The sequence below is a fragment of the Lichenostomus cassidix genome, chromosome W (assembly GCF_008360975.1).
Source record: "Lichenostomus cassidix isolate B80296 chromosome W, HeHo_3.0, whole genome shotgun sequence".
NCBI classification, from domain to species: Eukaryota; Metazoa; Chordata; class Aves; order Passeriformes; family Meliphagidae; genus Lichenostomus; species Lichenostomus cassidix.
In genome coordinates, this window is record NC_139510.1 from 22,812,853 (window position 1) to 22,884,941 (window position 72,089).

General features: G+C 46.6%; 1 long non-coding RNA gene and 3 pseudogenes across 1 annotated transcript; 2 read left to right on the top strand and 2 right to left on the bottom strand.

The window, feature by feature from the left end:
* The first annotated feature begins 17,104 nt into the window (after positions 1-17,104).
* On the top strand, positions 17,105-40,001 carry LOC146425708 (coronin-2A-like; annotated as a pseudogene).
* A 2,017-nt stretch (positions 40,002-42,018) lies between these two features.
* On the bottom strand, positions 42,019-43,225 carry LOC146425709 (uncharacterized; annotated as a pseudogene).
* A 268-nt stretch (positions 43,226-43,493) lies between these two features.
* LOC146425710 (uncharacterized) lies at positions 43,494-46,749 on the bottom strand (annotated as a pseudogene).
* Positions 46,750-63,566: 16,817 nt separating this feature from the next.
* LOC146425711 (uncharacterized) lies at positions 63,567-64,703 on the top strand. Its single transcript, XR_014846472.1, has 2 exons — positions 63,567-63,700; positions 64,289-64,703. It is a non-coding gene; the product is annotated as an uncharacterized LOC146425711 (long non-coding RNA).
* Positions 64,704-72,089: the final 7,386 nt, after the last annotated feature.

A 72,089-nucleotide genomic window follows, 5' to 3' on the forward strand; every position in this document is an offset into this window, starting at 1 on the left:
TATTTCTTGCTAGCAATAATAGGTACCTTTTTGTGCACTGCATTTTTAGCTATTTGTAGTTTTGCTTTTATTTTATCCCTGTGTAGTATGGAGTTTTGTCCTAAGTCTTAAATGTCTGTTATTTTCTGTGTCTAATAAATGATAATTTATGTCATATTACACCTAATCAGACATTATTAAAGAACTTGCAAACGAGACCAGCTCTTGGGGTGCTGATCACCCCAATAAAAGCAACTGCCTGGTGTCAAAGGCCTAGACAAAAGGCAGAGATTCATTTAAGCTCCTTTCTCCCATTCATAACAGTATGCTAAGAATAGAGAGTATATGTAAAAGGTATATAAAAGAAAAAGGCAAGAAATCATCACGGCATCAATGGAATAACACACTTTTTAAAAAACACACTGATAATAGAAGTCAGTGACAAGTTAAGGTTCAGAGATTGCTGTTGATAGTATACTGACTGCAAAAACAAATTGGAAACAATTTACATACAAACTCTAATCCCCAATGAGAGGTGGCTCAAGATAATTTAGTGTGCATAGAGTAAGGTTCTTGCTCAATAGGCATCCCTATAGGGGTGAAGACAGGTTCAACCTGTTGACTGATCCCAGAAGTTACAATGGAGTTCTGTCTGACCTCCCTCCCCACTTAAGCTATATTTATATTATTTTATTTGAGAGAAGGGAAAAGGTAGTGTTACAGTTGATGTAATTTGATGTTTAGGTGGAGTTAGAGTCAATTTAGTCATCAGCATATGTAAGGGCATGAAAAGTAATATAAGCTATTTTATAGACAATGTATGCTTTCCTTCTTGCTGAACTTTGTTTTTCAGTCTTCTCCTCACAGGGGGAGGTCTTATTAACGACCCATGATTTCAGTGGACACTGGAGAAATGCAAGGAGCACCAGCAGCAGCAAGGGATACATGAGGACAAGGAGAGAGTATGACTGAACAGGGGTCATTCCCAAGCCACTGAGCCTGTACCCACTGATTGGACAAGCCAACAAGGGGCAGAGCGGGCACTCAGACATGCAGGTAATATAAACAGGTTAAAATCATCGATCAAGCTGAGTGCAAAGGATGCTGGAGCAGTGTGAGGAGCATCAACAGCATTGGCAGCAAGCAGTGGTGACAAACACATGAGGGATACACAAGGACAAGGAGAAACTGCCACTGAGCAGGGAATGTTCCCTGAGTGACTAAGCATGGACCTGCTGATTAAACAAGCCAGAAAGGGGTGGAGCCTGCATCTGCCCACATGGCTGGTTTAAAGAGGCTAAAACAATCGGCCCAGATTAGAGCAACAGACATGGGAGCAATATGAGGAGCACCAGCAGCAGCAAGGGATACACAAGGACTGTGACTTAACAGGAGACATTTTTCAAGCAACTGAGCCTAGGCCTGGTGATTAGAAGAGCCAGTAAGGAGTGGAGTGTGTACCAGGCTGCATGGGTGATTTAAACAGGCTAAAATAATCAGCCCAGCTTATTTTTTTTCCAGCAGGCAGGTGTGTGGCAAAAAGCTAAGTCCTCTGCTGATGGGGTTCCGGACCCCAAGCTCAGTTCGTGATCGGAATTGGAGCCCTGGCGGGGCAGCCCGCTCTCGGGGGCGGGCGAGGCAGCCGGGACCGGCGGAACTCTCGGGTAAACCGTGCGATCCAGAGATCGGTAGCAGAAACAAGAAATGCAGGCAGTCGGATTGGCGGTCCAGGAGGTTTATTAATAGGATAAGGGGAGATGGAGGGAGGAACGGGACGGGGACCGGATCGGCGAGCTGAAAGCGGGGATTCTGCGTTGTGTTGCCTGGTTTTATAGCGGGGGAAAAAGGGAGGGGGGAAACCGAAAGGACCAACGGGGTACATAGAACTCAGGATTGACAATAACTTGATCTTATGAGGGAATAAGGGAGGAGGGTACAGAACTTTGAACTTTCCCATCACAGAACACGGCACTGGCAAACAAAGGAGAACTTTCCAGAATCTATCTTTATATGTAATGTGGGAGGAGAGACGAGCTGGACCAATAGCTTCATTCCAAGGCTCTCTGGGAGCACCCCTTTTAGTTAGGGGTGTTTTACTCCCATGACTCGTCCCGCGGGGCACTGCCACTGTGCAGTGGGCTAGGGACACTCAGTTGAGCCAGAGCCACAGCAACACTCTACTTCTCTTGCGTGGCTAGCATCTGACAGAACCAATGCAGCCACACAGATGGAGCTCTTGTCCAAGCATGCATCGACCCAGGTTTCCATGTGTGGGGTATGTGCAGAGATATTCCTGGAGATGTAGAGTGATAGCAAGCAAGCCTGTGGGAGGTGCAACCAGGTAAATTACCTGCTCTGCAAGAGGAAGTGGGCAGACTGAGGAGTGTCCAAGAGTGAGATTGACCAATGGAACTGTGCTCGGCTATCTCTAATGCACAAAAGCCAACTCAGTGTGGCCACTACAGATGCAGGTCCAGGATCTGTTTTGTGCCAGAAGGAAGGCAGTGTTACAAGGGATATGGAGGGGTGGAAGAAGGTTATGTCACAGAGCTGTAAAAGAAACTTCTTACCCTCTTAGATAGCCGGTGCTCCCGGAGGGCATGGCTAGCAGCACCACAGGGGACCAGGGTGTCCTGCAGCCTCACGGAGGCTGGGAGGCCACTGCCGCCCTGCCCCGAGGAGTGGCAGGGTCAGGGACTGCCTGGTGCTGAGCCTGCAGCTGTCCCACAGCTCCAGCTCGGCTCCACACCTCCCCACAGGCTCCCAGTCTGTGCTCTCAGCCCTGCACCTCTGCGTTCGCTCCTGCCACTCTGAAAGTGGAGGATATAGGAAACCTGCAGCTGGCCCTGGGTCAGCTGGCAAAATTGGAGGACCAGATGGGGGAAGGTGCTGAAAAACATCCCAATCCTTTTTCTTTCTCCTCTCTTCCCTCTTCTTCCTTCTTTTTTTTACTCTACCTGCATGCCCACTCTTTCTACTACAACATTCTACACAACCATATTCCAGCAGCTACACACACACAGGAGTCCCAAAGGGATACCTATTAGATTCAACTAGTTACTTTTATCCCACAGGCGTCCCCGCATGAATTTATATGCCGGCAAAATACAATTTGACACAGGTATTTACACACACAGTATACACACACATTGCAAAAATTTCAAAAGCACTTGAGCAAATAGACAATATCAGTTCCTCTCACAATTAATACAAGTGCACAAAGTCCAAGCCTCACAACTGTTTCCAAACACTAAACACAGGATTTCAAAAGGAAAATCAAATGGAGCTACATTAGAAAGGTGTTGGGTGTCTGGGTATTCTCAATTCAATAGCCAAAATCTCTCCCCTCCAATAATACAATCTGCCCCCCTCCGGATACTCCAAACCAATGCTTTATATATGATTTATACTCATTCACTCTTTGCCAATCGCTTCGCTTTGCTCTGGCCGTTTCTGTCGCCAGATAACGGAACTGCAGATAGAGCTCCACTCTCACTTTGTGACCGAGACACGTCTCATTCGTTCACACTCACACAGTAACAAAATAAAGACAGACAGAACAAAAGTAGCAGTATGATGGTGCAGTACAGTGGGGTCCAACCCCTGGGGGTCCAACCCCTTAAAGGTACCTTTTCCTGACAGCAGGCTCCAACCCCTGGGGGTCCAACCCCTTGCCCGGGACTAATTTTGGGAGACCCAGTCTCAACCCACCCTAGGGGACTTGCACCGCGGACCTGCAGGTATTTTTGTTTATAAAAAAATAGCCAATACCTTAATTTGGTGCAGATGGTCCTTGGTCTACCCCCATCGTGAGCCGAAGGACAGCTGAGCTGCCCCTGAAAATTCAGGGCCGCGACTGGGAGGTCTGCTTACCCCTGGATCTGGCAGGCAAGCGGAGTTGGGGTCCCATCTGGGTCGCCAATTTGATTTGCCCCAGGCGGGCCCAGAGACACTTCAGAGACAAAGTCAGAGAAGTGGGTATTTGCTTTATTCAGTGCACCAGGTGTGGGGGAATTCACTCCTCCAAACACACACCCTGGGCACTTGCAACAACACAATATTACAGGTAAAATTCATGAATATCTTTCACATTTCCCAGAATAGGAGTGGTTATACAAATCATTTCTCGGCATCAGTTTCTGTGCTGGCTTCAAACGGATTCTTGTCCCTCTTATCTTGATAAGATTTAGGGAATCCTGTTTTTCTATGTTTTACAATTTGCATATTCTGTCTCTCAATAGTTAACTTGAGTTACCTATTGATTACCCCTTTCTCAGAGGTTCAATTGTACTCCCAAAGCAGCCATAACCTCCCGAAGGATTTTTCCTTTAAAATGAGTTCCCCTATCTGAGTCGACTGTTTCCACAGTCCTGCATCCTAGAATTACTTGTTCCAAAAATACCCCAACAACCAATCTTGTAGTTGCTGAAACAGTTGCAAATGCTTCTGGCTATCCTGTCAGCCAACACACCACCACCAGGAGATATCCAAACCCTGCCACTTGGGGCATTTTAGGAAAATCCACCCGGCATCTTTGGAAGGGATGCACAGCCCAAGGCCTCCCTCCCCTGGTAATTTTTTTGTAACCCTGTCATTTGTTTTAGCACAAAGCAAGCAACCCTCAATAGCTCATCTTGCTAGACCAAAAAGACCCACGCTAGAATACATTCCAAGGAAGGCCTCTGGCAGTCTTCAAGAGCCCCAATGACTCTCCCCATGGAGCTGCCCCAACACTTGCAAGGCCAGAGTTCCTGGCATCCACTGCCCACCATCCCTTGTAAACCAATTATCCTCTCTTTCCTCTGCTCCACTCCTTTAAATTATCTCCAGCTCCTCTGGTGGAAAAGACAGTTCCTCTGGCAGTGGTGGAGCTACTCGGAGCAAAGAGAGGATCTTAGAGGTTTCTGGCAGCAGTGCAGCTTTCCGAGCTTCTTCATCAGCCAGTTGATTACCTATTGCTTCTTCTGAGCACCCAACTTGGTGTCTCCTAACTCCTACCACCCTTTTTGGTAAATTCACCACCTCCAATAGGCGAGAAATTAGGCTCTCATGAGCTAACACTTCTCCCCTGCAGGTTAGTAAACCTCTTTCTTCCCATAATTTCCTAAATGCATGTATCACCCCATATGCATATTTAGAATTAGTAAAAATATCTACTATCCTGACCCGATATAGTTTGCAGGCTCTTACAAGTACATACAGCTCTGCTGTTCGAGCTGACCATGTGGGCGGCAATCTCCCCCCTTCTTTTAATTCTCTTCCATTAATGCTAGGGTATCTTTCAAATTGTTTCTCCTCTACTACCCTTGAAGACCTACCTACAAGCACATTCTCTCCTCCAGGCCAGGGAGTGCCCCGCAAATCTTCCCTAGCCCGGGTCTGGAGATTTATCACCTGAATGCAGTGCAGTCATGGGTTTCTCCCCAGCCCCCCCTCTCCAGGGCTACCCAAACACGAGTCTGGGTCAAACACCCCTCCTTTTTCAATTCTAAATCCTCCTGTTCCACCAAACAAGATTCACACTTTAATAACTGAGTGCTGGTCATCCACTTAGAGGCTCTTTCATTTAACGAAGCTCCAACTGTGTGTGAAACAACTTGCAAAATCCAAAGCAGACATTGGAGCCTGCTTTTTCCCAGAGCACGGGGGAGACACACTTCCCCCAAAAGCACCTTGCAAACTAAAAATAAACTTTACAGAGTTGGCCTCAGGATTTTAACCTGCCAATTCTGGCTTTTCATAACAACAAACCACACAGAGAGGCAACTCAGCTAGTCAATTACAAAATTTGGTATATCCTTTATACCAAATCAAGTTTCTGAGGGTTCTTACAGATGGAACTTTAGTTTCTGCTATAAACACTTTGTTTTAGTTTTGCACCAAAAAAACAAGCTCCAAATCCTTGTGTACACCAAAGATCTATGAATTCACTATGCACCTGTATTCTCACCAGGCGCTGATACCCAAAATCACTAATATAAGCACAGTAACACCCCACTTCGGTAATTACTTTAAATAGAGGATAGCAATTTTTTTTTTTTATTATCCATTATACCATTTTCTCTGGGGCTGCCCACACTTCTGGATTTACATCAGTATAAGCTTTCTGAGACATTTTAAACAAAGATACCACAATGTTAGCTTCTGTATTATTCTTTACAATACTAATGTGCATTCCCACTTTAGCCATCAAATCTCTTCCCAGTAAATTATAATTGCAATTAGGAACAAATAGAAATTCATGCATTTAAAACCTATCACCCACATCAACTAATAGTGGTTGAATAAAACACGCTCGCTCATACTTTCCATTCACTCCTTGAATAATCAAGGATTTTAGATGAGGTTTTCTTGCTCTGGGAAAGCGAGGGGACCCCGAAAACCTCACCAAACGAGGTCCCCGCGGGGGTCTCCCACGCTGCGGGTGGCAGAGCGGATCCGGGACGCGCGGAACTCGAGCCCGGGCTGACTCCCCGAAGGAAGGATATCAGGAGCCTTGGCGATTAAGGAGATGCAGTCTCTCAGTTCTCTGAATCCAGGGTTTATTGGTAGGAACGGCGGGGTGGAGAAGGCAGATGGGACCGGGACGGAACGTGGGGGACGGAAGCAGCTAGATTCCGAGCGGAGAGAGCCCCAAGGGTCCCCCGTTCCAGGGGTTAAGAGGGACCGCAGGATGGGAGGGGTTTACACAGGAGGACCAATAGGAGCACGAAGGATACAGAACTGGCAGGGGAGCTAGGGAATGGGGACGCGAGGAGGGAAGGCACAGAACTTCAAACCCAATGGGGAAACTCGGCCAGAGGGAACAAAGTAGAACTTTCCAGCTTTTAACTCAATATGGGATAGGGGAAGGGGGATGTGCAGTGCCAATCATCTCTGACTATGGTGCTTGCTTCCACTAAAACCTGCAGACACACTGCTACAGATCTTTTTGACAATTTTTCCCCCTTAGGGATAAAATTCAACATGGATTGAGAGGCCCCTGTGTCTACCAGGAAACACACATTCTGTCGATCCAGGCCCACCTTAAAAGTTATCAGGGGCTCCAGTGTGGTAGGTCCCTGGTATAATGGGAGCCCATGACATCTCTAACAATCCATCTCTATTAATCACTGGACTTCCTCCTCCTGAGGATACAGCCCTTTCTGTGGACATTCCAGCTTCCAGTGTCTCTCTGCCCTGCAGATTGCATAATAATCCCTTCCCAACTGCTGTTTCAGTCGGCTCTCCCCTGCAGAGGAGGGAATGCCTTTGCCACATCCTGGTGGCCGGCCCTGACCCCTCTGTCCCAGGGGCCCTTCAGTTTATTCCTCCGGGGCTGTAATAACTTTACTATCACCTTTTCCTTTGCCTTTTCTTCAGCCCTTCTCACATGCACTTTCTGTATCTTTCTAACCAGTTCATCCAGGGGCTTATTCTGCCCTTCCTCTAGCCCACACCTCCGCGACTGCCTGCGGGTGCTCATTCTCCAACAGTTCAAAATCATTCATTTCTTCAGTGACCAAAACAAAATCCTTAAAAGAAAATCCTAATCCTTCCACGTACAATCTGCATTTTCCAGATATTCTTTCCACAGTGTCCAAACGCAGCTCCCCCCCCCGGCGCTCTCAATGGGCACTGTCGGCAGCACCACAGATGACTGGGGATCCCCGCAGTCTCATGGAGGCCGGGGGGCCACTGCTGCCCCTGCCCCAGGGCGTGGTGGAGTCAGGGACTGAGCCCACAGATGTTCCACAGCCCAAGCCCTGCCCCACACTTCCCCATAGGACCCCAGCCCGTGCTCCCGGCCCCACACCTCTGTTCCTGGTCCTACCAGTCTTTGCCTTAACTATATTTCTCTGCACTCCCCTGTTGCCAAGACTGCTTCTCAACTCCCCTTATTGCCCCCCCCAGGCATGGATTGTTGAGATCCTTTCTCAACTTTCCCTTACTGCCCCCCTTGGGCGTCCATGTCCTTATGTGAAAAACAAGGTTCACTCTCCTGTTAGGATTAAAAAGGTTTAATGAAAAACAATAGGGGACAGATAAGAGCAAAAGGTCAGTGCTGGGTGCTTTGGCATTCAGCCAAAAAAAGCACACTTGGTATGGACAGAGATACCCTTTACATACTCTTCAGCCTAATGCATATTCATAAACAGTTATACATATTCATATTTTTCTCCAAACTCTTTTGCATGTTCTGGGAACTGATCCGCCTCCTGGGAGCGTGCGCAGTCGTCTGTCATTGATCCTGTTATCACTCCCAGATTGTGGTTCCTGCAGGCGACAGGTGCTGATAGTTGGAGTGTCAGAGGCAGGGTCCATTCGTGGGATGTTATCCAGTTCAAGCAGACAGTTCAAGCATTTTAATAAAACTATAACAGCCATTTTACTACTATTAAACTCAGCTAGTACTAGAAAGAAAGACCTTAGTCATCATTACACAGCAATTTTTCACAACCAGGCTACCTCTATAAAAAAAGAATTAAAACAATACACATAGTATCCATTGTAATATTTGCGAAAAGCCAACATTATGACATGTATTTATCACACTTATATTTTGGGATCATCATCCCTTTTGCTGGGATCCCTTCCCAGCATTACCTGTGCTATGCTCCATGGCTGCCCTCCCAGGTTTACTCCCCAAAGTTCCCATTGTACTCTCCAGTGAGATTTTCAGTGGTCTTTCCCTGCGGACACTTCACGGACGCCCCCGGTCCGCCACTTGTCTGTCTCCTGGACAGTCACAGGAACCCAATCCACCACCAAAAAAAAGCCACCACTGAAAGGAGCTGATCACTGAAACTGGGTGAGGCGCGCCTTCAGCTCCGCCCGCTGCAGGCCACCCCTGGATGGTGGAAGGATCCCTGGCGAGCCCCCTTTTTGTCAGGAAAATTAATCCACAAACACCAGAGGTTTATGTCCAAAAAGGAGACACAGGAGTCCTGTAACTTTGTTCATGAATAAAGGGAGAGGTCATGGGCATTTTCCATGGGGTCTCCCAAATTGAGAGAGGACGCAGCCTCTTGTTATCCTTATTTCTTGGCCACATTTCCCTCTCTCTTTCCCCATTGGTTGAGTTACTTGACAGGTACAGACTTCCCAGAACACCTAACGCAGACCCCCATCTAATATACACCCCCCCCTTCTTCTTTTTCTTATGTCTCTGTTCTTGCAGTTTATTAATACAGTCTTGGGCAAGTCAGTCAGTGGAATTCTTATGGAAATCCTTCCCATTGTTTCTTCTCTCTCTCAGTATTGGTCTTATCTTACTCACTCACTCACAGTCTTATCAGACTCACAGTTTGTTTGTAAAGACACTCCCTTATTCCTTTCAGAAGGAAAGCACGTAGCCCTAGTGTTTCACGTGCAGATAAGAAGCTGCCTCCTGGAGGTCAATGACAACAACAACTTTCTGTGCTGGAATATTTGGTGTGGAAGCACTGCCTCAATTTGTACAAATATGGAGTCAGTATCCATTTTTGGAAGGTGGTCTCCTGAGAGATACAATTTGGCATGTGGTTTCTACTTCTCAGAGGTGACTTTCTGAAATTATGGCAGCACATATCTTTTGCACAAGGTAAGCAGCTATGCTGAGTCTTGGTGTGCAGCTGATCTAGTTGCCCTGGGCAGGTAATGCACAGTAACAGTGTTCTGGCACATTTGTATGGGATCAGTCCCTGGATGTTTTGTATTTTGGAGGAGGGGATGCCATTTCTTTTGAGATGGGCTTACCGTTCTGTCAGGGTCTAGTCTGTCTTAACAGCTGGTCTGTCTTAACAGACCTATGAAGGTCTTTGAAGATAGATAAGAGGAAGTATTTTGCTGATACTGCAAGACAGCAAGCAGCTGGCCAGAGAAAACCAGATCTTGCCCAAAAATAGAAGATGACTTGCTGGCCAAAGAAAACAGGAAATATTGCCCAAAGTAGGGAATTTCTTGCTGGCCAAGGAATATAGGAAATATTGCCCAAATTAGTAATCTGCATATACCAATCATATAGTGCATGCTTAGCTTTGTTTATCACCTATAACCAATTATGTAATTGCATAGTGCATGTACAGACTATGTGTAGAGTTCCGTGTCGCGTGTACGGAAGGTAAAAAGCTTTAAAAGAAGCACTGCTGAAGAATAAAGTTGGACGATTTTCTGCATCACATTGGTGTTATGTCGTACCCGTCTCGCATGGATTTATTAAACCCTGACACCGTTCCTCTTTTTGGCAACTTACTGTCTCAGGCCCCAAGATATGTAAACAACAGCGAATTGAGGGGAGCAAGCTTGGAGAAATTGACTTCATTACCTGAAGCTGTAATTGGAGGATTAAACCTCGATATGCAAATGGACAGAATTTATAAATTATGCTCCCACCCAGCGGCAGTGTGATTAAAAGAGGGCTCTAGGGAGCGCGGCGACCCAGAATGAGCATACAGGGGCATGGCACGTCTCTGAGGGCATGGTACGGCAGTTTGCTAGGCAGTTCGAGCAGGCAGGTCAATCAGGCAGGTTTGAAGGTATCCTCCTGCTAGTGGGGTTTTTAGTTTGTTTTAGTGTAGAGATTTGGTTGGTTGGTTGGGGGTTTTTTCAGTAATGGTCTTTACACAATCAAAAGCTACAGCTACTAAAAGTGTACCTAGCCAAACAGAACCTTTCAAGAAGGATGAGTCTGTCCAGACCCCTTCCTGTGAGGAGTGTTTGAGCTTGTCAGTAGTACCAGGGTATGTTGTAAAAGATGCCTATCTAAGGTGTGAACGGGTGAACAATCTCCTTTCTCTGGTGGCTGAGGAGGAAGTAGAAAGACTAAGGAGCATTACAGAAAGTGAAAGGGAAATAGACCGGTGGAGCTTCAACCTTCCGTCCTTGAGAGAAGCCCCCCAGGAGTCAGAGGATTCCCATGCCTCCTACTGTCAGGCAATAGGAAGAGATCTGGTGGATGAAAGGGAGTGGAAATGGGTTCCTTATCAGGGAGGTAATAAAAATTTCTCCTGACCTACATCGCCTACACAGGTGCCACTTCAGAATAGGTATGAGGTCCTGGATGAGGAGGGTCAGCCAGATGACATAGAAGAAAATAATCTGCCCAGTGAGCCTCCCAATTCTACTTCCCCTGTCAGATGGATCATTACTTCTAGCATTATAAAGAAAAGAAGGGTAGTCGTGGTAGGTGACTCTCTTCTGAGGGTGATAGAGGGACCTGTGTGTCGACCGGATCCATCCCACAGGGATGTCTGTTGCCTCCCTGGGGCCTGGGGACAGGATATTACAGAGAGACTCCCTGGGCTGATTCAGCCCTCTGATTATTACCCGTTGTTGATACTCCAGGCTGGCAGTGATGAGATTGAAAAGAAGAGTACCAGGGCATTTAAAAGGGACTTTAGGGCAGTGGGTCGAGTGGTCGATAGGGCAGGAGAACAAATAGTGTTTTGCTCAGTCCCTTTGGTAGCAGAGACAAACAATGAAAGGAACAGGAGAGCCCCCATTACCAACAAGTGGCTCAAGGGTCCGTGCCATTGACAGAATTTTGGGTTCTTTGATTATGGGACATTATGATTATTTTCATGGCACCTGGCCTGCTGTAGCCAGATGGGCTCCAACTATCTGTTAAGGGCAAGAGGATTTTAGCCCATGAACTGGCAGATCTCACTGAGAGGGCTTTAAACTAGGTTTGAAGGGGGAAGAGGGTGCAACTGGGTTCTCCAGAAGCAAGCCCAAGGGTGGTAAGTCAGAGTCAGGGGTGAAAGTAGCAGCCCAGCTGAAGTGCATGTATACTAATGCCTGCAGCATGGGTAACAAGAAGAGCTGGAAGCCATGGTGCAGCAGCAAAGCTACGATGTAGTCATCATCATGGAAACGTGGTGGGATGACTTGCATAACTGGAGCGCTGCACTGGATGGCTATAAGCTCTTTAGAAGAGACAGGTGAGGGAGAAGAGATGGAGGGGTGGCCATTTATATTAGGGAGGCTTTTGATGCCATGGAAAGTGAAACTAATGATGATGAAGTTGAATGCCTATGGGTAAGGATTAAGGATAAAGCCAAAAAGGCCGACATCCTGCTGGGAGTCTGTTATCGACCACCCAGTCAGGGAGAAGAGGTAGATAACTTATTCTACAAGCAGCTGGAGGAGGTTTCGGGATCACCAGCCCTTGTTCTTGTAGGTGACTTTAACCTACCAGACATCTGCTGGAAACTTAACACAGCAGAGAAGAGGCAGTCTAGAAGGTTCTTAGAGTGTGTGGAGGACAACTTCTTGTCACAGCTGGTGAGCGAGCCCACCAGGAAAGGACTACACTAGACCTGCCGTTTGCTAATAGAGATGGGCTAGTGGGAGATGTGGTGGTTGGAGGCCGTCTGGGGCATAGTGATCATGAAATTATAGAGTTTTCAATATTTGATGAAATCAGGAGGGGCATCAATAAAACTTTCACACTAGACTTCCGGAGGGCAGATTTTGCGCTATTCAGGAGACTTATTTGGAGAGTTCCTTGGGAAGCAGCCCTTAAAGGAGTTCAGGAAGGGTGGGCATGCTTCAAAACAGAGTTCTTGAGGGCATAGGAACAGACTGTTCCTGTGTGCCGAAAGATGAGTTGACAAGGTAAATGTCCAGCGTGGATGGGCAAGGAGCTTATGAAGGAAATAAGGAATAAAAAGAGGATGTATCATCTCTGGAAGGAGGGTCAGGTATCTAAAGAAATATTTAAGGGGGTTGTTAGGGCACGTAGGAAAAAAAATTAGGAGATGCCAAAACTCAGTTAGAACTTAATCTGGCAACTTTTGTGAAGGATAATAAAAAATGTTTTTAAAAATATATTAATGGTAAAAGGAAGGGTAAGAACAATCTTGGTTTTCTGCTGGATGCGGGAGGGAATTTAGTGATCACAGATGGGGAGAAGGCGGAGGCATTTAATGCCTTCTTTGCCTCGGTCCTTATCAGAAAGATGGTCTGTCCTAAGGATGACCGTCCTCCCACGTGGGTAGATGGTGTCACGGAGCAGGATGGTGCCCCTGTTATCCAGGAGGTGATGCCTGAAACAGGCTACCTGAAACAGAGGCCAAAATAATTAGGTGTATAAAAAGTGGACAAATTTATTCAAGGCCTTCAAGATGCATTCGGGCAAGCAAAGTCTCCCTTGGGGACTACACCCAAAATGGATGCCGGGTCATGAGCTCTTCAGCTTTTATAAGTTTTGTCTTATTAGCATATTAGTCCCTAATTCTCCAATCACACCTTCAGGTGATGATATTGACTGCCCCAGGCCCTGCTCCCCCCTTTCCACCATTGTTTACATCTTTTTGGGCCCTAGGGTAATGAATATGTCCTTGAATCTCTATCCAGAGAGCTTTGTTTCGGTTAAATGTGTTGGGAACAGAGGTTTTCAGCATTCTGTAAGAGCACAGAACTACACGAAGTTACAGATGCATGAAGAGAAAAAAAAAAAAAAACAAAATTATTAAGGCATCAGAGGAAGCAGTCAGAGAACTGCTGAGCCACTTCAATGTTCATAAATCTATGGGACCAGATGGGATACATCCCAGGGTGATGAGGGAGCCAGCAGATGAGCTTGGGAAGCTGCTCTCCATCGTTTACCAACAGTCCTGGCTCACTGGTGAGGTTCCAGATGACTGGAAGCTGGCCAATGTGATGCCTATTTAGAAGCAGGGTAGGAAGGAGGATCCTGGAAATTATAGGCCACTTAGACTAACCTCAGCACCCAGTAAGGTCATGGAACAGTTTATTTTGACTGCCATCACACAGCACTTACAGGATGACCAGGGGATTAGACCCAGCCAGCATGGGTTTAGGAGGGGTTGGTCCTGTCTGACCAACCCAATCTCCTTTTATGACCAGGTGACCCGCCTGGCAGATGTGGGAAAGGCTGTGGATGTTGTATATTTAGACTTCAGTAAGGCCTTTGACACTGTTTCTCATAGTAAACTCCTGGAAAAGGTGGCAGCACACGGCTTGGAGAGGTGCACTCTTCTGGGTTAAGAACTGGCTGGATGGACAGGCCCAGAGAGTGGTGGTGAATGGTGCTGCATCCAGTAGGTGGCCAGTCACTAGTGGTGTCCCTCAGGGATCTGTGCTGGGGCCGGTTTTGTTTAATATTTTTATTGATGACACAGATGAGGGTATTGAATCTATGATTAGTAAATTTGCAGATGAAACCAAGCTGGGAGCATGTGTCGATCTGTCGAAAGGTAGGAGGGCTCTGCAAAGAGACCCGTAATGACTGGATAGATGGGCAGAGTCCAATAAGATGAAGTTTAACAAGTCCATGTGCCAAGTCCTGCATTTTGGCCACAATAAACCCCTGTGACGCTATAGGCTGGGGACAGTGTGGCTGGACAGTGCTCAGGTAGAAAGGGACCCGGGGGTACTGGTTGACAGCCGACTGAATATGAGCCAGCAGTGTGACCCGGTGGCCAAGAAGGCCAATGGCATCCTGGCCTGTATTAGAAATAGTGTGGCCAGCAGGACCAGGGAAGTCATTCTTCCCCTGTACTCGGCACTGGTGAAGCCACACCTCGAGTGCCGTGTCCAGTTCTGGGCTCCTCAGTTCAGGAAGGACTTTGAGACACTTGAACTTGTCCAAAGGAGGGCGACGAGGCCGGTGAAGGGCTCGGAACACAAGCCTTATGAGGAACAACTGAAGGAGCTGGGGCCGTTAAGCCTGGAGAAAAGAAGACTCAGAGGAGACCTTATCACTCTCTACAACTACCTGAGAGGTGGTTGTGGTCAGGTGGGGGTTGGTCTCTTTTTCCAGGCAACAACTGACAGAACAAGAGGACATAGTCTCAAGGTGTGCCAAGGGAAATTTAAGCTGGATGTTAGGAAAATTTTTTTACTGAAAGAGTGATAAATTTCTGGAATTGTCTGCCTGGGGAGGTGGTGGAGTCACCATCCCTTGATGTGTTTAAAAAAAGATTGGATGTGGCACTCAGTGCCATGGTTTAGTTGAAGTGGTGTTAGGGCATGGGTTGGACTCGGTGATCTTGAATATCTCTTCCAACCTTCTGATTCTGTGATTCTGTGAAAAACTTGTGACCCGTCATCCATTCTGGGTGTAGCCCCTCAGGTAGGCTTTGTCTGCCCTTAATTCACCTTGAAGGCCCTTCAACAAATTTAACTGCTTTTAACTCTCTTAACTTTGTCTAGCCTCTTTTTTAGGTAAGCTTGTGCATTGTGGTCTGGCAGCGGGGGGTGAACATGGCAGAGAAGCAGAAGTACAATGGGTGGGTGAAGATTGGCCACTATATGCTGGGGGACACGCTGGGGGTCGGCACCTTTGGCAAAGACAAGATTGGTGAACACCAGCTGACAGGGCACAAAGTAGCAGTAAAAATACTGAATAGGCAGAAAATCCACAGCCTGGATGTGGTTGGGAAGATCAAATGAGAAATTCACAACCTGAAACTCTTCCAGCACCCTCACATTATCAAACTGTACCAGGTCATCAGCACACCAACAGGCCCCCATCTCAGGATCCAATTATTAAGGTTCTTTGTGGTAAGATAAGAAAAAGCTGTGAGCAACCTAAACCTAAATAAGTTACAGCTGTGCCCATAAATAAGCAAAATTAACAACTTTGTTAAAGAAAGAAGCAGAGAATATGGACATCTATGACTAATTAGAAAAGACACCTGTAGATAGTTTGCTAACCAACAATAATGTAATAAGGAGCGCCTGCAATGCATGTGCAGAAAGGGTATAAAAAGGTGTACCAGGAAGTAATAGGAAGCTAATGCTTGCCACTATGGTGAGTGTTTGTTGTGAGTCCACTGTTGAATGGTAACCTGGATGCAATAAGGGGTGAGACTGTAGATCAGGGAGCGGCCAGTGGTGGAGCCCAGCCAAGCAAAGTGGTGGAGTGAAAGCCTGAAGAAGTTGAGACAATTTAAGAAAAAAAGAAGAAAAGAGACACCTGACCCCAGATAAGTGGCTGGGAACATAAAAATGGGGACTTAAATATCAACAGAAGAAAACTTTTTTTTTCTTTTTTACATTCTGCTGCAAGTTTTAAAAGAATGTTATTTGTGTAGAGTGTAAAAATTATGGTGGAAAGAGAAGGGCAATTGAAAAATATTCTGTGTGTAATCCAAACTGTGTGTCCAAAATGCAAAGACCAAAGTGAAAGAATAAATCCAAAAGACAGGTATGACAACTACAATGGCTGCAAATCTCCAATAGACAAAATCAACCTGATTATACAAATTTTGGTTCAGTTTCCAGAGCACTATTAGCTTCCAAAGAAAAAACTGGTAGAAAAGGGATGTCATTTAAGATAGAAATTTTCACAATGAAAGCTGCATAGCTATAATAGCCACTGCTTCTGGTTTTTTGTGTTGAGCATTTGTGATTAAAAAGCAAAAAGGGGGAATTGTGGTAAGATAAGAAAAAGCTGTGACCAACCTAAACCTAGATAACTTACAGCTGTGCCCCTAAACAAGAGAAAGTAACAACTTTGTTAAAGAAGCAGAGAATGTGGATGTCTATGACTAATTAGAAAAGACACCTGTAGATAGTTTGCTAACCAACGATAATGTAATAAGGAGTACCTGCAATGCATGTGAAGAAAGGGTATAAAAAGGTGTACCAGGAAGTAATAGGAAGCTAATGCTTGCCACTATGGTGAATGTTAGCTGTGAGTCCACTGTCAGTTCTTAGAAATACCTCTGCCTGAATTAAGGTACAAATGAGACCATATGCCAGTCAACAGTATGGGTTTTATTTGATAGTAAATACGAGAGAGAGAGGAAAAGGGAGAAAGGGAAATAGGTGGGGGGGAACAGGAAAAGAGTGACAGAGACAGAATAAAGAAAATATCACCATCTCTGGATCCCAATGATGTTGCATTGATCCTCTCTAGCTGGTCTTCTTGGTGGTGATGGTCCCCCCGGAAAGCATAGAATGCCATGGATTAATATATACTCAGGCCAGGTGGCAATGTCCAGGCATAGTCCTGCTGGGGGAGGGGGCAGTCTCTCACAACAGACTCTGGATCTGTTTCATCATGTGCAGTCTTGTGGTGTAAGGCCTCTGGGGAGTGCTTTGGGAGGTCTTTGATAGATTATGGCACCACCTCAGCTGCCTCTCATGTGGATGTGGCCTGTGGGGTTGGGGGCTTCACAGCTGGGTCAGTTTGTGTAATGGAGGATGGGTATTTATTGCCTCTGACCAGAGGTTATGCCAAGCACCTGAAACCTCCTCCTCCCCCCTTGGCTGGGGAAGAGTCTGTGTAAATCTGGCTTCTGTGAGCTGTGGTCTCCCCCACCCCAAACTCAGCCAGAGATGATTCTCAGTGCAGCTGGTGGGTTTGGCCTTTTGTGGGTGCATTCCTTTCCTTCAGCCTGAGATGACTGAACAATAGGTTTCCCTTTATCTAATCTCAGTAGTTTGACTTTCAGTCCAAAGTCCCAGTCAGGTATCTTCAAGGGAGGCTTCTTTGGTTATAGCTCCTTTATACAGTTTTTGTTATAGAGAACAAAACTTTATATCAATGTTTGAGGCATGAACTATTTCAGTCTCTGATACCCCACTGCCAGTAGCAAGATGTTGTGGCACCCACAGTACCGCAGCTCCAAGTTCCACCACATGTATGGCAAAGCTGCTAGCAAGGACAAGTGCTACAACTGCATGCCCATCACTTGCAATGTCCACAACAACTACTTCTGCACTGTGAGCCCTAGCTTCACTGCGGTGGTGACCAAGTGTGTGGGCAGCGGCGCCTTCCTCGTCATTCCCATCAAGCAGATGGGCAAGCTTGACCCACATTATCCCAAAGTATGTGGGTGTCGGGGGTTGAGAATTTCTTCCCATTCCTGTTACTAAGCAACAAATGGTCCGATGTTCGGAGCGATCAAGCCTTTTGTAAAAGACAAAGGCTAGGTTTTTTGGCAGGGCACGGTAAGGGAGAGCCGGCCTGGGGAACTCTCTCTCGTGGTTCGGACGCTGAGGGTAGAGGCTGCTGGCTCTTTGCTTTCCAGCTGCTACCAGAGGAAATCCAACTGTGCCCTGTTTCTCTTCTCTCCTGGCTGGGTGAACTTTGATTCAACTTTTCTCCTCATGGGGAAGGGCGCATTTCCCTGGGCTGCGTTCCCTTGTGGCTGCTGCCGGGAGAGTCCCGCGGCCCCTGCTGCCTGCCCCCGCCCTCTGCCGCACGAGACCGCGGCGTCTGCTGTGACTGCAGAAACTCTCGCTGGCCGGAGAGAGAGAGCGCCCGCTCCTACTGCCCTGTTCCCTCGCTGCCCTGAGCTGTTTCCTGCTGCGCTGCGTGTTTCTCAGCCCATCCGCTATTGCAGCTGCTGGATGGTGACCTGACCCTGCGACACAGCGCCACCTACAGCCGCTCGGGAGTCATCGCACCTGCCCTGGCCGGCCGGGAGCTCAACAGCGCCCCTGCTGCTTGCAACTGTGATTGCACCACACGGGAGAAGGCTTGGCAGCTCACATTATCTGCTGTTTGGTTTTCTGGTTCTAGTTGTGGTTGCTATTATTGTTATTGTTTGTTTATCGATACTAGTAAAGAACTGATACTCCTTTTTCCCATACCTTTGCCTGAAAGCCCTTGATTTACAAAATTAAATAATTCGGAGGGAGGAGGGGAAGGAAAATCACATCCTCTGCTCTAGGGGAGGGTTCAGCCTCTCTTGGCAGACACCTGTCTTTCAAACCAAGACAGTGGGCACAAAGGAAATATTCTGGACATCAAGTGGAACCCATTCAATGACTTTTTAATAATTCTGTGTTCAGAAGATGCTACGGCTAATATCTGGGAGATCCCCAATCAGTTGCTAAATAGAAACATTACCAGTGTGAAGAAAGAACTTCTTGGACACTCAAAGAGTCGGTTTGATTGAATGGCATCCCACAGCTAATAATATCATCTTCAGCTCTGGCTATGACTACAAGATAATGATCTGGAACCTTGACATCAAGGACCCTGTCCTTTCAAAGCCAGTGAAGGTTCTTGATGTGCACAAGGATGTGGTCCTCTCTGTGTCAATTAACACAGATGGCAGTCTGCTTGCCTCAGCTTGCAGGGACAAGAAGATAAGTTTGATAGACCCTTGTGCTGGAACAGTCCTACAGGAAGCAAGCTACTAGTCTCAAAGAGCCAATGAAGTCTTGTTCCTTGGAAACATGAAAAAGCTGTTCTCTACTGGAACATTTTGTTGGAATAATTGGCAAATTGCATTATGGGATCAAAATGACCTTTCTGTGCCTTTACTGGAGGAGGATCTGGATGGCTCATCAGGACGGCTGTTTCCCATCTATGACTGACACTCATATGCTTTACATGGTGGGAAAGGATGATGGAAACATACAGTATTATGAGATAAGCCCTGAGAAACCATACCTGAACTACCTGATGAAATGTCATTCTTGCTTACCCCAGAAGGGAATTGGCATGATGCCAAAGAGAGGCCTTGATGTGGCAGCAGCTTGTGAAATGTTCTATTGCTACAAACTGATTCCAACTAAAAGCCTGATTTGAGCTCATCTCCATGATTGTGCCTTGATGGTCAGAATCATACCAGGAAGACATCTACCCCTTGACTGCAGCAGCCCAGCCAGCACTGACAGCACTACAATAGCTGAATGGAATTAACAAAGGGCCTCTCTTGGTATCCCTAAAACCAGGCTCTGGACCTGTGTCTTGGGGTGATTTTGTGATGATGCTCTATTCCTGATTGTGTGCTTTGTGCCCAGAAATAAGTCCTGTTGCTTTGAGCCAGGGGGTGGGGCAGGAGCCGGGGGAACTCTGCGGGCTTCCTTCAGGCACTCACTTCCGTCGTGCTTGGCATGTGTGGGAACACATGTTGCTTTGTTGCTCTTAGCTAGCTTGGTTTGTGTTAGCTGAGGCAAGAAGTTTTTTCCCTGGACTGCAACAGTATCATCCAGCAGCTTCTGTGGTTTCTTCTGGAACTCTTTGAGCTTAGCTTTTGTCTGAGATTGTACTGTCAGCTGGTGCCGACTGGCAGGGAAGCTGTGGGACAGCCCATCTCAGCCAGACCTCAGGAAAAGCTGAGCCAGTGAAAGAAGGGACTTTAAAATCCACCAGTTTCATCTGCAACAAAGAGGAGACCAACAGCATTGGAATTCTCCAGGTTCCAATCTGTTTTTTCTCATCCCCAACCTGCTGTGTGGACCCTTCTTCTCTCACAGGAGACAAAGCTTCTGGCCATCTTGTTTTTCCCTAGCACATGGCCAGTAGAGTTCTTTTCCCTTCCCCTGGCATTTCTGGGTTTGTTTGTTCTGCTGTGGATGGGGGTGGGTGTGGGGGGGGATAAGGTTCTGAAGGTTCAATAGCTAACACTTATTCATATCTTTTGTGATGTGTGGGAACTTTGTAAAAAAAAAAACAAACTTTTTTCCTTCACTTTCACCAATCAATATTTATTTCATATTGGCATGGTCCTCTTGCAGCCTATTACGCTGCGCCCACAAGCCTGGTGCTGTGCGGCTGTCACGGTCCGCTCATAAGCAGACGCGTGATGGTTCATACCAGCTACGATCTCAGAGTGCAAAAAGAAAAGAAAACACAAAATGCAACAAGTCAAGGGAGTTAAATTTCAATCCAAGGGGGAACTTTATTAATTTGGCCTGTAAAGTGGCCTGCGATAGAGAGAGAAAGAGAGAAAATTGGGAAAAGATGGGGAGGAAAGGGAAGGAAAGGGAAGGAAAGGGGACTATAGCCACCACCACGGGTCCACAGACGTCTGGCGTCCCTGGCGTCCCGTCCAGTCGGCGTTCCTTGGCCTCTGCAAAGATCGATGTGATCTTTCGGTGGGGAAGATCTTCGGAGTTCAGCCACTCCAGAACTGTCTTTTATGCTAGTCCATACACCTGGTCCCTCCTTGCCACCTGCCTTTGCTCCCCCTTAATTCTTGTGGAGATTTGCCAAACTCCACTTGGCAGGGTCAAGGGAGGAGTGTCCGAGGCGTGGTCGGGGGGGTTTTTCACAATGGGTGTCAGGGCAATGGGTACAAAGCCTTCGTCACATACCCGCTTTGGCAGGCACAAGGCCTTTGTTCTGTATCAACTCAGGCAGGTGAAAAGTTTTCGTTCTGTACCACCTTATGCAGGTACAAAGCATTCACTCCGCACCAGCTTTAGGTAAGTACAAAGCATTCTCTGCGTGAGTCCTGCACCTGTAATTTCTGATGAGAAATGTTGAGACAGAACTCGATTCTTGGATCGACCCTTACAGCGGCTTCGTGCATCACCTTTTGTAACTTCACGGTTTCATTCTCCTGGAGGTGAATAGTCGTCTACTTCTTGCACAAAACACTGTGCTGGTGGTGAAGCGCTCCAGCAGGCTGCTTCTGTAAAAACACGCTTCAGCCATGCACTTTCCTTCTCAGTGCTACTTACCACCCCATTCCGCTTCTCTTGCGGTCTGAATATAAACTGAAAGATGGACCTTGCCCCTGAAACTTATGAAAACTTGTATTTGCACCACGTTCAAGGGGCAGTCCTCTTTGCTTTACAACCTGAAAAGCGCTGTCAGATTGCTGTGCTCTCTTTACGTTTCTTCCCAGCTCGAAGTGCCACCAAGCACATTACAGCCTTGCAAGGACCAAAGATCTGGATAGACCTCTGTGGCAGGACAACCCCCTCCCCCTTCTCTCTCTCCCTGATCGGTCCCAAGAAATGGATGGCTCAGATTAGGTTGATAACCTAATCAAGGACTACCTGGTGCTGGCGACTGAAAGTCTGAAAAGACATTCCCCTGTGGAATGCAGAGAGAATGTGAGCAAATTTTCAGTGACTACAAATACACACTTTTATCCTATAAAAAGCTCACGAAATCTCAGAAAGCTAGAAGCTTTCTACATGGATATAGAAGCGTGAAGAAATGCCTTCTCCCCAGGTCTGGACGCAGTCCTGCGGTTACTTCCCTGGGATTGAGTGAGGAAATCTTAATGTATTCCAGCTCCAAATATGGATTTGGTAAGATCATTTGAGTTTCCTAAATTGTATTATTCCGGCTAACTTACAGGTACCTTTCTTAACTTGCATTTCAGCTAGCTCAAGCAAGCATCTCTTAATTTGCATTATAGTTCAAGCAAGCATTTCTTGCATTTTTAACTATTTTTATAGTTCAAGCAAGGTTTTACCCCATAATTGCATTTTTAGCTATTTTAGTGTTGCAATTATGTATTCATTGTGTGTTTATGTGTGTCAATCTGTTCTATGTTTGTATGTTTGTTATGTTCTGTGTCAAATAAATGGTATTTTTAGACAAATCGGCCAGATATCAAAGAATCTTGCGAACGGGACTAAGTCTTGGGGAACTAGACATAAAACTCCTCTCTCCCATGCAAGACAACCTCTTGCACAGAAAAAGGTGCCAGGACAAAAGCATGTTTTTCATTATCCCTGCTCATTGCCCAGATTGTGGTGCTGTGTTGAAAGACTTGGACATTGAAAGACTAATCCAGCTTCTCTTCTGGCACATTTCACTGAGTGAAATAGACAGTTCAGACTCTGCGAAGCAGAAAGCAAATCATTGTACCTCGAGCTGAGGAAAAACTATGCACAGCACACTGTGGATGCATGCAGTATCCATGCTGCAAAACGGCAAAGGTGACTGCAATTGGTGGGCTTCGTTCCAGGGAACCTAAGGCGAAGAAAGAATCAGCAGAGCACTGAGTTTGCGCAGAGTACATACTGGAAGAGGATCATGGCTGCCATTTGCTTGCATGCCAAATTCAAGTCACCAGTCACAAGCAGGAAGTTCAAGGATAGTTACTTGCGCTGATATCCGTCCCTTTTCCAGACCTCTGTGGAAACAACTGCGCCTCACTTTCAACAACGAGATGCAGAGAACGCAATGGGAGATGCGGCGGAGAAGGGAAGAAGAGAGTGCAGCAGTGAGTTAGTGGATGTTGGTTTACATGCAGCAAGTGAAAGCTGCAGCCCAGCACTGCCTTTTTCTTCTAGAGCTTCTTTGGCAGCGGCTGTTGGATGTTGGCGAGGGAGTGGTGAGAGTGCAAAATGGGATGGCATATCTCCCTGGGAAGGAAAGCACAGAGCCACAGTGTGTTGTGCTCGCTTTCAAGGCTGCTAAGGGGGTATTTTAGGAATGCCTTCTGTTTGGATGTTTCCTTCTGTGTGAGCTCTAGCTGCTTGGACTCTGCAAGTCTGTGGAGGTGTGGGAAAGTGCTTCTCTCTCTCCAGGTTGTGCGACTGAGTGCAAGGGCTGCGAGTTACTTGTCGAAGCAGCAAGGGCTTTCTTAGCTAACTTGGATTGTGAAGCAGCATTCAGATGGACTTTTGCAATGCTCTACGCCGCGCACACAAGCACAGTGCTCTGCAGCATCTTCCTTCACCTTCTGTCTCCCGGACAGCACCCACACACGCACAGTGTTCTGTGTGAGAGAGAAGCACCATCCTCCCCCCAAATCCACCATCCCAAAATCCTAGGATCACCACCCCCAAAATCCCTGGAAAGGAACCCAAAAATCAATGGATGAGCACCCCAAAATCCTGGGATCAACAACCCTAAAATTCAGGGTCAGAACCTCCAAATCCAGGGATCAGCACCCCAAAATCCAGGGGTAGAACCCCCAAATCTGGGGTTAGAACCTCAAAATTATGGGATCAGCTCTTCAAAAATCCAGGGATCAGCATCCCAAAGTCCCAGGATCACCACCCAAATCCAGGGATCATCTCCCCCAAATCCAGCACCCCAAAATCCCAAAAATCCCCCATACCTGGAGAAGGGTGGGGTTTGGGCATTCCCAGCTGCATTCCCAGAGTTCCCGGACCACCAGCTCCCATTCCTCCCCATCCAGGGGGGCGATCCTGGGGCAGCAGCAGACCCCACCAGCATCCCAAGACCTGCCCCTCCAGGCTCTGGATCAGGCTCTGGGAAGGACACTAAGAATGGGAATGGGATCCCTGCCCCAAAACCCCTGGGATTACCATGGAAAATCCCATGGGAATCCAAGCAGGGAATGGGGGGGGGGGAGGAAATCTCAAAGAGAGTCCCAGTGTGGGTTATAAGGTGGGACAGGACCCCCCCTCCAAGGGTTTTCCTGTTATTTGGGGTTTAGGGAAACCAAGGGAATCCCATGGAAAATCCCAGAGGGAATCGCAGGGGGAATAATGGAGAAATCCCAATGGGAATCCTACAGGGAATCCTATGGGGTGGATCAGGATGCCACTCCATTGGTTTTCCCAACATTTGGGGGTTTGGGAAAGTGGGAATCCCATGGGAATGCCAGGACGGTAACAGGGTGGCTCAGGCACCTGTTCCCAAGGGTTTTCTCAATACTTGGGGTTTAGGAAACTCTGGGAATCCCAGGAGGAATCATGGAGAAATCCCAACGGGAATACCATGGTGTTGAAGGTTGGGGGGGGGGAGGGAATTTTCTCCATTTCTGTTACTAGGAAACCACAACAACCAGGTACTTGAGGACCATTAACTGTTTTGTAAGAGACAAAGGATGTGGCTGGCTGTGGTGAGGGGAGGAGGCATCTGACCGCTGGGACTTCACTTCTTTGCTGGGCACCAGAGGGAAAAGAGCAAAGCTGCTGTCTTCCTTTTGCTGTGACCATGGAAAGTCCGGCTCTGCGCTGCTTTCTTTTCCTGGTTGGGTGAGCTTCCGCTTGGGAAAGGGCACGGGATTCCAATGCTTTTCCCCAATCGGAGTGCGCCTCCCTGGCTGCGCTTGCAGCTACTGCAGAGAAGCCCAGCTGCCGCTGCCCCCGCCCCTGCCTGTTGGAATTCACTGCGGCTTCTGCTACAACTGTGGAGTTTCTGCCACCTTTGCTGCCTAGCCCGGGTGAGCAAGCCCTGTCGCTCCAGCTCGCTGCTCTGAGCTCCCTGCTGTGCACCATCCTGCTGTCCAGCCCGCCCGCCGTTATCCACATGAGACGAGGAGCTGACCTCGCGCCACAGAGCACCCCCTGCAGCTGCTCGAGAGTCATCGCACGTGCCCTGCCCAGCTGGGAGCCCAACATTGCCTCTGCTGGCTGTGACCGTAACTGCACCAAATGGGTAAGTGCTTGGCAGCCCAGGGACATCTGCCACTGGTTTTCTGTTTTTTTGTTTGTTATTGCAATTGGTGGTGTTGCTTGTTTACTTCATTATAGATACTAGTAAAAAACTGTTATTCCTTTTTCCATATCTTTGCTTGAAAGCCCTTTATTGCAAAGTTATACTAATTCAGAGGGAAGGGGGGGGTCACATTCTCTATTCTAAGGGAGGTTCCCACCTTCCTTAGCAGACACCTGCCTTTCAAACCAAGACAGATCTTGGCGCCCAATGTGGGGCTCAAGGACATTAGAAGAAAAAGGTGCAAAAGTGTCGTAGGTTACAATATAGATGTATTTAAGTGTTCTATTACCACCAGCTGTGGGCCATTAGCTGTTATTGCCTGCTAATGACCCACCCCGATAACAGACAATGGGCCATCAAGGACCCACCACATGACTCATGGGCTTATCTCATCCTATTGTGAGATGCTCCACCCAGGAGGGAGGAGCCAAGCATTCCCACCTGGATATAACCTGGCCTTGGAACTGCCTAAGTCAGCCCTGTCTACTGGGTTTCCAGAGGACAAGAGCTACTACTGGACCTTCAGCTGGAGACCAGACCTTCACAAGATCACTGCTTCAACTGAACTACTTCATTTGGACTGCTACCACCACCCTAATCGGGTGTCAGGTTGTATCTGACTTTGTCAGTGCTTTTCCTCATATTATTTTACTTATTGTTAATTTTTCCTATTAATTTTAATCCTGACTTGTGATCTCCCACTGGTTTGTTTTCAAACCAATACAAAAAGGAATAACAGTTTCTGGGAGACCTACTTTAGTGTGCTGAACATAGAAACCTCACTAAGTGGCACCATGCTGTCTAGCATACCTTGGTTTGGCTGCCACATACTCGTGGCCACATTTTTCCCATTTGCAGCTCCCTATCTAAACATGAGTCCTATAACTAAGGCTATTGTGGCTGTTATCCAGTTTGCCCAATGGGTCAATAAGGTGAGGAATTTATGGATTTTTCACATCCTTTGGATGGTGGGCGTGTGGTTACAGGGCTTTGACACCATGAGTACCTGTTTTTGGAGTCTGGTAATGGTACCTCTTGTGAGGAGGTACCACTGGGAAAGTTTTTTCTCAACCCTTCACCCATTTCCTTGGGCCTACCCTACCAGCGCTCGAAGGGTGTGGATACTCTCTAAATGCTAATGGCAATGTAGAGTGGTTGGCGTTGCTGATAGGTCTATTCCACTTGGCATTCCAGGATAAGGTGAGACTGCCCTGGGTAACCACTCTAATAGCTATCCCAGGGAATAAGGATGCCACCCCAGAGACTAGAGATGCTGCCACAGAGCCTGAGGCTGTTCCAGAGCCTGAGGGTGTCCCTGAGCCTGACCCTGTCCGACAGCCTGCCTCAGAGATGAACGGTCCTGATTGGGTGGGGGTACTAGCAAAGGAGATACGCAAGGTGCTGAGGGAATATGCTTCCTCAGCTGGTGGGAAACCCTCTCCTTGCCCCAAAGGGGAGGAGTCTGATGGTGCAGCAGTGGAACCCACAGACGTTACAACCATCCAGGTTCCAGCTGAACCACGAGAGCAATCACACCCAGCAGCAGTTGCCCCTGTGGTGCGTACAAAGTATAAAACCAAATCAGTATGCCCAGTTAGTGATGATGGGGAACCAGGGCCCTCAAAACGAGCAGGGGAGCCTGACCCCATAATCATCACCGAGTCCCTGTCCTACGACAGCATCTGTAATCTCTGAAATGACATTGTGCGACGGGGGTGCGAGGCTTTCTCAACCTGGTTACTTTGGGTTTGGGACCTTATGGGCACAGGTGTGCAGCTGGATAGTAACGAGGCAAGCAATTTGGGATCCTTGGCCCAGGACCTGGGTGTGGACAGGGTGTTCATGAGGGAGTCAGGGCCCCTTCCTCTCTGGGAGAGGCTTTTAATAAGTGTAAGATAGAGGTTTGTTCGCAAAGACAGAATACAGGAGCACTACTGTAGACTGCCTTGGAAGACCATTGAGGAAGGGATCCAAAGGCTGAGAGAAGTGGCCGTACTGGAAGTGCTTTTTGGGAGGGAAAGACAGCACGAAAATGAACCTGACAGGGTCAGATGCACTGGGCAAATGTTGTGGAACCTGGCAAATATAGGCCCATCCCAATATGCCACCTTCATTGCACCAATTAATGCTGATGACAACTGAGAGACAGTGGGTTCCATAGCTGACAGGCTCAGATATTATGCAAGTGTGATCGATGGCCCAATGCAGGCTCATGTCTGCTGTGGATAAGGAGTTGAAAGAGGAGATGAGGGAGTGGAAGGAGGAGGTAAGGAAAAACAGCGTGGCACCAGTGAGAGTCACAGGCCCCAACACTAGAGCCTGACATCCCCCAGCTAGGGAGAGAGGGTACACCCCACGAGCTGAGTTGTGGTTCTTTCTGCATGACCATGGGGAAGACATGAGAAGGGGGGATGGGAAGCCCACTTTTGTCCTGGCAGCACAGGTGCATCAGCTTAAGGAGAAAAATGCTAGCCAAGGGGGTTCCACTAAAGCGAAGGTAGCCTCAGCTTCCTGTGGCCGACCTGCTAGGTACAACAGAAGGGAAGATGATGGGTCAGATCCCCTTGAAGGAACCTCTAGAATGTATGACCAGGAAGGGAATGATAACCAGTGCTAGAGGGGCCCAGCCCCTAGCCAGGTAGAGGCACGGGAAAACCGCATCTTTTGGACTGTGTGGATTCGATGGCCTGGCGCATCAGAGCCACAAAAATATGAAGCATTAGTTGATACAGGTGCGCAGTGTACCCTAATGCCATCAGAACTTGTGGGGGCAGAACCCATTTCTATTGCTGGGGTGACAGGGGGATCACAGCAGTTGACCCTGGTGGAAGCCGAGGTGAGCCTGACTGGGAAGGAGTGGCAAAAACATCCCATTATGACTGGTCCAGAGGCCCCATGTATTCTGGGCATAGATTTCCTTTGTAGTGGCTCTTTCAAAGACCCAAAAGGTCTCAAGTGGGCTTTTGGAATAGCTGCTGTCGAGGTAGAGGGCGTGAGGCAATTGAACACCTTGCCTGGACTATCAGAGAACCCTTCTGCATTTGGACTTTTGAAGGTGGAGGACCAACAAGTACCAATTGCCACCTCGACAGTGCACCGCCGGCAATACAGAACAAATCGAGATGCTGTGGTTCCCATCCACAAGATGGTCTGTGAGCTGGAGAGCCAAGGGGTGGTCAGCAAGGCCCACTCATCCTTTAACAACCCCATCTGGCCTGTGTGCAAATCTGAACGAGAATGGAGATTGACTGTGGACTTTCGTGCCTTGAATTATGTGACTCCACCGCTGAGTGCCGCCATGCCAGACATGCTGGAGCTCCAGCATGAGCTAGAGTCCAAGGCAGCAGAGTGGTATGCCACTATTGACATTGCTAATGCATTTTTCTCCATTCCTCTGGCAGCAGAGTGCAGACCTCAGTTTGCTTTCACCTGGAGGGGTGTGCAGTACACATAGAACCAACAGCACCAGGGGTGGAAGCACAGTCCCACCATTTGTCATGGACTGATCCAGGCTGCATTGGAAAAGGGTGAGGCTCCGGAACATCTGCAATACATCGATGACATCATTGTGTGGGGGAACATGGCAGAAGTGTTTGAGAAAGGAGAGAAAATCATCCAGATTCTCCTGGAAGCTGGTTTTGCCATCAAAAAGAGCAAAGTCAAGGGGCCTGCCAAACAGATCCAGTTCCTGGGGGTGAAGTGGCGCGATGGATGGCACCAGAATCCCACCGAGGTCATCAATAAGATCACAGCAATGTCCCCACCAACCAACAAGAAGGAAGCGCAAGCTTTCCTAGGTGCCATAGGCTTTTGGAGGATGCACATCCCTTAGTACAGCCAGATTGTGAGCCCTCTCCATCTGGTGACACCCAAGAAAAATGGTTTTCACTGGGGCCCTGAACAGCAACAAGCCTTCGCCCAGATCAAGCAGGAGATCGCTCATGCCGTAGCCGTTGGCCCAGTCAGGACAGGACGAGAAGTGAAGAATGTGCTCTGAAGACTTGAGCCTTCCTCAATGCGACCACCAGAGAGAACTGCAGCTGTGCGAAATTGTGCAACCCGATCCTGGGAACTTATTGGCTTAGACACTCCTTTGTATTAGAATAGGCCTTCCCCTTTATGAATATATATGTAATCACAGCATAAGAATGAGAAAGCAATGCACCCTGGTGTGCATGTTAGGCAGACCATCCCCCATCCACCCGGTGCTGAATAAAGAAATACCTGCTTCAAAGATGAAAAGTCTCTGGAGTTGCTGCACTGCAATTTGCATGATTCAGAAAAAAAGGGGTGTCGGGGTTTGACCCTGACTAAACGCTGACACTCCGGCTCTCTCCTGTTGCAGACATGCAGGAGAGGGGAAAGAAAAAAACTGTAAAAAATATACACTAATCTCATGAGTTAAGTGAGATAGTACACTGGTAGGAGGATGTACAGAAGAAAGGGCAGACAGGCTCTAAACTTAAAGTTCTAAAGTGATTTAATTACTTAACAGAGTTGGAGGATAAATGCAAGGCAAAAATAAACTTTTCATACACTATTTTGTTCACTCACCCCCTCCCTCTTACGAACTCATTTTTATTCACCCCCTTTCTTCTTTTTAACCAACAAGCTCGGGTAGGGGGGCAGGGTGTGGGGTATTTTCTCAGTCTCCAGAGCAGGTCTATAAATTTATTTATCACCACAATTCTTCTACTACTGATGCCTGATGGGTTTTTTGTCCTTTTCATTATACTTTTACACTCTTTATATATATCCTTTTACCCTTCCCCATTCCTGTACTTTTTACTCCCTGTATCTCAACCCTACATGTTTATAACCCTTGTACCCTTGCCCTGCTCAGAATTCTTTGGGGAAGATGAAACATCCCCACAATCTCAAGAACATGAGGCACCAACCTTGAACAGAGCCCCGTCACTGAGACCTGTAAGGAAGGAACTCCGTGGGGTTTAGTTATGGGGATAAAAATAGGGACAAGAGATCTCTAAAGATGAGTTTTAGAACATGAGGGTTTATTGCGAAAGAGCGTGGGTGTGAGAGGCCTGCTAGGCTGCAAGACGTAGCCCAAAGCAGGCCAGAGAAAAGAGAGAGAGAGCAGAAAGAAGAGAGTAAAAAAGAGCGATTTGCTGTTTACAATGCAATAAATCACCTTCTCTGTTGAATATTCTAATTCCCTTTAACCAATCTAAGACAAGCTACAAACCCTACAGCATTTACATACAACCTATAAGAATCATCACATTACCATATGGGGTCATGTTTCAAACCTTAAAAAAACTGCTTTTTGGGATCTCCACCAGGCAGGCAGGGTCTGCTTCTGACCTTTGGACTTGCCTAGGCAGAGGGCATTGTTCTATCAAGAAGGGGGATTACCTTCAGTAACCATCCTATTTCATCTTCCCCAACAGAGACCTGTTTTTGTAAACTAAGTTGTAACCTTTTTGGGGGGAGGTAATTTTAATAAGGGGGCAATTAATTCATTTGTTAGACTTCTCATTGGAGACTTTTAGCTAAGTATGCTAATCTAGGGGGTCCATAAATTGTATACGGGGGATATCGTCGGGGCTTGAGTCATCGTGGTGCACCTGGAATCCTATTAAACCAAGGTAATACCCTTTTCCTATACTGCGTGTCTGTGTCTCAAATTTTTATCAGCATTTAAGGCATCACTACAAATACTCTTTATTTCTACTTATTTCTCTCTCTCTCCAGACAGTTTTCTGCTCTCACCCCCTCTCTCTTAAGAAGCAATTTCTCTGCTCACTCCCCCTTCCTTCTTTCCAAACCAACAACACGGGCAGGGTAAGGGGTTTTTTTCTGGTTAGTTCATCAGGGAGAGGGGTTCTCTACTTAGCCACGGGGTCCCTCCCACGAGAGACAGTCCTCTGGGAACTTCTTGGGTGTGGGTCCAATCTCACAAGCAACATCCCGCCTGAATTCTGCAACATGAGTTCTTTTGTCCATAGGGTGCCGAGTCTCCTGAGCTGAGGCCAGGCTGCTTCTATTCCAGGAGCAAGGCCTTTCTCTCTCTTGCAAGGCCTTTGTAGCTTTAACTCTTTCGCTGAGACTCCAACTGGATTACAGCTTTCTCCAGGCATCTACCTGCTCCTCTGGCATGGGCTGTGGGTGCATTTCTGCATCCTTGTGGACTCCATGGGCTGCAGGGGGAACCTCCTGCTTCCCCCCATGGCCTTCACCACGGCTAGAAGAGGGTTTTCAGCTCTGGCGCCTGGAGCATCAACTCCCCCACCTTCTTCACTGACCTTGGTGTCTCCATGTTGTTTTCCCCTCACATATTTTTACCTCTACCTCCTCCTCCTCCAACTACAAAGAAGTATGGTGCCTACCTTGTTTTGAATTTTTCTTAAATATGTTTTCACAGAGGCGTAACTAGCACTTCTAATTGGCCCAGACTTGGCCGGCAGCATGTCCATCACCTTTAGAGCCATCAGAGATTGGCTCTGCTGGACTTGATGAAAAACTTCCAGAACTTTCACTCAGGACACACAGGAGCCATCTTTGTGCCACTCCCCACCCCTCAGACACTTCCTCAGGCTTACCACAACAGCTTCTGAGGGGTCCAAATTTCTCCTAGATGTTAAGAAATACTTTACTGATGTTTTGGGCCAATCAAAACCACCACAGGGGGAGAGCTCATTTTAGAATGTTCCCCTTGGATTGTCTTAAGCCGACTAATTTGGCACCTAACTAAAGGGGCACAAGAGAAAAGGAGAAAAAAAATAACAATGTTGTCTGTAACATTTGTTATTGGGTGTAAAACTCACTGGTCACCATGCTGCCCAGTTCTAATCATGAGGCTGTGGTGCATAGGATTGTATACTTCTCCTTATAGATGGTACCATTTGCCTGAGATATGGCTCTTTTTTGGATCAGGGACACAAACCAAGATTGCTTTGTTGATACACTCTGTGATATCAGCTTATGTAAAGATAATATCAGAGGCAACAAATATTATTTGGGATGTGTATTTGTTGCTGTTTGCCTGTCCTGGTCTCAGCTGCTACTTCTGGGGGTTTATTAATAATCGCACCCAGCCTGTTGGGGAAACAGGAGGGAATGATTTTTCCCAGCCTTTTACCTCCTTCTCCCCCTTCAGGTCTGACACATCACCTTTTGAGAATGTTTATTTCCCTCTGAATGTTAAAGACACCATATTTTTGTTGCTAGTTCTGCTATGTCTCCTCTGTATGGTCTACAATGCATTTGGAATCAGGGCTGAGATTTCCAGGGAGGTTGCCCAGAGATCTGCCCCAGTGGTGGAAATTCATGAGTGGCAGTGGTTGTGGGAGGATATAGGCCAGGTCCTGAAGAAATACTCTGCCTGAGTAGTTTGGAATTTTTCCCCTGAGCAAATTCAGAACCCAGCTGAGGCAGGAAAATATCTGAAAAAAAATTACGACAACTCCAAAGAGAGGGAACTTATTGCACTGTGCTGGGTCCCAGCTAATGCTTATCGCCCACTGCTCATTACTGTAAAGCAGCTGCTACAGCCAGAGGGGAAGGAGATCAAATCTACAGCCCCCACAGTCACTCAGGCTGCAGTTAAACCAGAAGGGCAGCCTAAGCCAATAGCAGTCGCCCCTGTCCAGAGGAGGAAATATATGACCAAATCCATTTGCCCAATGAATGACGATGGGGAGGCAGGACCCTCACACCCAGCAGAGGAATCAGAACCAGAAATAATCACTGAGTCTTTGTCCTTAGAAAGTGTCTGCAATCTGAGGAAAGACCTCACCTGATGACCCAACAAGTCTATATTGAGCTGGTTGATATGGGTCTGGGACACTGCAGATGATGGTATAATTTGGATGGTACTGAAGCAAGACAGTTGTGATCTCTGTCATATGATGTGGGTATCGACCAGGGGATCACAAGGAAGCCCAAACCTCTCAGCCCTCCGGATGTGACTCTTAAAAAATGTGAAGGAGAGATACCTTTGCCAAGAAGATTTCCAGCTGCAGCAAGGCCCTTGGAAGACCATGGAGCAAGGAATCCCATTTGTGGTAACTGGCTGTGATAGAGATCCTTTTCTCAAATGATGACCACACCACTAAGAGTCCAGACCTGGTAAAATGTAGAACACTGATATGGCTCAAATTTGCATGACTCGGGACCCAAGTGTACTCCCAGTTCCTAGGATCACTGCAGTGGAATGAGGAAAACGAGCCAGTGGGCACTATGAGAAGAAGGTTCTAGACATATGCCCATACTGCTCATGCCCCAACATGAGCCCAAATCTTGGCTGTAGAAACAGACTTGACCAAGCACATGTAGAAATTGGAAGAGAGGATGGAAGAGAGCCATCAGTAACTCAGGAAGGAGCTTGAAGAAGACTTTTTCCAAGTTTTGTCAGTACAGACCACAGCCCTGTTATCAGTAGATATCTCCCAGCTAGGGAGAGGGGATGCACCCCACGAGGTGATCTGTGGTTCTTCCAGTGTGAGAATGGGGAAGATGTGAGATGGGATGGAAAACCTACTGCTGTCTTAGCAGCACAGGTGTGTAAGCTAAAAGAGGAAACTACTAACAGAGGGAGTTCTACAAGAATGAATGTAGCTCCAGTTTCCCGTGACCAAGCTCCTAGGTATAACAGAAGTGAGGATAACATGCCTCTTGAAGGGACCTCCAGAATATATGTCCAGGAACGGAACAAAAGCTATGACTGGGGGGGCCCTACCTCTAGCCAGGTAGAGGCCAGGAAAAATCAGTTTTTTTGGACTGTGTGGATCTGATGGCCTGGCTCATCATTGTCTTGCATGGGAGAGAGGAGATTTATGTGCTTTTGCAGTTTGACAGGCTTTAAGACAGCTAGTTCCCCAAGACTTAGTCCCGTTCGCAAGATTCTTTGATATCTGGCCGATTTGTCTAAAAATACCATTTATTTGACACAGAACATAACAAACATACAAACATAGAACAGATTGACACACATAGACACACAATGAATACATAATTGCAATACTATGGTAAAAATGCAATTATGGGGTAAAACCTTGCTTGAACTATACAGATAGTTAAAAACGCAAGAAATGCTTACTTGAACAATAATGCAAGATAAGAAATGCTTGCTTGAGCTAGCTGAAATGCAAGTTAATGAAAGGTACCTATAAGTTAGCCGGAATAATACAATTTAGGAAACTCAATGATCTTACCAAATCCATATTTGGAGCTGGAATACATTAAGATTTCCTCACTCAATCCCAGGGAAGTAACCACAGGGCTGCGTCCAGACCTGGGGAGAAGGCATTTCTTCACGCTGTAGAAAGCTTCTGATTTTACTGAGTTTTTCGTGGTGTTTTATAGGGAAAAGAGTGTGTATTTGCGGTCACCTGAAAATTATTCACATTCTCTCAGTGTCTCGCTCTGAGTTCCAGACGCCAGCACTGATAGTCAGGATTAAGCCATTGACTTAATCTGAGCCATCGATCTCGGCTAGCAATCAGGGAGAGAGAGAAGGGGGGGGGTGTCTGTCCTGCCACAATCATAACCACAGCAATACAAGGCTTTGGTTGACACTGGCACACAATGTACTCAGATACAATTGGGACATGTGGGGGCAGAACCCGTTTCCATTGCTGGGGTGACAGGGCAGTCTCAGCAGCTGGCTCTGTTGGAAACTGAAGTGAGCTTGACCAGGAAGGAGTGTGTCGTAGTTTGACCCTGGCCAAATGCCAGGCACTGACGACATCTGCTCTCTCCCCTCTCCCCTGCCACAGCTGGGCAGAGGAGAGGAAAAAAAAGTTAGCACACACACACAAAGGCCTCATGAGTTGAGATAAGGAACTGGAAGAAGACGCACTGAGGGCAAAACAGACTGAAAACTTAAAGTTGCAAAGTGATTTATTGCTAACACAGAGTCAGAGGAGGATAAAATGAGAAGTAAAATAAAGCCCTTAGAGCACCGTTTCTCGGCTCACTCCCCTCCCTCCTTCCCACCAGCAGCACAGGGGGGCAGGGTATGGGGGTTTGGTCAGTCCATCACCAAGATTTTCTTCCGCTGCTCAGGGAGAGGAGTCCTCTACATTGCTGTGGGGTCCCTCCCACGGGAGACAGTTCTCTGTGAACTCCTCCGGCGTGGGTCCATCTCACGAGCAGCAGCCCGCCTGAATCTGCTGAAATGTAAGTCTCCTCCCACGGGCAGACAATCCTCCCAAAATGGCTGTGACGTGGGCCCCTCGTCCACGGGATGCAGACCTGCAAGGCCAGGCTGTTCCATCTCGGAAGCAAGGCCTCTCTCTCCACTGGGACTCCCACTGGACCACAGCCTCCTCCAGGCATCCATCCGCTCAGGCGTGGGCACCTCCCCACGGGCTGTGGGTGGATCTCTGTATCCCCCGTGGACCCCATGGGCTGCAGGGGGACAACCTGCTCCACCATGGTCTTCATGATGGCCAGCAGAGGATTGTCTTCTCCGGTGCCTGGAGCACCTCCTCCCCCACCTTCTCCACGGACCTCGGCATCTCCATGTTGTCCTCCCTCACATATTCTCACCTCCTCCTCCTTCTCTGGCTAAAAAGAAGTGTGTGCACCCATTGTTTTGATTTCTTCTTAAATATGTTATCACAGAGGCGTAACCAACATCTCTAACTGGCCCAGACTTGGCCAGCAGCATGTCCATCATCTTCAGAGCCATCAGAGATTGGCTCTGCTGGACATGGTGAAAATTTCCAGAACCTTCATACAGAACACACAGGAGCCATCTTTGTGCTTCTCCCCCCCCCCCCCCACCACTACCAAAAACTGGACCAAGAAAAACCAACACAGAGTGAATGAAACACGCTGTTGTGACTGGTCCAGAGGCCCTGTCTATTCTTGGTATAAATTACCTCAGGAGTGGGTATTTGAAAGACCCAAAAGGACATCTTTGTGCTTTTGGGATAGCTGCTGTGGAGACAGAATACATTAGATGATTGAACACCTTGCCTGGCCTCTCAGAGGACCCTTCTTCAGTAGGACTCCTGAGGGTGGAAGAACAACAGGTACCAATAGCTACCACTACAGTACATCGTTGGCAATACTGCACTAACCAACACTGTGATTCCCATACGCAAGATGATTTGTGAACTGGAGAGCCATGGAGTGGTCATCAAGACTTGCTCACCTGTTCAATAGCCCCATATCGCCAGTGTGTAAGTCTTATGGAGAGTGAAGACTGACAGTGGACTATTGTGGCCTAAATGAAGTCATACCATCACTGAGCACTGCTGTGCCAGACATGCTGGAACTTCAGTATGACCTGGAGTCCAAGGCAGCAGAATGGTAGGCCACTATTGAAATTCCTAATGCATTTTTCTCCATTCCTCTAGCAGCAGAGTGCAGGCCCCAGTTTGCCATCACCTGGTGGGGCATGCAGTACACCTGGAATCCACTGCCCCAGGGGTGGAAATACAGCCCTACCATTTGCCATGGACTGATCCAGACTGTACTGGAAAAGGGTGAGGCTCCAGAACACTTGCAGAACATCTGATGCCAAATTGATTTTTGCCTTTTTGCTTTTATATATTCTCTGTATTCTTTACATATATATTTGTAGCTCTGTAGCCTATTATTGTATAACTACATAGATTCATAGCTAGCATTTCATGTCCTCTATGAAACAGACAGACCAAGCCCCGGGAGTCCAAGGTTAGATTCTCTGGGAACCAAGATCAAAACAGCTTCCCGAGACACTTTTTCATAAACAAAGTTAGTTCCTATCTAAAGGGGAGGGGTTTCAGAAAAGGGTTGAACCAGGGGTAATTGCCTCATCACCTAAGTCACTAATTGGGGATTCTTGTCAGTTACGCTAATTTTCTAAACATATCAAAGTGTATCTGCTTTATGTTATGGTGTGCATCTTCGGTGCTTTTTCATCCAGCGTGTTGTGCACCATAAGGATCCTTATAAAGGTAACTGCATTTTATCACCTAACTCTGTCTGGCTTGTAATTTTAGGACCAGGGAAAAGGCATCAGTGTCTGGCGAACTCCGCTGGGACAAGAGGGACTTCTGACACAGCTTCTTGGATCAGGGACCACCCCATCCTGCTGGCATCATTTTTTAAAAAACAAGGGTTCTTCGCAGCAGTCTGGGAAACTCCGGGAGCTCCAGAATCTGGCACAGAAGTAAAGGTATGATAAAAAGGCTGTATTTTGTTGCTAGCATTTGTCCGTTTTTCATTTGGAGATCTTCTGTGGTTTTGTTTGGGCAGGAAAGGGGCCAGGGGGGCCCATAGCAGGTTTTCGTTGATTTTCTACGTTTCATTCTCCCCTGGTTTCTGCGGTGGTTTGGTCTGGAAGCCAGAAGGGGGGCGGGGGAGAAACACCTTTCCCTTACACTACTTTAATACTGTAATTGGGCAGTTTTGGCCTGTGGCAATGTGGCAAAGTGGCGCAGCAGTTATGTATTTGCATTTGAGTGCTGGGGATCGGGGTTTGAATCCCTGTCAGATAAGGTTTTTCTCACTCACATGTGCGTGCTCTCTCTCTTTCTACTTTGTTTCTTGCTCTGCTACTGCCTGTTAGAGGGATAGCACATAGCATAGTTAGACCGCTCTAGCAGAGGAGAACCTGAGTTCAAATTCCCTGTAGGACTTGGTCTCGGAGGCTGTTGACTCTTTTCTTGGTGGCTTTTTTCCTGTTTGTAAATAGAAACATCGGATGCATATGCTTCAGTAAGGAAATAGAAATACCCCGAGACTCCCCGTTAGATTTAATATTAAAACACTGGCATACTCTAACAGGTAAAAAGACATCTCTTATCACAGAAAAACTGGTTTGGCTTTCTACGCAGGTCTGGCCCATGCAAAAGTTAGAGAGAAGAGGGACCTGGCCTCTACCTGGAAGCTTAGAAAGTGATTTAATATCTGAATTCTTATTACAACTCCATTAGGAGCAGTGTTGGGATCAAGTTCTATACATGGAACTTTTCATGCTATTTTTAAACAGACCAGGTTTATGTAAACCTAAGAAAGATAATTTTGTGATGATTTGTAGAGGGAAAAGAAGGAATAAAAAGGAGGAACCTCTTATAAGTATATCCTAATATAGTGTTGGCTTTCGTAGATATTCATTGTGTGTATGGTTTTATAGAAGTAGTCTTGTCATAGAGATAGAGGTATATAACCAATGTTTTAATTTCTGTTATGAACTAGATTTCGATATTATAGTGAAAACTAATAACAGTAGTTTAAAAGAACTTTTCTTTACTAACCACACCACCTGCTTGACTGGGTAACACCCAAAAAGAAGACCTGCCACCGATACCTGACTATCAGCCTGTAACCAGATGCAAGGACTACAGAACCAAGCCCAAACTGGGAGGCGATAACCAAGACTGGAAGAAACCACAGCTTTGATAACCAAGACTGGAAGAAACCACAGCCAAAAAAGCGCATGCTCTAAAAAGGCGGGACCAAGGAGGAGCCATGAAAAAAAATAGTTCTTGGAACATGGAAATAGTTCTGAGAAAAGTTTGAATATGCATAAGGCTGATGCAATACAAAGAGTATTTAAGACGACTCCCTCACTGGCAGGTGTGCTTCTTGGCTTGGAGCCAGGCACCCAGCGCTGTTTCTTTGCTTTATTGGTGTCCCCTATTGTCTTTTATTAAACCCTTTAAATTTCAACAGGAGAGTGAAGCGTGTTTTTCACACTCTTGCTAGCCTGATCTGGGTTAATAATTCAGACATGGCTGATGTGGATGTGGTAGCGCCTGTGTTGCGGGGGGGCGGAGGGGGATGCTGCCGCGACCCCCAATGGAAGGTTTAGGGGGAGCCCCCCCACCACCGCCGCTGCCACCGACACCCCCATTGCTGGGAGTGGGGGAGGGCTTTCCTCTGCTGCCTGCTCTTCCTGCTCCCATAACGGGGGAAGGGCGGAGGTGAGCCCTCCCATCGGGAAGGTGGGGAGAGGACCGCCAACCGTGACCGCGCATGCTCAGGTTTCCATCATGACCGCGCGTGCTCGGATTTCCATGGAGACTATGCATGCTCAGGTCTCCATGGAAACTTCACTCACCTGTGCAGATGCAGGGGCGCAGGGGATGATATAAACCCCTGCGCCAATGGAACTGCAGAAGCGCCCGGTGGGGCTGGTTCGGCCCATTACCACCACGCGACTGATGCGGGATCTAGGAGAGCACCTCCTCACTGGCACCTGGCTGATATAACACCCAGTACCAGCAGAACAGCCTCGATTAAAAGTCAGCAGGATAGCTCAGATACAGATAGTTGTTCGGAAGATGATACCAGGGACGAAGCTGCTGCAGCCACTGTAGCCAGGAGGAAACGGGGAAAAGCAGCCCAGGAAGCTATAGAAGCACCCAGTCCTGTAGCTAAACGTACCAGATCTAAAAAGGAAGAACCAGAAAAGGAAGAGCTAGCCATACGAGCCCCTTTGAGGAAGTCTGTGGGCAATCAAGGGGTAATTTACATTAAAACACCCTTTTCTCTTGAGGAATTGCAGCAGTGGAAAGCCTCAGTTGGACGGTGTAGAAAAAATCCAGAAAAGGTAGCTAATTTTGTAGACAAGGCTATCAAGACACAAAACGCAGACTGGATCAAACTAGATGCAATGATGGACACACTATTAGATGAAACAGAAAAAGAGATGGTTAGGAAGACTATTATAACTGCTATAGAGGCTCAAATAGCAGCCAGAACTCTTCAAGGGCCAGTAATGATATTTTTCCTTTAAAGGACCCAGGGTGGGACCCTAATGTAACAGAACAAATGGCAAGGGTAAAATGTTATCAGAATTGGGTGGTATTTGGTATAAAATGTGCCATTCCTAAAGCAGTGAATTGGCCCAAATGATATGGAATAAGACAAGACAGGAATTAAATTCCTACATGTGGAGGTGCGGCGGCCCGATGCTGCTGATCCCGAGTCCCCAGGGCCGGCGGTCAACGTAGTCCACGAGGACGCCGCCGAGGATGCCATCACCTGGGACTCGGAGGAGGCCGGGCTGTAGACCGTTCTCTCCCTCCCCTGGAAAGTTTATCCTAAGTTCATTGGGTTAAAGTTTTGCTTCCCCGCCCCTGTCACCGCCCCTGTTGCTTCCCCTCGCTAGAATTTTCTGTTGCCGGGCTTCCCCCATTGGTTCGTTGTAGTCCACTCCCCAGTTGCTGTTTATTTGCTCCCCCGCTTGCCCATCATATTGTACCGGAGCCCCGTTGGCTCCGCCCCTGCCGTCCCGCCCTGAGAAACCCCGTTGTGCCCCTTAAAACCTTTCGCCCCTTTGTTCTCGGGGGTGCGTGGCCGCGCTACGAGACCCGCAGTGCTCTGCACCCGGCATCTCAGCGGTCCGCCCCACCCGGGAGCATTCCAGCGCGCCTCCCCGCTGCTTCTCCTAAATAAACCGCGCCCTGGAACCTCCCACCGCTTGGACTCTCTTTATCTCGGGGGGCGATCCGCGACTCCACCGCATCCCTGTCCGGCAGGCACCTGCCTCTGCCGCGGGGTTCCTGCCGCCCATCGGGCGACCCTGGGTCCCTGAAGTCGACTGCCGCTGCAGCTGGAGCAGAGAAGGATAGCGGGGAGGGCAGAAAGCCCGGGCCCCGGCGCAGCCCCTGAGCTAGCCGAAGCCCAGCCAGCCCGTGCGGGGCAAGGCGCGCCGGACCTCTCACGCGCCCCCGTACCACTTCACCTACAGACTTCTTGAATAGGCTTGGAGAGGCTGCACAAAAATACACAAATATGGACCTCAAGACACATGAAGAGAAGTACCACCTAGCTTATTTGTTTATAGGCAAATCTGCAAGTGACATAAGGAAAAAGCTGCAAAAGATGAATGAGAGGCATGACACAGGTAAATTGTAGGACGTAGTTTGGAAAATATATAAAAATAAGGATTCAACAGATGGGGATAGATGCCAGAAGATTAAGAGGGGTGATCAGGAAAAGTCTTCTAATGTGTCAAAAAAAAGTACTTCTCCTCTAGATAAAGATCAATGTGCTTTTTGCAAGAAAAAGGGACACTGGAAGAATGAGTTTCCAATACTGGCTAAAAGGACACTCCCAGCTCCTGAATTAGCTGTGAATGGGGACTGATGACAACTGAAGGGCTCACCCCTGGCTGACCCTTTGGTTATAGCTAAGCTGGGGAAAGATGATGTTGAATTTTTGGTGGATACGGGGGTGTCATATTCTGTGTTAAATACTTTAAAAGGGAAACTGAGTCAAGATACTGTAAATGTGATTGGTGCCACAGAGGTAAGTGAAACAAGGCCTTTCAACCTTTAAAATTTAAGTTGGAAAAATACTGGGTGACTTACCAATTCCTCTATATGCCAAACTCCCCCAAACCGTTGTTGTAAGGCGCGGATTGACTCCACAACTCAAATAGTTATGAAGTAGGTATGTGTTTATTCCAGCTGGGGTGCATGGGGGGTGTGGCTAGCACAGTTTTTTCCCATGAGAAATTTTCTTGTGTTTTATAAATAAAGATAAAGTTTGGATGTTGTTGGAACAGTGTCCCAGAACTTGGACAGTGCAGGCCTGGCCAATCAGGCCTGGGGGAAGGCTTCTGACTGACCAATCTGGGTGACTTTTGAGAACTCTATATATGTGATGAAATCAAAACAATAAAGGTCATTCCTTCTTGCCACTGAGAACTGGTGCCTTCATTACTCTGCTAGCTGCTCAACAGCGACAGGGGGGTAGCCCCTCCAAAGGCATGCCCACTGTCAGCAGCACTTCACTAGGTTTATATTAGGTTACAGGTTACGTATGCATAAAGTTACACAAAGCCCTTATATATATTCATTACCTATCCCCGCTTCGTATTATAATGAGTTCAAAGTTCATTTAAATATGTGCGCGCAAACGCAGTGTCACAGATTAATTGTGGGCGAGGGTCCCGAATGATTAATGAGGGTGAAGTCCGTAGTCTTCCTCAGGATGAACCCTTCACCCTGTTCCTTTGTGCATGCTCCCTTGGTTCTTGGTCCAAGTCCAAGCCTTAGAACCAACTTGTATTAGTTCTGGGGTCTGAGGGCAGGATGTTCAGTCACACTCAGTAGTTTTACTCAATTATTTGGCTCTCTTCTCTCTATCCTCCCCGATACTAGGTAGGCACAAAATCATTAAGCGAATAATAAATTGTCTTCAGCAAGCAAATCTTAGTAAATCATTATCCAATCTCTGGCCTTCTAAATCAGTTCAAAATTATTATTATTATTATCCAGCTTCTAGTTCTCTTAATAATTTCTAGCTCACCCTAAATCAGTCCCCCCTTTTCTATAAAATTAGTAAATTCTTTTACTAGTAAATGGATTCTTCTTCTAGCAAGCTTCTGCGATAAGTATCTCTCAATGCCTTACCATGTACATTCGATAAAGTGGTTAAAATGGATAGCTTCTTTAACATCCTACAATTCCAAACAAATAACAGAACAGATAACACAAGACTAATACCTACCAAAATTAGTAAAACAATTATGGGGTGACATAATGTATTAAAGATACCAGTTGCAGTGGGTGACCATCCAAAAAGCATATCCCACCAGTGGTGATCCGCATCCTGTCTTGCTCTTTGTAAGACTGCTTATTTCCTCTGCATCATGGTGAATGGCTATTAAAGTTTTCTTTCCACTTTTTTGAATTCCTTTTAGGATGTTAATTAAGTCTTGATGTTCTACCAATTGTCTTACCAGCGTAAGGTTCATCCCAATAGCTGTTGATGATAATTCATGATACATTGTGTAATTGAACTTTATCAATTGATGAGATACAACTGGTGCCAAATACAAAAAGTCACACCCAATGATCTTCACAAAATTACAAATACAAAAATTAGAATGATTCTTAACATCCAAAGTAACGTTGTCATTATCTATTTTTATAGAAACACACATTCTTAAGCAAACACAGCCCTGACCAATATATACAAGTACTGTTTTCTGACTAGTATCCGGGTGAATTTCAAAGTGGCAAATGCTTTGCTCAACATCTAAACATATATCTTTGGCATTAATTGTGTTATTCTCACAAATAAACCCTTGTTGTTCTCGTGTAATGCATGATTCTAAATTTACAGTTTGCCATTTCTTATCAACCATCTGGGCCCATGCTCTGTGTTCAGAAGGGTAAAGCACTGCTCCATCGTGGTTTAATCCTAAAGGAACAATGGGGTGTATTACATAAATTGTGGCATTGTGTTTAGTAAGTACAAAGGCTGTAGCTGTGTTAGTAATTGGGTTATAGGTGATGTCGCTGTTGAGCTGCTAGCAGAGAAGTAGAAACCCAGGTTCTCAGGCAAGAAAAGAAGGAAGTTTTTATTTTGCTTTCCATATATATAGACTTTTCACAGGTCACCCAGATTGGTCAGTCAAAAACCTCCCCCTAGGCCTAATTGGCCAGGCCTGAACTGCCCAATTCTTTAGACCCTGTTTGCAAAAACATCCAAACTTTATCTTTGTTTATAAAGCACATCAAAATGTTCTCACGAGAAGGACCTGTGCTAGTCACAAGGTGAAGTTTACTAAAGTCCACACAGATTGGAGCTTCTTTTCCAGTTTAGTGGCATTATCCCAAACAGCTTTTTGTACTTCAAGAGGGAAAACACCTTCATTTCCATCCCTTATAATTAAAGAGACTGCTGATTGCATCCATAATTGTGCTTGTATGCAACTAAAAGCAAGGGATACATTATTTTGAACTGCTCCAAGTGCATCCATTAATTATTTATGATCCTGATTGTTAGCCTTTGCAAGATCTTGGAAGTACTTTTGAAATTTGCCACTGACCATTTCCTAACGCTAGTAAAGATGATTGTAAAGGTTGTTTTAGTCTTGTTAGGTCACCGGTTGTGGTGGCCAATTTATTCATTAGTATCTCTGAATCAATCTCATTTAAAACACCCAATCCTGTTCCTAATACTCCAGTTAAATCTCTTCGTGTTCTGCTCCTGAAAAGTTCTTGCCTCTGTAACCATGTTGTCCAACCTTTGAAAGATGTCTTTAAAAGAGAAGAACAAGCCGGTTGAATTCCAGAAACATTAATTTGCATCAGTAATTCTACACGCTTAAGAGACCATTCTGGGTTAAACAACAATTGCTGTTGGCCTGTGTTTCTTATCACATATGGACCAACTTCGTAAATTTTTGGTTGAAGTGTTAGTTTAGGAGGAATAGGAGTGTTAATTTGGGAGGACTCTTGTTTTGGTCTAGCTACCACATTCATTTTAAATTTCTGAGTTAATCCTAATAGTGTTGGTTGAGTAGGTTTAGATGTCCACTGACCCACTACATAAAAAGGATGAACCATTGTCCTAGGTTGCAATATAGATGTAGTTAAGTATTCTATTACCACCAGCTGTGGGCCGTTAGCTGCTATCACCTGCTAATGACCCACTCTGGATGACAGGCAATGGGCCATCAGGGACCCACCGTGTGACTCATGGACTTATCTCATCCCATTGTGGGATGCTCTGCCCAGGAGGGAGGAACCAGGTGTTCCCACCTGGATATAAGCTGGCCTTGGAACTGCCTGAGCGAGCCCTGTCTACTGGGTTCCCAGAGGACCAGAGCTACCACTGGATCTTCAGCTGGAGACTAGACCTTCACAGGATCACCGCTTCAACTGGACTACTTCAGTTGGACTGCTACTACCACCCTAACAGGGTGTTAGGTTGTATCTGACTTTGTCAGTGCTTTTCCTTGTATTATTTCACTTATTTTTAATTTCACTCTTGACGTGTGATCTCCCACTGGTTTGTTTTCAAACCAATACAACCATAGTAAGATTAAACCAGCAGTCACTTTGCTCTTCCTTGCAAGACTTTGTAATTTTGACATTAATGTCGCTTGGGTCACCGGAAGTCTTGTTACTAGTGAATTTCTGGCAACAACACAAGGAAAACACACCTTGTTTAACACAATCCCAATCCTCAGTAGGGCATAGTTCTTTTGAAATGCCAGAGTGAATTTTAGATGCCAGATTGAAATCCAAAAAATGGCCAAAAACTGTAATAGAAGAAGCTTTTTCATATTGAAAACCAGGTTCTATTTTCCTGCATCCCACCTGGATTTTTTCATTAATGATACCAGGTAGGGTCATGATCCACTCATCTCAATTCCAAACCTATTCAGGTGGGTGGTAAATTTCATCACCATGCATTACAATCATAGCCAAATCCAGACGGCTGTCTGTAGGGTAGTTTCCCTGAAAGCTGGAATGCCCTATGAGGGCTTGTGACCAAGGCCATTCAGCATTGCCCTAGCTAAAAGTACCTCCTTTTCCTTGAAGTATGGTTATAATTGTGAGAACACCAATGAGAGTAACTTTTCTAATTACATTCATTTTACCCGGGTAAATTTCAATTTCAGTTCATTATCATTAGAAGCCACTTTCCAAGGGGTCTCTGGAGCCTTCTTCACTCGAGTATGATGAATCCAGGCATTCTGTTCTTTGATTTTGATCACAGTGAAAGTGGTAAGGAGTACTTGAAATGGTCCTTCCCACTGTGGCTCTAAAGTTTTCTTTGTAAGAGACTTAACATAAGCATAATCTCCATATAGGCGGTCAATGTTTCCTCCCCAACTTGGGTGGATAGTCCTTTCTGTACTCCGTATGGTCTCCCATAGAGCATTTCAAAAGGACTTAATTTTTCTTTGGTTCTGGGTTTAGTTCAGATTCATAATAATGCAAGTGGAAGAGATTGGGGCCAGGGTAAATTAGCTTCTTGCCCCAATCTTACAATTTGCTGTTTGATTAGGTGGTTCATTTTTTCCACCTGACCACTTGACTGCGGGTGGTATGGGGTGTGAAGCTCCCAATCTACGCCTAAATGATGGCTAACTTGTACCACCTTTGAAATGAAATGTGGTCCTCTATCTGAGGACATTGTGGCTGGAACTCCGAAGCGTGGTATTATTTCTTGTAGCAATACCTTGGTTACCTCCTGGGCTTTGACAGTTCTAGTGGGAAAGGCTTCTGGCCATCCTGAAAAGGTATCTGTTAATACCAACAAGTACCAATACCCCCCTTTTCTTGGGAGTTCCGAAAAATCAATTTCCCACTGCTGTCCAGGCCCATTCCCTTTCCCAATCTGGCCAATTTTGGTTTGGGGATATTTTTAGGGCTAGTCTGGAGGCAAAGGTCACACTGTCGGGTTACCTGTGTGATGGTAGCATATAAATTTCTGGCAATAATTTTTTCAATTAAATATTTGTGTAGGGCATCTATTCCCCAATGTGTCTTTTGATGTTCTTTGTGGCTAGCACAGACCTTTCCCGTGAGAATTCTTTTCTCTCTTCTTCCTGTGTTTTATAAACAAAGATAAAGTTTGGATGTTATTAAAAACAGTTTCTCAAGATATGGACAGTTCAGGCCTGGCCAATCAGGCCTATGGGGAGGCTTCAAACTGACCAATCTGGGTGACCTTTGAAAAGTCTATATAAGTTGGAATTAAATAATAAAACCTTCTTCTTGATGCCACACTTTGAACCTGGACCTTCTTTCTCTGCTAGCGGCTCAATAGCGACAGTTCTTTCCTTACTAATGCTCACACTAAATGAGAGGGAATGACCAACCTCCCCTGCGCAGTAATAGCTCAACCCTCTTCATTATATGACCCATTCTGATCTTCAATTAGTTTTCTGTCCTCTTTATTATAGGTTGGCTTACCTTCTAGGGAGATTTGGTCATCTGGAATTAAAGCCCCTTCAGTTGCCACCTCACCTTTCGCTGCTTCTTTTGCCTCTCTGTCCGCCAGATCATCTCCTTCTTCCAATTCTGCGCTCACTTTCTGGTGTGCCTTAATGTGCATGATTGCTACCTTTTCAGGTAGCTGGACTGCTTCCAAAAGCTGGGTTATCTCTTGTGCATGTTTAATGTTTTTCCTTGTGAGTTCAACAGTCTCCTTTCTTTCCAAATGGCTCCGTGCGCATGTACAACTCCAAATGCATACTTTGATTCTGTATAAATGTTTATCTTTTTTCCTTTTGCTATTTCCAAAGCATGGGTTAAAGCAATTATTTCACCTTTCTAAGCAGAAGTGTTTATTGGTAGGGGTCCAGATTCTATTACCTTCTTGCTGGTGGTGACTGCATACCCTGCATGTCACTTTCCACTGATGACGTAGCTGCTCCCATCGGTAAACCAGGTCTCTGCATCATCCAAAGGTGTATCCTTCAGATCTGGACGGCTGGAGTATGTGGCTTCAATAGTTTCCAGGCAGTCGTGGTGCACCTGCTCACCGTTGTTCCCACTGAGGAAAGAAGCTGGGTTGACAATGTTCGTGACCACTATTTCCACATTGTCCTGCTCCACCATGATGGCTTGGTATTTCAGGAACCTCTGTGGGGAAAGCCAGTGTCCGCCTTTCACTTCCAGCACTGCAGACACTGTATGGGACACTAACACAGTCATTTTCTGGCCCAAGGTAAACTTGAGTGCCTCTTGGATGTTTAGCACGACTGCTGTGACAGCCCTGAGGCACCCGGGTCACCCTTTGGCTGCTGCATCTAGTTGCTTAGAGAAATAAGCAACTGCCTGTCAATATGGGCCCAGGTCTTGTGCTAGTATTCCCAGGGCAATCCCCTGTTTCTCATGAGAAAACAGAAAAAATAGTTTACTCACGTCTGGAAGGCCCAAAGCTGGAGCTGACATCAGGGCATTCTTCAGTTGTTTGAAGGCCCTCGTGGCCTCCTTCGTCCACTGAAAATCTCTGCTTTCCTTTTTGATGAGCTCATACAAAGGTTTTACAGGGACTCCATAACTAAGGATCCAAAGCCTACGCCATCCCGTCATCCCCATCAAAGTCCGTAGTTCCTTTACAGTTCGGGGTTTTGGGGTTTGGCAAATGGCCTCTTTCCGGTCTTGTCCCAAAGTTCGCTGCCCAGCACTGATTTCATAGCCCAAATAAATTACTTTTGGTTTTACTACTTGAGGTTTTTTCTTGGACACCCTGTACCCTTGGAGCCCCAGGAAATTTATTAAACTTACTGTCCAGAGTACACAGGCTTCTTCTGTCTGGGTAGCTATTAAGATGTCATCAACATATTGCAATAGCTTCCCTTCTTCAGAGGGGGCTTCCCAGGATTCCAGGTCTTTTGCTAGTTGATCCCCGAATAGGGTGGGACTGTTCTTGAATCCTTGAGGCAACAACGTCCAAGGGAGCTGAGTTTTGCGTCCGTTTTTGGGATTTTCCCATTCGAATGCGAATATTTTCTGGCTGGCTTCATGGAGAGGGAGGCAAAAGAAAGCATCTTTCAAATCTAAAACAGTGAACCAGGTTAGTTCAGGTGTTAGCTCAGTTAGTAGTGTGTAGGGGTTTGACACCACAGGATAGAGGTCCTCAGTTATTTTGTTTACTGCCCTTAAATCTTGTACCCCCCGATATGACCCATCAGGTTTGCGGACTGGTAAAATGGGGGTGTTGAAATCAGATTTGCACTCTCTCAATAGCCCTAGCTGTAAAAAGTTTTCAATCACTGGGCTAATTCCTTCCTTGTCTTCTTTCTTAAGGGGGTATTTTTTAACTCTGACTGGTTGTTTCCCTTCTTTCAACTTAATTTGTATCAGGGGTGCATTTTTAGCTCTTCCAGGTACGTTTGTTGCCCATACCCCAGGGAACACTTGATTCATAATTTTTTCACTAATTTCTCCCTCAGCCTCTGTGGTTGTTAGCATTAAACTTAATACCTCAACATATTGTTGATCATTTACCTCCAGAGTAATTTCCCCATCTTTGAATGAAATGGTTGCTTGTAACTGTTCCAACAGATCTCTGCCAAAAAGGGCTTTTGGAGATCTGGGCATGTACAAAAACTTGTGAATATCCCATTGCTTTCCCAGTTTATACTTTAAAGGTTTGCAAAAATACGCTTTTTCAGATTGGCCAGTTGGCCCTTGAACCATGATATAATCATCCCCTACCGGCATTAAAGCTTTATTTAAAACCGAATATGTTGCCCCCATATCCACCAAAAATTTTATTTTTTTTCTTTTTCCCCTAGCTTCATTACAACCAGTGGGTCTGCTAGGGTGGAGTCCTCCGGTCTTCTTCAGTCTTCTTTCACGTGTGTGACGACCCCTTCTTGGTCTCACCTTCTTTGCTGGTTGTTCTGCTTTCTTTTTGGGCATTGGCTCTTCCAATGACCAAATTCCTTACAGCTAGCACAATGGTCTTTACCTAACTTAGGTGGGCCTTGTCTGCGTGGTCCCTGCCTGGGTGGTCCTTGCTCATGTTTTTCCTTTCTTTCTTTTCCTACTATTGCTACTAACTTTCTCATTCCTTGTTTGTACCCCTCTTCTCGATAACTAAATACTCTGCATGCTTCATTTAATAAGGTTTCTAAGTTTCTCGCATCTGCCCCCCAAAGCTTCTGAAGCTTGTGTCTAACGTCCCCTGTAGACTGCCTCAAAACCAGATTTACTAGTTGCTGTATTCGTGACAAACGGCGAGAGAGAACTCACACACGACTTAATATAAGTCATAAAGCAAGCTCCATTTTATTTCACCAAACGAGGAACTTATATACTGTTACAGATGTTTCTAATTATAGCTACACACGTATCTGCAGTTTGTTCTCACATATTCAGGGATCTTCCTGGTGACTCCCTTATTCTTTCTCATAACACTCTTGACTCCCTATTCTTTCCCATGACATTCTTCTCACAGCTCAGAAGCACAGCTGTGGTTCTCAGGTATTAGCTTCTCACGACAGCTTGTTAGGATTTTTACTGAGGCCTGACTATGCTGAGGCTTTGTTCAGGCCTGCTCAACTAACACAAGTTTTGCTGGAAAACTGTGTTTTCCAACATATTCCTACATCAGATTCAGGATCTAATGTTGTGTGGTGATGCATGGCGTGTCTCAGGTGATCCAGGAAGTCAGATGGTGGCTCGGAAGGACCCTGTTTAATTGCATATAAGGCTGACCAATTTATGATTTTAGGAATGGCCCTTTCCATCCCCTTTGCTACCCATTCCTGGTAATCTTTTAATTTTTGTCTTTCTGCTGACCTGTTTGGATCCCAGTGTGGGTCTTGAAGTGGGAATTAATCTTTTACATCTTTTTGTTGTGTTTTATAAAAGTCCTCTGCCAAATCCCCTGCTGTTTTTAAAATTAATTGTTTTTCAGTTTCAGTTAATGCATCCAATAGCAAATGCATATCACTCCAACCTGGATTATGTTGTTTAATTATAAATCGCAAGTGTTTAGCGGTACCTACTGGATCAGTTCGATAATTTTTGGCCACCTTTTCCCATGCATCTAGGTCGATTGTAGAAAAAGGTACCTTAATCAGCACTGCTTCTCCCTCTGGTCCCACTGCTTCCCTTAGGGGGGCTTGTAGCGCCTGTTTCCTGGTCCGACATGCGACAGGGCTGTCTGGGCAAGAGGGAGTTGGAGTCAATGTTCCTTCCAAGTCCACATCTTCTTGTCTCCTAGGGGGAGGCTTAAGCAGATCAGTTAAATCCTGTTCTTGCATTTCTTGATAAACCTTATCTGATTTTATACATCGGTCTCCAATGCTGCAAGAGGAGCAGCACCTCTTAATTTTTCCCCTTTTGTTTTTGTCTTCCTTTTCAAGGGCTAATACCATAGGGTCAATGGGAGGTCTAATCCCACAATCTCTTTGCCATTCAGGGTGATTTTGGAGGGAGAAAAACATATCTGCATAAGAGACCTCACCCCATTTTCCTTCCCATCTTAAAAACAACATTAACTGTAACAGAGTGTTATATTCTAAAGACCCATGTGGAGGCCATCTAATTCTGTCATCTAGCTTGTACAAAGGCCACCACTGAGTTGAAAATTTGATAAGAGTTCTTTTATCTTCTGTACCTCCACTCCCTGCAATTTCCTTCCAATGTGCTAAAACACAACCAAGTGGAGTTGTTTTAGGAACTTCTTTGCTTTGCCCAGTTCCCATCTTATCTATTTCCTTCTCTTGGTTTTATCTCTCTTCCAGGCATAGTTCTTCTCACACCGCCTTACTGTTTTTTCCCAGTTTTCCTTCCGCACTGACCAGGTTTCAGGAACTAAATGACTCTTTCCACACACTAAAGCAATAACAGCTGCTTCTGACCACTCTGTCACAATAGTAAGCGCATCTCTTTCGTTAAGATCTCCACTTTTTATTTCAGCTATCTTATATCGAGCTTGAATTTCAGAATCCTCACACGCTGGACACCACTTTGATCTCAAACGAAAAACGCAATACCACTTTTTGTGACATGCAGCACACTCACACAATGCCCAAACCTTACAGTAATTATTTTTACATTCAAAACAAAAAGGTATTTTTGGCATCAGACAAGCATCTCATTTATTTCACTCAAAGCCAAGCTGGTATGAGAGAGAGAAAAAAAAATAAAAATCAAGATTAATTACTGAGAGGGAGGAAAAAAATAAAAACAACCACTCTTTATATGCTGCTATTTTCACTAAATAAATTAACTCAATAATCTCAATATTTTTCTAAAATTACACTGCTAAGAAGGAACTTGGTGTTTTTGTCCACACAAAACTTTTATAATGCTCCAACTTAATTCTCTTTACAACCTGCCCAGTCGTTCTCTGACAGGTTGATAAAAAATAATATCTCCCAACTCCGCAAGCCTGCAAACCTGACACCGTGTTAAAACCTACTAATCATACTGTGGCGCAGCTGCTGTACTACATCCACATAAAGCCAAAGGTCTGGGGCTATGCTCTTTTGATGTAGCCACCAAAAAAACCAGTGTCTTTAACTGGCCGCGGTATAGTTTTCCTTTATTCACTTACCGCTACAATTTCAAACAACTGCATACACTCACCCTAACACAACAATAAACACTTATTACAACACAACAAACACTTTTTGCGACCACAACAACAAATTACAACAAAAATTCCAAAAACCCACACTCATATACCAAAGCTAATAATTCACAACCATACCCAAATATTCATTCTAACTTTATTAAACCACTTGCTTCATCACTTCACCAACCAATCCCTCACTCGCTTCACACATGCAGACTAATCTGCATCGCATACACACATACACAACAGCGGTGTTAACAACAGTTCAAACTAGTTTCCTTTCAAACTAGTTTCCTTTGGGATTCACTCAATCCACCACCAGGATCGCTCGCGGCCGCCCCATCAGTCAGCCAATCCCCCCCTGGCAGCTAAGGACGGTGAATTACCTCGCCGATTCCCAGTTCCCCTAGCCGGTCACTTGCAAGCTCACCACTCAGGGATGACGCTGCGCACAGAGACATCTCTCTGTGACTTACCAGGAGCCCTAGCCACACGTATATGACTTACAGGCTTCCCTATACCCAAAACACATATCGTTTCTCCGCTGTATCAGATGGTCGTTGTTTGCCCCCGCAGTGAGCGGCTGAGGAGGGGAGTTCCTCCAGGAAAATCCCGGGGCATGCCTAGGATGTCAGCCCGTCAGTCGATCCTGCAGCCATGCAAACCTTGTCAACCTGGGGTGCCAAAATGAGGCGCGGATTGACTCCACAACTCAGAAAGTTATGAAGTAGGTATGCGTTTATTCCAGCTGGGGTGCAGGGGGGGTAGCCCCTCCAGAGACATGCACACTGTCAGCAGCACTTCACTTGGTTTATATTAGGTTACAGGTTACATATGCATAAAGTTACACAAAGCCCTTATACATATTCATTACCTATCCCCACTTCGTATTATAATGAGTTCAAAGTCCATTTAAATATGCTCTCACACATGCAGTTTCACAGATTAATTCTGGGCGAGGGTCCCAAAGATAAATGAGGGATGAAGTTAGTAGTGTTCCTAAGGATGAACTCTTCACCCTGTTCCCTTGTGCATGCTCCCTTGGTTCTTGGTCCAAGTCCAAGTCTTAGAACCAACTTGTACCAGTTCTGGGGTCCGAGCCGAGGGCAGGATGTTCAGTCACACTCAGTAGTTTTTCTCAATTATTTGGCTCTCTTCTCTCTATCCTCCCCGATACTAGGTAGGCACAAAATCATTAAGCGAATAATAAATTGTCTTCAGCAAGCAAATCTTAGTAAATCATTATCCAATCTCTGGCCTTCTAAATCAGTTCAAAATTATTATTATTATTATTATCCAGCTTCTAGTTCTCTTAAATTAATAATTTCTAGCTCACCCTAAATCAGTTGGGTAGGGATTTATTGGAGAAATTAGAAGTGGAAATTAAATTTTGCAAAGAAGCAGGAATGGAAATTATAATTCCTGAAACTAAATTTGTCGAAGTAGCTGCCCTTTGTATACAGGAGAAATATGGTGAAATTCCCAAAGAACTTGAAGATGCTGTCATTCCAATAGTGTGGGCCAGTGATTTTCCTGGGAGATCCAAATGAGCTGAGCCAGTGAGTATTATACTCAAACCAGGTGCCACACCAGTAAGGCAAAAACAATACCCTTTGAAGTTCGGTGGTCGAAGGGATTAGCAGCTATAATTGAAAAGTTCCTTACATTTGGGTTATTAGTGGAATGTGAATCTAGATACAACACACCCATCCTGCCAATAAAGCTGATGGTCTTAATTGTCGATTAGTGCAGGATTTAAGGGAAATTAACAAAATAACAGAGTATATACACCTAGTTGTAGCAAACCCTTACACTCTTTTGACCACACTGACATGAATTAGGGTGGTTCACTGTCTTAGACCTCAAGGATGCCTTTTTCTGTATTCCTGTGCATAAGAACAGTCAATAACTTTTTGCTTTTGAGTGGGAGAATCCTGAAACAGGGAGGAAAAGCCAACTCACCTGGACAGTCCTACCCCAGGGATTCAAAACCAGAACAATAATATTCGGAAACCAGCTAGCAAAGAAATTGGAGGACTGGAGAAGACAAGAACCAGGAGGGATTGTTCTTCAATATGTTGATGATATCTTGATTGCAGCTAAAAAGCAAGATGACTGCATCCAACTCACTGTAATTCTGTTGAACTTTTTGGGAATAAGTGGGTATAGAATCTCGAAAGAGAAGGCACAGGTTTCCAGGGAAACAGTAGTTTATTTGGGCCTAGAAATCTTCCATGGACATCGACAACTCAGCAGAGAAAGGAAAGAAGCCATCTGTCATCTTCCAGAGCCCCACACCATGAGAGAAATGCAAGCCTTCCTAGGAATGGTAGGTTGGTGTCGCTTATGGATAACCAATTATGGGGTATTGGTAAAGCCTTGAAGTGGGTTAAACCTTGGCTGGGTGCCAGGTACCCACTAAGTCACTCTATCACTCCCCTTTCCAATGGGACAGGGGAGAGAATAAGATGTAAACAACCAGCAGGTGGGATAAGGCAGTTTTATTGCAGTGAAAGGAAAGAAATAAGCAAGAGTCTGCATGCACAAAAGCTAAGAAAAAAAAGCCAGTGTCTACTTCCCATCAGCACGCGGTGGTCGGACACCTCCTGGGAAGCAGGGCTTCAGCACGTGTAATGGTTCCTCTGGGAGGCAGACATTGAAGAGTCACGAATATCCCACGCCCCCTCCCCCTGACCTTCTTCCTCTCTCCCTTAGCTTTATATATCTGAGCTGACGTAATATGGTATAGAATATCCCTTTGGTTGATTTGGGTCAGCTGGCCTGGTTGTGTCCCCTCCCAGGATCTTGCCCACTCCCATCCCTTTGATGGGGAAAGGAATGTCAGAGGGACAGCGCTGCTCAGCAGTAGCCAAAACACTGGTCTGCTATCAGCACCTTTCCAGCTACTAATGGAAAGCACAGCACTGGGAGGGACGTGAGCTTTACCTCAGTCAGACCCAATACAATCTCCACCCCTTATTCCATACCATTTGCGTCATTGTGGCAGGACATCCTCCGCCTCCCCGCTCTCTCTCTGCTTCATGGTGGAACACAGATAACTCCAGTGGGGTCAAAAGCCCAGCAGGAGGTTATCTCTTGGTGCCCAAAGGTCTGAGATCTCTAACCTTGAATTCATATTTTGGTATGGAGAGAGGATGTGAAAAAAGAAAGAAAGAAATCAATACGTGACAAAAGACGCTTTTACAACTATAAAACCTCACAAAAATATCCCAGAGGCAAAAGTTTTCCTACACACACTCTGAAGATGTGCAAGGAGCTTCTCCCCAGAGTCTGGATGCAGACTCTGTGGTTGTTTTCCTGGGAATTGTGTGAAAGGATTCTGAAGTATGCTTCACCACCAATCGGCTGGGTAAGATACATTTGGTTTCTAAAATTTATTATTCTTGCTAGCTGTTAATAAGAATAAGTACCTTTTCATGCTTTGCAATTTTAGCTACTCGTAGCTTGCAATTATTTTATTCTGTGTAGTGTGTAGTTTGTCCTAGTCTTATGTCTATCAATTTCTGTGTCTAATGAATGATAACTTACGTCATATTAGACTTAATTGGCCATTATTTAAAAGAACTTGCGAACGAGACCGAGTCTTGAGGTGCTGGCTGCCCTAATAAGAGTTACTGCCTGTTGCTAGAGGCCTGAGCAAACGGTAGAAATTCATCTAAACTCCTGTCTCCCATTCGTAACAGTCATACTCAGATCCCGTATAATCTATATATCTTCCAACTCTTCCATTATATGTATTTCTCATTACCGGAATCCTTTCTTCCCCACACATACAGCTTAAACTACATCCTTAAACCATCTCTATACCAAGCTTACATTCTTTTCATTAACTACTATTGCCTGTCCTTTCACATCCCCCTGCATCTCCATTCCAGCAGGATGAGGGGTCAGGACAGGCGAAGTAGTACACCTGATGGTTGGGCACCAAAACCGTCCTGGCTCATCATTGCATTCTTCTTGCTCCTTGCAGAATTCCTTCTTTGTCAGTTCATGTCACCCCTGCTACTTTACCTCCTACAACATACAACTTACACCATAGATTATTCTTACCCCAAGGTTAAATCTTGAGGCACACACCGGGTCTCCCCATCCTTCTGCATTATCCACCACATACATCCAAGTCCTTGGGCAAAGACAGTCCCACAAATGGATTTGCCTTTTCCCATGGGGGAAGAAATCCACCCTCACTTCCCCAGCCACTTCCCTATGTGTAACGCAGGGACCTTGTCTCCTACAGTGTCTAAGGGCTTCGTTTGGGTGGGACCAGGGTGGTTAGCAGATCCCCTCGTGTTGACCAGCCAAGTGGCTTCTGCTAAGTTCTGGTCCCATAGATTTATGAACATCCAAGTGGCTCAGCAGTTCTCTGACTGCTTCCTCCTGGATAACAGTGGGAGCATCCTGCTACCTGGCACCATCTACTAGCACAGGAGGGCAGTTGTCCGGAGGACAAAGAGTCTTAGCAATAAAGACCAAGGCAAAGAAGGCCGTAAACACCTCCACCTTCTCTCCATCTGCAGTCACTAAATTCCCTTCCGCATCCAGCAGAGAACCGAGATGGTTCTTATCGTTCCTTTTGCCATTAATATAATTGTAAAAACATTTTTTATTATCCTTCACTAAAGTCTCCAAATTAAGTTCTAACTGAGTTTTGGCCTCTAATTTTTTTTCCTACGTGCCCTAACAACCCCCTTAAATATTTCCTGAGATACCTGACCCTCCTTCCAGAGATGATACATCCTCTTTTTATTCCTTATTTCCTTCATAAGCTCCTTGCCCATCCACGGTGGACATTTACCTCGTCGACTCATCTTTCGGCACACAGGAACAGTCTGTTCCTATGCCCTCAAGAACTCTGTTTTGAAGCATGCCCACCCTTCCTGAACTCCTTTAAGGGCTGCTTCCCAAGGAACTCTCCAAATAAGTCTCCTGAATAGGCCAAAGTCTGCCCTCCGGAAGTCTAGTGTGAAAGTTTTATTGATGCCCCTCCTGATTTCATCAAATATTGAAAACTCTATAATTTCATGATCACTATGCCCCAGACGGCCTCCAACCACCACATCTCCCACCAGCCCATCTCTATTAGCAAACAGCAGATCTAATGTAGTCCCTCCCCTGGTAGGCTCATTCACCAGCTGTGACAAGAAGTTGTCCTCCACACACTCTAAGAACCTTCTAGACTGCCTCTTCTCTGCTGTGTTAAGTTTCCAGCAGATGTCTGGTAGGTTAAAGTTCTTGGGGTGAGTGATACCACCTCAGGAACTGCTAAGGAGCTGAGTGGTTCCAATACAGCAGAACCCCACTGGTGGAAGCCTTCTTAGTCCTCCCCTCTGGAGAACACAATGGTTCCTCCCCAAATTGTGTAAATCCCCCCAGCTGTAACCTAACCCCTGATTGCATGCCTTCCTCCTCCCATTGGTTGTGGTGTTCCCCCCGCCTCCTCTCCCCTGACCCTCCAGCCGCCCCTTTAAATGTAGACGGCTGGGGTGTCTGGCCCTCTTTTAGCCCTGGAACCCTTCAGAATAAACTCTGGAACCTCCGGCTGACTGAGCGCTCTGAATTCTTTGTCTTTGGTAACGCACAAGTTATCCAACTCCGTGGGTGAGTGAGAATATGTGCCTTACACCGGCACGGGTGTGAGAAAGACTTTTCTGTACAGCACCAGGCAGTGCTGGCTGGAGTGATCTCTCAATAGCCATAGAGACACTTTCGGTAAACGCAGAGGCCTGGTTCCACCCCTCCTCCCCCTCCGCGTTAAGTGGCGCTCGATACAGGGACCTGAAAAGAATCCCTGAAAGTGTCTCGGAAGGCTTTATGCCATAGATGTCACGATCGGAGCAGCTACTTCCCTCGAAAACAGGTCTAAGTTTTATTAGATCTGTTTAAAGAGGCAGCCGAGAAATCTCCGTTTGTCTGGGACAGGAGAAATCGGCCAAACCAGAGAACCACGCCGAAAGTTTTTTTTTTTTACACTCTCGGAAGCCTCGAGGTGGTAAGTGAGGCTTTGCTGGGGTGAATCCTTCTTTTGTTTTTCTCCTTATTTTTTTCTTTCGGTGTTGGGAAGAATTTATTTGGGGAATATGGGTGGGAAGTTAACCCGTCCTCAATCAGAGCTTTATACCTCCCTTAAAACTACTCTTAAGTCAGATAATTCCCAGTTCTCTAAGGGGAATTTGAAATGTTTTGTTCGCTGGATTTTTAACATCTTTCCAAATGTTTCTGTAACTGCTGTTCAATCTCTTAGCTTCTGGGATAAAATAGGACACGAGCTGACTGTTCTCACACAGGCTGGGGATCGAAAGGTTGCTAATTTTCTCCCTTTGTTTGTAGTGATTTATAAGTCTGTTAAGAACGCCAAGACTGAAACAGTTCTGCCTAAAAATTCAGATCTCTCTCGTGCTGCCTCCCCCGTGTCTGTTCCCTCCCCCGCTGTCCCCAAACCCTCGGAACCCCAGGGGGGAGGAGCGCTCTCTCCCCTATCCCCTGCTCCAGCCGGGTCTGGCCAGCCCGGCTCGAGCCTGTCCCTCACCCTCTTCCCAGCTCCCCAAAACCTCCCTACCTTGACTCCATGTTTCTCACGAGACGGCACAAACCACGCGTTACCCCCCCCCGCGGGTCCATATGGCGCGGCCCACGTGGAGATACAAGCTAGCATGCCTGATCCTTATCAGCTTAAAATTCCCGGGCTAGCATCGGCCCCGCCCCTTGCATCATCGGGTATCCCTGCGCCGGGTTCACCCCCCCCCCGCGGTGTCGGGTGTCGTCCCTGCGTCGGCCCTGCCCCCCGCGGGGAGCTCCCACCCCGGCGCGGGTCCCTCCCTCGTTCACCCCCCCCCCCTGCGGCACTGCTCCTGCGGCCCCGCTCCTCCCCGGTTCCCACGGCAACGGAGCCGGCCAGAGACAGAGGAAGAGCCAGCCCCGCCGGCACCGGCCTCGGGCTGCCTGTTCTTCTTCGGATGAGGAAAGCAGCGATTCTGAAGAGGATCCCTGGCTTGAAGTACGCAAGCAGGCTGCATACGAGGGGCACTGGGAATTAGCCAACAAAATCTCTGTCACTGCTGCTCCAGTCCATTATAATAGAGCTGGAGGGAACCCCGCTGGGATGCCCTCCCATATGCACAGATAAAAGAGATGTGCAAGGCAGGGAAGGATTTTGGGCGTAACTCCCCTTACTTTAAGAACCTACTCCAAGCTACCTTTGCTGCGAATGTACTGGTCCCACATGATATAAAAAATCTTATGGCATGCCTTCTGTCACCCGGAGAATACATGCTGTGGGACAGAACTTGGAGAAAACAATTAAAAGACCTCCTCCAGGTATATCACAGAGATCCCAACAGGGCTCACATAACCCTGGATGATCTTTGCGGGGAAGGAAACCTGGTTAAACCCCAGGATCAGGCAAGACAATTGCCTGAACTGATTTTAGAAGATATCAAAAGAGAGGCTGACAGAGCTTTGCTCTCAACCCCCTCGGATTCCACTCCCTCTCTAAATTTCTCCACCATAAAACAAACTATCGATGAGTCCTTTATAAAATTCTTCGATAGACTAAAAGAGTCAGTTGAAAAGCAAGTTGGGAATCCAGAAGCCCAAAAGGAGCTGCTGCGTGCATTAGCTATGGCGAATGCTAATGAGAGTTGTAAAAAAGTCCTCCAGGCACTCCCACTAGACCCACCTCCTACCCTCGATCAGATGATTGAGGCTTGCACCAAATTAGCATCTCCTGAGGCAGCTATAGCCCAAGCAGTTTCAAAAGGGGTAGCAGAAGCACTAGCAGCTTCTCAGAAACCTCCACGGAGATGTTATAATTGTGGGAGTTTTGAACACATTGCCAAAGACTGCCCTAAACCAAAGCGTGTTAAGAGAAATACTAACAAAAATACTGAAGCTGTGCCCCCAGGCTGTCCCTGCCAGCATCACCATCAGAAGGACCAGGGAAACGAACAGTGAAGCGCGGCACGGCTCCGCGCCAGGACACAAATTCTACAGCCGTCTCTCCCTGCCCTGCCACCCCTGCCACGGATGATAACTGCGCACCACACAGCGGAACGGACAAGAGACTCTGTCTTGTAAGTACTGATACACACCACTTCTGCAATGGACATCAACAACACATATATGTGGGCTTTGAAAAACCTTTTGACAGGACTGTGGACATTCTAGTTGTCGGGGACACTAAGCATGGTCCACCTGAACTTTTTATTTTACCCGAGGTGCACAAAATAGACCCCAATGGACAAGTACAAATTTCTGTCTCCTGTAACAACACTCCCTGGTTTCTATCAAAGGGTCAGGTAGTAGCACAAGCTATCATACTACCTGAAAACCACCCCAGGTGCCACAGAACACCTTCCATTTGGTGGGCAGAAGTTGTAGGCGCAGACAAGCCCATGCTGCATTGTAAACTACACAATGATAAATCCACTGCTTACCTGACGGGGATGGTAGACACAGGGGCCGATGTAACCATCATTTCTCGAGCAGAATGGCCCCAGGACTGGAAGACCAAACCAGCAGGCGGCAGAATCACAGGCATAGGAGGGTCAGCAACTTCCCAGAGGAGTACAAATAATATCATCATAGAAAGCCCTGAAGGACACACAGCCACCATCCGCCCGTACGTAATTGACTCTGGTTTTACCCTCTGGGGCAGAGATCTCCTTACCCAGTGGGGGACTCAGCTGGTAATCCCACCTCCATCTCAGGATTTTTAGTTGGGGCCACTGGGGTGCACTCCACCCCGCCCCTAACCTGGAAGACAAGCGACCCCGTGTGGGTGACCCAGTGGCCCCTAAGCACAGAGAAGCTCAGCGCTCTAGAATCCCTAGTAGAAGAACAGCTCGCCAAAGGTCATATTGTACCATCTAATAGCCCTTGGAACTCCCCTGTCTTTGTCATACGGAAACCTGGAAAAGACAAATGGAGGCTCCTCCAAGACCTCAGGAAAATCAATGAAGTCATTGAAGATATGGGACCCCTACAGCCTGGCCTGCCCTCGCCCTCAATGCTTCCTAGGAATTGGAAGCTTGCTGTCATTGACATTAAGGACTGTTTCTTCACAATCCCCCTACACCCAAGTGATGCTCCTCGGTTTGCTTTCTCCGTGCCATCCCTAAACCAGGAAGCCCCCCAGCGCAGATACCACTGGTGTGTGTTACCCCAGGGTATGAAAAATTCTCCAACTATTTGCCAATGGTACGTGGCTCGCGTCCTGTCCCCCATCCGCAAAGAGTTTGCACGTTCTATCATTCTCCACTACATGGATGATGTGTTAATTTGTGCACCAAATGATAAATACCTGAACTTAACTCTAGAAAAAACTATTCAAGCCATTGAGAAAGCAGGGTTTGAGATCCAGCAGGAAAAGATTCAGCGTACCTGCCCGTGGACCTACCTGGGACTCCGCATCAGCGAACGGACCATCGTACCCCAGCAGCTCACCATTAAAGACAACCCAAGGACACTCCGGGACTTGCACCAACTGTGTGGTTCTATAAACTGGATTCGTCCTCTGCTGGGAATTACTACGCAAGACCTTGCTCCGCTGTTTAACCTCCTGAAAGGCTGTGACCACCTGGACTCGCCCCGAGTCATCACAGAGGAGGCCCGGGAATCCATCGCTAAGGTACAGCTTGCCCTGTCTTCTCGCCAAGCCCATCGGACAAGTCCTGAGTTGCCTTTTAATTTCATCGTTCTGGGTGAGTCACCTAGGCTGTATGGACTGATTTTTCAATGGGACACTGCACAAAAAGACCCACTTCTTATAATAGAGTGGATTTTCTTACCACATCAGCCGCTCAAAACCATAACAACACGACAGGAACTAGTAGCTCAACTAATTATGAGAGCCAGAGCACACCTCCGTACCCTTGCAGGGTGTGATTTCACCTGCATCTATCCGTCATTGGAAAGTGAATCCTTAGCAAACATACTCCAAACAAATGAACACCTTCAAGTTGCTCTGGATAGTTATCCAGGCAAGATTTCAAATCATCATCCAAAACACAAATTATTCAATTCGGCTTTTCATTTGGCCCCAAAAGAACTCCAAAGTCGAACCCCTCTCAAGGCTCTGACTGTTTTTACAGATGGCTCCGGGAAATCCCATAAGTCAGTCGTGACTTGGAAACATCCCGAAACGCAAGTGTGGGAGCACGATATCCAAATAATCGAAGGCTCACCGCAAATTGCGGAACTTGCGGCTGCTGTTAGAGCTTTTGAGATGTTCGAAGAACCTATTAATCTGGTAACAGATTCAGCTTATGTAGCTGGAGTAGTCACCAGAGCAGAACATGCCTGGCTAAAAGAAGTGTCAAATCCTAAATTGTATAAACTGCTCTCAAAACTTGTTTTTCTGCTTTCCCACAGAAAGCAGCCGTTCCATGTGATGCATGTGAGGTCACACACCGATCTCCCTGGACCAGTTGCTGAAGGGAATCGGAGGGTAGACGCTCTAGCTATGCCAGTGAAAGCTCCTAACATTCCAGACACCTTTGCTCAGGCAAAGCTGAGCCATCAATTTTACCATCAGAATGTACCAGCACTCATGAGAATGTTTAAATTACCCCGAAACCAGGCAAGGGCAATTGTAGCAACCTGTCCTAGCTGTCAGAGCTACCAAGTGCCATCATTAGGGTCTGGAGTTAACCCCCGGGGTCTAGGCAGCTGTGAAGTCTGGCAAACAGATGTAACCCATGTCCCCCAGTTTGGCAGATTGAAATATGTACACGTTTCTGTAGACACATTTTCTGGAGCTGTTTTTGCATCTGCCCATGCAGGAGAAAAGGCAAGAGATGTTATAAAGCACTTTCTCCTTGCTTTTGCTACCCTGGGCGTTCCTGCTGAGATAAAAACTGACAACGGTCCAGCATACATCTCTAACAAACTTCAAGAGTTTTTTAGCTCATGGGGCATCAAACACATTACAGGTATCCCCCACTCCCCCACAGGACAATCCATAGTTGAGAGGACCCACCAGACAATTAAGAGGGTCCTAGACCAACAGCGGGGAGGGTCAGAACTCAATTCTCCCATTATGAGACTCTGCAAAGCCCTCTTTACAATAAATTTCTTAAACAATTCGTTTGAAGAGCCTGACCCCCCTGTGTTCCGGCATTTTACCAATTCGACCCAAGCCAAATTGAAAGAACAACCACCAGTGTTAATCAAAGATCCAGAAAGCCATCAAATATCAGGCCCTTTTTCACTAATTGTATGGGGGAGGGGATATGCTTGTGTTTCCACACCTTCAGGACCCAAGTGGATACCAGGAAAATATGTAAAGCCCTACCTCCGACCGTCAGCGACAGCTCCTGAGCAGGCGAAAGATGACACACCAGACACTGACAAAGAAACTCCAGACAAAGAAACCAGTGCCGCTTGGAGAAGACGTCGGCGCAAGATTCCAGCCACGTGAACAGCTATTTGTGCCGCCTTCAAGCAGTTCCCCAAACCCACAAATCCCTTATCTGTTACCCTCATGTGTTTCCCTAACCCACAACCTTATTACCTGTGTCTTATGAAAAAAAGGGGGGATGAGGGGGAAAAAAGAAAGAAGTAACAGAAAACCATCTTTTAATGATTTTTGCTTGAAATCCCACAGAAAAAAGGACTACCTATACCTCTCTTACCACCATGCCTGTAATTGCCTACCTCTGCATTCTCCTGACCTCCTGCATCCTGTTACCACCAGAGGTTGTCGCATGGATTGTCCCTCAGCCAAAGACCAATATATGGGTTACATTGGCAAAAGCACTCCAGCAAGACCATATGTGCCTGTCGATGGGCAGCGTCAGTGACCCACTTTCATCATGCCTGGTGGGGATCCCTCTCCACAAAGATGAACTGCCTTTTGCAAACGAGGTGCTCCCCCAGAAAGAAGCTTGGGAGAAATGGGTAAGCACGCTGGCAACAGCACCAGAGGAACCCCACGAATTACTATTATTGGGGTCCTCCCAGGCTACCCTTTGCCTCAAGTTTGTCTTCAGCCCGAAAGGAGGGATGGCATTATCCTGGTCAGAACACCAGAAATTAAGTCATAGTAGAAAAGCAACACCCCAGGGAAAGGTTTACTCTGTCAGTAATTGGTGTCAGGATAAAAAGGTCATCCCAACAGAGTCATCTGTACACCCCAAAGCACTGCCCAAAGGTGTGTTCCTGATTTGTGGGAATCAGGCGTGGTCTGGAATCCCATCCCAGCTCCAAGGGGGACCGTGCACTCTTGGCAGGCTTTCTGTACTAGCACCCAACAAAACCCAAATTCTGCATTGGAAAAAACATACTCGATTGGCCCGCCAAAAAAGAAATATACAACAATTAGATCCTAATTGTGATAGCGAAATTATCAATTGGTCATTGTCTAAAAGGATTGCTGCATCGTTTTTCCTGCCTGGAGTGGCAGCAGCAAAAGCCTTAGGTTAACTTAGCCACCTTGAGTGCTGGCTCGGAAAGCATGCTAACCTAACCTTGAGTGCCCTCTCTCAGCTTCTTGAAGATGAAGAAACCACCAGGCATGCAACACTGCAAAACAGAGCAGCCATCGATTTTCTTTTATTGGCCCATGGACATGGCTGTGAGGAATTCGAGGGACTGTGTTGCTTTAACCTGTCATCTCATAGCCAGAGCATCCACGCGACGATACAGAAAATAAAGGATCAAATCAAAGAACTGAAGACAGAAAAGGAAACAGACTGGATTGGCGATCTTTTCGGACAGTGGGGACTTCAAAGATGGCTAGCATCCTTAGTTAAAACTGGACTGTGGGTGATCCTAATAATTTTCCTTGTTCTAAGCTTGTTCGGTTGCCTCAAGAAGTGTTTAACTAAGCAAGTAGGGGAGGCCTTTCCTTTAAATAAAGAAGGGGGAGTTGTTGGGGTGAGTGATACCACCTCAGGAACTGCTGAGGAGCTGAGTGGTTCCAATACAGCAGAACCCCACTGGTGGAAGCCTTCTTAGTCCTCCCCTCTGGAGAACACAATGGTTCCTCCCCAAATTGTGTAAATCCCCCCAGCTGTAACCTAACCCTTGATTGCATGCCTTCCTCCTCCCATTGGTTGTGGTGTTCCCCCCGCCTCCTCTCCCCTGACCCTCCAGCCGCCCCTTTAAATGTAGACGGCTGGGGTGTCTGGCCCTCTTTTAGCCCTGGAACCCTTCAGAATAAACTCTGGAACCTCCGGCTGACTGAGTGCTCTGAATTCTTTGTCTTTGGTAACGCACGAGTTATCCAACTCCGTGGGTGAGTGAGAATATGTGCCTTACACCGGCACGGGTGTGAGAAAGGCTTTTCTGTACAGCACCAGGCAGTGCTGGCTGGAGTGATCTCTCAATAGCCATAGAGACACTTTCGGTAAACGCAGAGGCCTGGTTCCACCCCTCCTCCCCCTCCGCGTTATAAAGTCACCTACAAGAACAAGGGCTGGTGATCCTGAAACATCCTCCAGCTGCTTGTAGACTAAATTATCTACCTCTTCTTCATGAATAGGTGGTCAATAACAGACTCCCAGCAGGATGTCAGCCTTATTGGCTTTCCCCTTGTGGCAGGACATTTCCCCCCTCCCCCTTCTCTCTCTCCCTGATCGGTCCCAAGAAATGGATGGCTCAGATTAGGTTGATAGCCTAATCAACAGCTACCTGGTGCTGGCGACTGAAAGTCTGAAAAGACACTCCCCTGTGGAATGTAGAGAGAATGTGAGAAATTTTTAGTGACCACAAATACACACTTTTATCCTATAAAAAGCTCATGAAATCTCAGAAAAGGTAGAAGCTTTCTACATGGACATTGGAGCGTGAAGTAAAGTCTTCTCCCCTGGGCTTGGATGCAGACCCTGTGGTTACTTCCCGTGGGATTGGGTGAGGAAGACTAATGTATTCCAGCTCCAAAATTGGATTTGGTAAGATCATTGGTTTCCTAAATTGTATTATTCCAGCTAACTTATAGGCACCTTTCTTAACTTGCATTTCAGCTAGCTCAAGCAAGCATTTCTTAACTTGCATTTTTTTTGAACTATTTTTATAGTTCAAGCAAGCTTTTACCTCATAATTGCATTTTTAGCTATTATAGTGTTGCAATTATGCATTCATTGTGTGTCTATGTGTGTCAATCTGTTCTATGTCTGTATGTTTGTTATTTTCTGTGTCTAATAAATGGTATTTTTGGACAAATCGGCCAAATATCAAAAAAACTTGTGAACGGGACTAAGTCTTGGGGAACTAGCTATCTTAAAGTCTGTCAAACTGCAAAAGCACATAAAGCTCCTGTCTCCCATGCAAGACACCCCTTAATCCTTACCCATCGGCATTCAACTTCACAATCATTACTTTCAATTTCCACAGCATCAAAAGCCTCCCTAATATAAATGGCCACCCCTCCACATCTTCTCCCTCTCTTGTCTCCTCTGAAGAACTTATAGCCATCCAGTGCAGCGCTCCAGTTATGCGAGTCATCCCACCAGGTTTCTGTGATGGTGACTACAGCATAGCTTTTCTGCTGCACCATGACTTCCAGCTCTTCTTGTTTGTTACCCATGCTGCGGGCATTAGTATACATGCACTTTAGCTGGGCTGCTACTTTCACCCCTGACTCTGACTTACCACCCTTGGGCTTGCTTCTGGAGAACCCAGTTGCACCCTCTTCCCCCTTCAAACCTAGTTTAAAGCCCTCTCAGTGAGATCTGCCAGTTCATGGGCTAAAATCCTTTTGCCCTTAACAGATAGTTGGAGCCCATCTGGCTACAGCAGGCCAGGTGCCATGAAAATTGCCCCATAATCAAAGAACCCAAAATTCTGTCAATGGCACGGACCCTTGAGCCACTTGTTGGTAATGGGGGCTCTCCTGTTCCTTTCATTGTTTGTCTCTGCTACCAAAGGGACTGAGCAAAACACTATTTGTTCTCCTGCCCTATCGACCACTCGACCCACTGCCCTAAAGTCCCTTTTAAATGCCCTGGTACTCTTCTTTTCAATCTCATCACTGCCAGCCTGGAGTATCAACAACGGGTAATAATCAGAGGGCTGAATCAGCCCAGGGAGTCTCTCTGTAATATCCTGTCCCCAGGCCCCAGGGAGGCAACAGACATCCCTGTGGGATGGATCCGGTCGACACACAGGTCCCTCTATCACCCTCAGAAGAGAGTCGCCTACCATGACTACCCTTCTTTTCTTTATAATGCTAGAGGTAATGATCCATCCGACAGGGGAAGTAGAATTGGGAGGCTCACTGGGCAGATTATTTTCTTCTATGTCATCTGGCTGACCCTCCTCATCCAGGACCTCATACCTATTCTGAAGTGGCACCTCTGTAGGCGATGGGGGTCAGGAGGAATTTTTATTACCTCCCTGATAAGGAACCCATTTCCACTCCCTTTCATCCACCAGGTGTCCTCCTATTGCCTGACGGTAGGAGGCATGGGAGTCCTCTGACTTCTGGGGGGCTTCTTATTATACGTGTTCTGGAGCTCCACCCTGTTCCAGTGCAGCCTGGATCAGTCCATGGCAGGTGGTGATGCTGTGTTTCCACTGCTGGGGCAGTAGGTTCCAGATGTACCGCATACCCCTCCAGGTGAAAGCAAATTGGGGTCTGCACTCTGCCACCAGAGGGACCCTGAAAAATGCATTAATGTGTTGGTTTTGCATGGCCTGGTTTTGGGTAGTGGGGGGACCACAAAGATGGCTCCTGTGACAAGCTTCTGGAAGCTTTCACCATGTCCAGCAGAGCCAATCTCTGATGGCTCTGAAGATGATGGACATGCTGCTGGCCAAGCCTGGGCCAATTAGAGATGGTGGTTACGCCTCTGTGATAACATATTTAAGAAGAAATCTAAACAATGTGCACACGCAGTTTCTTCTAGGCAGGGAAGAGGAGGAGGTGAGAACATGTGAAGGAAACAACATGGAGATGCAAAGGTCCGTGGAGAAGGTGGGGGATGAGGTGGGGGATGAGGTGGGGGAGGAGGTGGGGGAGGAGGTGCTTCAGGTGCTAGAGCTGAAATTCCTCTGCAAGCCATGGTGAAGACTAGGGTGAAGCAGGTTGCCACCCTGCAGCCCGTGGGGTTTACAGTGGAGGCAGAGATCCACTTGCAGCCTGGGGGGGGGGGGGAGGTGCCCACGCCAGAGTGGGTGGATGGCTAGAAAAGGCTGTAATCCAGTGGGAGATCCAGTAGAGAGAGGGGGGCCCTGCTTCCAGGTGCAGCAGCCTGTCCTTGGAGGTCTGCACCCCATGGACGAGTGACCCACGCCACAGCAGTTTTGGGAGGACTGTTTGCCCATGGGAGGAACTCACGTTGAAGTAGTTTTGGGAAGACTGCTGCTTGTGAGAGTGGACTCACGCTGGAGGAGTTCATGGAGAACTGTCTGCTGTGGGAGGGACCCCACGGCACAGCAGGGGAAGGACTCCTCTCCCTGTGTTGGAAAATATATCAGGTTAAAAATGTTGTATAACTTTAGTCGAATTGTGATAAATTACAATCAGTTTAGTTCACGAACTATTTGAAAAGGGTGATAGGCCTTAGGTTGCCTTTCCATTTATTTTTCTTTTTGCTGTTATGAAAACGATTCTTGCTTTAAACCAATGTACTTGGGCAGGCTGATGGCAACCCTCTACAGGATGCTTGCAAGAGGCATTTTGCCCAACCCCCACGGGACAGATACAAAAGGAATTTGACTCAGGGACCATAAAACCTCCCCCCCTGCCAAGAGTCCTGTGCGACCCCCACGGTGAGACCATCCCAGGAGGCCCAGTAACAACCACTCAACACAGAGCACGACAGCCTAGACGACTCAGCAGCCAATCAAGGATTCATGAAGGGACGCCAATCAAGGCATACGGAGGGAGTGAGTTACTAAGGATTATAAAAGTTCGCTCTCTGAAAACCGCAGCGCGGTGCATAGAGGTATGCTTGAACCTCTGCCCGTCCAGCGCTGTCTTGACTGATATCCGCTTGCTTTTATTAATTAATAAATTCTTTAATTGGATATACGTCTCTGATTGGATAATGAGGCTCTATTTATAACAATTTGGTGCCGTGACTCGGATTGGGAAATTCCCCTGGAGTTCCCCAAAGGGAGGCGCCCCGTCGTGATTTGACAGCCTGGAGGGGACACTCCACTGGCGCACCCCTACCCGAAGAACCCAAATTTCGGATATCAGCCAAGGGTTCAAGGCCCCTGAAATTCAGTGCACAGAAGCCACAAGACGCCGGACAGCGGAGTGTGAGTATCGGTTGAGATACAGAGACACACACGGCGTGGGTGGTCGGGGTGGTTTTCCCGGAGTGCAGCGTGTGAGACGTCCATCTACGGACAAAGTGATTGGGACTCCCCAGTAGCGCAGTTCCTGTTCCCCGCGAGGGGTCAGGTCGCGACCAGGAGAAAGCGAGTGTTTTGTTGTGGGTGAGTATGAGGGCACTCCGGAAGATGGGACAGGGGAAGAGCAGGCCTCCTGTCTCCATGAAAAGGAATGGGAGACTCCCAGGGATTCCCCCTGGCAGTCCATTGGGCATACAGCTGAAATACTGGGCTGATGACCCCCGGACCCAGGGGAAGAGTAAAAATAAAATGATTAACTATTGTGTGGCAATTTGGGGAGGAAAACAGATTAGGGCAGACTCTCTATATTGGCCGGCCTTTGGATCCGACGAGGAATCCCTATGTCAAGCTCTAAATCTCTGGGTTAACAGCAAAAGACCGTTTAACCAAGAAGAGAGCGAATATGCAGCTCTTTGGCTCCCTTACGGGAGGGGGGCGGGAGTGTTTGTGCTCCAAGGAAAAGACAGACGAAAAAAGTCTGTTGACGCACCCCCACCATATGCACCACCATCTCCTGCAGCTCCACCACAGCGGGAGGCAGGAGGAACGCCCCCACCACAGCGGGAGCGGGGAGGTGCGGCTTTGTTACACCAGGGAGAAGGGGGTGTAGCCCCGTTAGCCCAAGAAGGGGGAGGTAGTGTGGCTCTGGGGGGAGGTGCAGCTTTGTTACACCAGGAAGAGGAGGGTGTAGCTCCGTTAGCCCAAGGAGGGGGAGGTACCGTGACTCTGGGAGGAGGTGCTGAGCCATCGTCTCCTGGGAAACGGGAAAGTCCCTTATCTGAGATTAACATTCCACAGGGTCCGATTACCCGGAGCAGAGCTCGTAATTTATATCCCCTGAGGGAAGTGGCTATGGGGATGGAAAACCAAGAGGGGGGTGGCCAAGTACCTGGCATAGGGTATGTGGAAGTTCCCCTGAATTCCATGGATGTCCGGGAATTTAAAAAGGAAATGGGACATCTTTTAGAAGATCCACTTGGGGTAGCAGAGCGAGTTGATCAATTCCTAGGTCATAGTCTCTATACATGGGATGAGTTACAATCAATTTTGGGGATACTTTTCACCATAGAAGAGAGACGCATGATCCGAACCGCAGGCATGCGTATTTGGGAAAACCAGCACCCACAAGGTCCCATGGCTGATATAAAGTGGCCTTTGCAAAGGCCCAATTGGGACAATCAAAACCCACAAGATCGGGTTAACATGCACGACTTGAGAGCTATTATAATTCAAGGAATAAAGGAGGCTGTGCCTAGAGGGCAAAATATGCACAAAGCCTTTAATGAGAATCAAAAGAAGGATGAGGATCCAACCACCTGGTTGGAAAGGCTAAGGAAAAACTTGCAATTATACTCTGGAATAGATCCTGATAATCCGGCAGGCCAAACCCTGTTAAAAGTGCAGTTTGTGTCAAAGGGATGGCCTGACATTCGGAGAAAATTGGAGAAGTTAGAAAATTGGCAAGAGAGAGGGTTAGATGAATTGTTAAGGGAGGCACAGAAAGTGTATGTGAGAAGGGAAGAGGAAAGTTATAAAAGGCAAGCCAGAGTGATGGCCGCGGTGGTGAGGAGTGAACAAGGAAATGCAAGAAGGCAAGAAAAGGAAAGTCAGCTTCTTCGGTCTGAGAGCTTGCGGGCTGAGAGAGAGTTCCACCCCCCCCAGAAAAGGGAAGGAAGAGATATGAGTAAAGTTGTGTGTTTTTACTGTCAGAAACTGGGGCATGTGAAAAGAAATTGCAGGCAGAGGATCGCCGATGAGAAAATGTTTGCCGAGGAATAGGGCTGTCAGGGGCTGTATTTGCTGGGGTCACATAAGACCGCCGAGCCCTTGATAAAAATTCGGATAGGACCCCAGCGACAAGAATTTGAGTTCCTTGCAGATGCAGGAGCTGAAAGATCAACAATTCAATCCTTGCCATTAGGGTGTAAAATTTCCAGAGATACAGTACAAGTGATTGGGGCCAAAGGAGAACCTTTTGGAGCATCTGTGATTAAGGATGTACTATTTGAAACACCATCTAAATTAGGGGTGGGGTCACTACTACTATTACCAGAAGCAGAATTTAACTTGTTGGGACGAGATTTAATGGTTGAATTAGGCATTGGGTTACAAATAAAAGAGAGTGAATTGCAAGTTAAATTATATACCTTGTCTACTCGAGACGAACAACAAATTGACCCACAAGTATGGTATACACCAGATACCGTGGGTAAACTTAATATTGAACCAATCACAGTTACTCTCAAAAACCCAGAGATACCGATTAAAATACAGCAATATCCAATATCTAACAAAGGCAAGAAGGGTCTGCAATCAGAAATAAAACGATTATTAGAACAAGGTATCCTTGAACCATGCATGTCTCCCTATAATACTCCAATTCTGCCAGTTAAGAAACCAGACGGCAGCTACCGATTAGTCCATGATCTAAGGGAAATAAATAAAAAGACCATTGAGCGATTCCCAGTAGTAGCCAATCCGTACACTATCCTAAGCCAGCTGGGACCACATGATATATGGTACAGCGTCATAGATTTAAAGGATGCCTTTTGGACTTGTCCACTTGATGTACACTGCAGGGATTACTTTGCATTTGAATGGGACGATCCAGAAACACATATTAAACAGCAACTCCGATGGACTGTACTGCCTCAAGGATTCACAGAGTCCCCTAATTTATTTGGCCAAGCACTAAATCAAATTTTACAAAATTACCAACCAGGACCTGCTGTAAAATTAATTCAATATGTAGATGACCTCCTCATAGCCGGACAGCTTGAAGAAGATGTTCGACGAGAAAGTATTAAACTATTAAACTTTCTAGGTTCTCAAGGACTGAAAGTGTCCAAATCCAAATTACAATTCACAGAACAAGAAGTAAAGTACCTGGGACACCGGTTAGTAAATGGGACCAAGAAATTAGATCCTAGTCGAGTCCAGGGCATATTAGATATGCCCCCTCCGAGAACCAAAAAGGAAGTCA